Here is a 62,014-nt window from a genome sequence, read left to right on the forward strand (position 1 = left end):
ACCAACTGAGGCCCTAAAACTGAGCCACCCAGGCACCCCTGGAAAGTTCTTAATACACTGTCGATGTGAGTGCTGCTTAGTCAGACTCTGCAGGTGCGCGGGCTGCAGGACTTCTTTCCCAAGTTCAAGGTCAGCTCCGTTGGCTCGGTCCCCTACCCCCTCTCTTTCTTACAGGACTCCTGGTTGAGCCAGATCCCTTTCATTCCAAGTGGGGATTCTTGATTTAGAGAGAATAAGATAAAGAACCGAATGTCAATCCTTATTTTCGAAAACATCTTGTTAGTTTCTTAAAGGGAATCCTGACTTATTGAAATCCTTTAAAACCTTGCCTCCTGAAGCAACATATCCGCATTGCTAATGAGCCTTTCTTCTTTGTTTTTTTCCGAGTCACGAAATAACACGCCAAGCCCTGCACGGGACACTCTTACCAACTTCACATTATTCTGTGGGTCATATGTCCATCTCTCCAGCAAGTTCTCAGTCTCTTGTCTGATGTTTGGCTGCGGTCAGAGACCAGGTTCCCTGCAGATTGCCCCCCACCCCCACCCCAGGCTTCTCTTTTTATAAGCAATGTATATGGTTACATTAAGATACACTGTTTACTTCCTTCTCAGAGTGTTCAACTCAGCTTGGTTTTGCAGAGAGCAAACGGAGACACAGAGCCAAGCAGGAATTAAAAACTGAGAATCCTGGGTTTTAACTTTTTTTTTTTTTTTTTTTTTTTTTAGCAGCTCTGGCCCCGGAAAGTGGAAAGCAAGGATAGAGGGTGTGGGATGAAATGGGGAGAAGCGTGATCCCTACCTCTGGGCTAGCAGCCTAAAGAGGCCTTACTTAGGTCGCTGCTCTGCAGAATTAACCCCTCTAGACCCAGATCCGGGCTGCGTGGCGCATGCCAGGAGCAAGAACGGAAACTGGCCCCTGCCACAGTGTCTCCTTAGCCGGAAAGTAAGTGGCATTTGGGCCAGAGTGGGTTGAAGTGCCCCACTCGAGGCTGGAGCTCAGCCCTAGGGGCTGTCCCCCGCCAGCGCCTGGTGGCTGGCACCCTAGGCTGGGGTGTGGCGGGCGAGGCCCAAACAAGGCAGGGGGAGCTGCGCGGCAAGGGGAGGCCAGAGAGATGATGGGGATGGGACGGCGGCCCCCCCCCCCCCCCCCCCCCCCCCCCGCGCAGGGAAAGTCCTCAGCTCTGTCGCCTTCTGGTCAAAAGCTGAGTGAATAGTGGGGAGTGTTCCGACGTTGCCCGAGGTGGCCTAGGACAGCACCGGAGGTCACGCGGTGCGGCAGCTTCTCCAGCCCTCTGCCTCGTCCCGGGAGGAGGGACGCGGTCCCCAGGGCTCTGGGAGCTGGGCCCCGCGCCTCCGCCCCCCCACCCCCCCCACCCCAGTGGCCGGCAGGGGTCAGTGTTTAGCTACAGGGGAGCCGACAGCAGCCAGACGCTGAATCTGGTTCCTTGGCCTTGGTCTTGCCCCTCCTTACCAATCCGGACTTATCTGGGTTCTTGCATACCTAGACCCCACATCTTTCCTGGTTCCTCCAGACTGCCCCTCCGAAGGAAGATGCCTGCACCCCTCCATAAGCATACATCATTCCGTCTATGCATAATTACTTCTTGGCCTCTTGCCAAATAGTGGTGACAAATGTGGATGCAGCTTGGAGTCAGATTTGGGTTCAAGTTCCTGCGCTGCCAAGCGCCAGCTGTGTAGCCTTGGGAAAATCACTTTACCTCTCTGGGTCGAGTTTCTCATCTTCGAAAATGAGCTAACGACCGTGAGAATAGCAGTTTTGTAGTGTGCCAAGGACTCCTGTGTCATAGGCTATGCATATTATCCTCTCAGAGCTTAAGAGGAGGACACTGGTTGCGAGAGACAGTAACAGACGCGGCATCTGGAACCCAGGGCTGGCTTTCCCCACCGCGTGACCCCCGGCTGGCGGGGCTATCGTGAAAATTAAAATGTGAACATTTTATGATTTTTCTCTTCTGACAGTTTTGCCTGGATCCTGGTGGGTGTTCTCTCCTACTAAAAGGCATTTAAATTTTTTTAAATGTTTATTTATTTATTTTTCAGAGAGAGAGAGCGCGCGCGCGCGTGCGCCTAAGTGGGGGAGGGGCAGAGAGCGAGGGAGACACGGAATCCGAAGCGGGCTCCAGGCTCCGAGCCATCCGCCCAGAGCCCGACTTGGGGCTGGAACCCATGAACCGTGAGATCATGACCTGAGCCAAAGTCGGACGCTCAACCGACCGAGCCACCCGGGTGCCCCCTAAAAGGCATTTTTACATTTTAAAATTTTTTAAAAAGAAAGGCATTTTTCAATTGCTAGAAATGTTCCCAGTTAGTGAAACCAGCCCATTAGACGACGACTTGCAGAAGGGTGGGGACCTCAGCTGTCTGGCTCCCTGTTCCGAGTCTGTTGCTCGACGTACTTCTTGATGCATCGCAAACACACAATAATAATGAAGGAAAAGATAAATTCATACGCCTCCTGCGTTCGTTCCAAGACAGATCCTAACACGGAGCCATTTTTCATATCAACCATTCAATTACCAGGCAAGTGACACTAATTACCAACTCTAATAGCCGTTGTCTAATTTAATTAAAGGGGATTATTGGCGCTCCTGAAACTCCTGCCATCCTCCCATTATCTAAGTCATGGGGGTTCAATAACAGTCTTTTTATTAGTATGTTCACAAGATAAATTAAATAAACCAGCTTAATGACTCATCTTTGTGACTTATGACACTGAGAATAGGTGTAGGGAAACGATAAGCGGGGCGAAACTGAAGTCTCTGAGAAAATGCTGTGGGCGTGTGGCTTCAAATGTCCCAGAAGCTCTCCCACGTGGCCTCAGGGTTTCAGCAACCCTCAGATCCCCCCCACACCCCCCGCCGCCGCCTTCACTCAGCTTAAATGGTGTATTTGCCTTTGCCCAAATATTTTTGAGGACGTTGATTTCCCTTCGTGCCGATCGGGTCCATACGCCTAAACTACCAAATCTGCTGTGAATATTGACCGACAGGATGGCAACCACAGAGGACAGAGGAAAGGCAGCCTTTAGTTCAAAGCCAGCCATAGAACTGGAGAGGGGAACCTGGAAAATAAAACAGCTTGTCTATACTGACTCTCTCCCTAAAAGTGCATTTTTGGAGGGTGCCTGGGTGGCTCAGTGGGTTAAGCCTCTGACTCTTGGACCTAAGGGTGAAGGCCAACCAGAGTGGTGAGACTGAATGTTCCCAGGGAAGGGAGAGGGGCTAGTGATTGAGTTCAGTCACCAATGGCCGGTGATTCGATCAGCCATGCCTGTATAATGACGCCTCCATAAAAACCCGAAAGGACTGGGTCTGGAGAGCTTTCAGGGTGGTGAACTTGTGGAGATTCAGGAAAAATGGCTCACTCGTTCTTGCATCTGGCTGTTCCCGAGTTCTCTCCTTTCATAATAAACCAGTGATCTAGTAAAGTACAATGTTTCTCTGAGCCGCTCTAACAAATTAAGCGAACCCAAGGAGGGGGTCGTAGGGACCTCTGATTTATAGCTGGTTGGTCGGAAGCATAGGTGACAACCTGGGCTTTCGATGGCTGTCTCAGTCGGGAGGTGGAGAGCAGTCTTATAGGACTGAACGCTTAACCGGTGAGAACAGTGTCAGAATTGAGTTGAATCCGGAGGACCGGCAGCTGGGGTCCTGAGAATCGCTTGGTGGCGTAGGGGAAACCCTCCCCTCCATACACACTGGAACCCAAAATAAGGCAGTACTCTCTCTGTCTCTTCATTTTCTTCCTACTTCTCTGAACAGTCTTTTGATTTCAGCTGGGGAGTCTTCTTCTGTTGCTCTCTCCCTAACTTTTGGTAGATTCCATCCTCAGATTTTTATTTTTCTTCCCATACGCCCTCGTGTTGGAAAGTGTTGTCAGAAAGTCTCATCCACGGGGGGCGGGGGTGGTGGGCACCTGGCCGGCTCGGCCAGTAGAGCAGGCGACTCTTGATCTCGGGGTGGTGAATTCAAGCCCCCACTTTGGGTGTAGAGATTACTTGAAAAAACAAAAAATCTTGGAGCGCCTGGGTGGCTCAGTTGGTTAATCCTCCAACTCTGGATTTCGGTTCAGGTCGTGATCTCACAGTTTGTGGGTTCGAGCCCCATGTCAAGCTCTGCACTGACAGTGTGGGGCCTGCATGGGATTCTCTCTCTCCCTCTCTCTCTCTCTCTCTCTGCCCTTCCCCTGCTCGCATGCTGTCTCTCTCTCTCTCTCAGAGTAAATAAAATAAACTTAAAAAAAAAAAAAAGTCTCATCCATTCATGGATCTAATTCCTACCTACTCAGGGTGATTCCTAAATTTATTACCAGTACTATACCTCAAAAAGCACCTCAAAAACAAAACAAACAGGAGGCACCTGGGGTGGCTCAGTCGGTTGAGTGTCCAACTTCAGCTCAGGTCATGATCTCGTGGTTTGTGGGTTCGAGCCCCACATGGGGCTCGCTGCTGTCAGTGTGGAGCCTGCTTCGGACCCTTTGTCCCCCGCTTGCGCTCTCGCTCTCAAAAATAAACATTAAAAACAAACAAACAAAAAGAAGTTTGGGGTTACGTGTCCATCTTTCACTGGTCAACTGTAGCTAGAGACATGACATCTGAAGGAACGTAGCAATCTGCACCAGAATCATAGAAATGGAACCTGGGAAGGAGTATTTACCAAAGGAAGTCTGGGCTGGGGCGGAATGCTGGCTGGACCACCTAGAGCTACCGGTTGAGGACCTTCCTACTTGAATGCCCCCACAGGCATTTCACCATCTTCCCCCAAAACCTAAGTCTCCTCCTGATCTCCTAACCTTAAAGTGAATGGGACCACCAATCACCAACTCATCCCAGCTAGAGAGTCATTCTACAATCTGAGAGTCATTCTACAATCTTCCTTCTCTATCACCAACCCCCGTACGTCTGCTTACTCTCCAAGACTCTGATTCTTACCATCTAAATATTTCCCTTCTCCATTCCCACTGTCACTTTCTGAGTTCATACCGGCCTCATAAGTTATCTGGAATATTGCAATAGTTTCTTAGCTGGCCTTCTCCTGGCCTTGCTCCCCCTAATCCACTCTCCACACTGATGGCCTTTGTTTTCCTGAGTGAAATAGATTAATTTCTGATTATATTAAAAATAAATGATGATTTAAAATATCACGTATGTGGAAAAAGAACAAGGAAGCATGTAAGCATTGCCTGAAATTTCACTACCATGAGATAACTGTGCTAGCATTTTGGTGACCATTCTTTTTTGCATTTCTTTACTCCTATTTTTTTTTTATTTTAATCTTTATTTATTTTTGAGAGAGAGACAGCGTGTGAGCAGGGGAGGAGCAGAGAGAGAGAGAGAGAGAGAGAAGGAGACACAGAATCAGAAACAGGCTCCAGGCTCTGAGCTGTCAGCACAGAGCCTGACGCGGGGCTCGAACTCACAGACCGCGAGATCATGACCTGAGCCGAAGTCAGACGCTCCACCAAGTGAGCCACCCAGGCGCCCCTCTTTACTCCTATTTAAATATGTGTGTATATGTAGAAGCATCTGGCTGGCTCCGTCCGTAGAGCACGTGACTCTTAATCTCAAGGTCGTGAGTTTGAGCCCAATCTTGGGTGTGGAGCCTGCTGGAAAAGAAGGAAGGAAGGAAGGAAGGAAGGAAAGAAAGAAAAGAAAGAAAGAAAGAAAGAGAGAAAGAAAGAAAGAAAGAAAGAAAGAAAGAAAGAAAGAAAGAAAGAAAGAAAGAAAGAAAGAAAGAAAGAAAAGAAAAGAAATATGTGTAGGTATATATTTGGTTTATTTTTTGTGTTTATTTATTTATTTTGAGAGAGAGAGCGCACACGTGTGTGAGCAGGGGAGGGGCAGAGGGTGGGTGGAGAAAATCCTAAGCAGGGTCCATGCTGTCACATGGAGCCCGATGCAGGGCTCCCACGACCCACAAGATCAGGACCTGAGCTGAAGTCAAGAGTCAGATGCTTAACTGACTGAACCCCCCGGTGCCCCCCATAGTATATTTGATCTATGAGAATCATCTATCCCAGGCCATCTCCTGCTTTGAATACTATGACTACAAATAGGGAGTTGCTTACACTTTCTTTGCACAAATGATAGTATTTGTTTCTCATTTCCTGGCCTTCGGCTACGCCCCCCAAAACCCTGTGTTCATTTCCTAGGGCTGAAGGGCTACAAACGGGCGAGTGGGGGTGGGGGTGGGGCCTAAAATAACAGACATTTTTTTCCTCTCACAGTCCGAGAAGCTGGAAAACTGATACCAAGGTGCAGGGGAGGATCCTTTCTTGCCCTTTTCAGCTGCTGATGGGCCCAGGGGTCCCTTGGCTCGTGCGGTATCTGTCCAGCCATTGTCTCTGTCTTCACGTGGCCATTTTCTGTGTGTCCGTGTCTTCACGTGGTGGTCACCCTGCGTCTCTGTCGCTGTGTCCAAAGGTCCCGCTTCTTAAAAGGCTGCCAGTCATGGGTGACACAGGTGATGGGGATTAAGGAGTGCACCTGTTGTGACGAGCACCGGGCGACGCGTGGAAGGTGTTGAATCACCGTATTGTGCACCTGAAACTAAGATAACCCCGTATGTTAACTGTACTGGAATTAAAATAAAGTTTAAAAGGCGCAAAAAAAAAAAATCATACACACACAAAAAGGCTACCAGTCGCATTGGATTAAGGGCCTATCTTACTCTGGGGGCGCCTGGGCGGCTCAGTCGGGTAAGCATCCAACTTTGGCTCAGGTCATGATCTCAAGGTTCCTAAGTTCAAGCCCCGTATGGGGCTCTGTGCTGACAGCTAGGATCCTGCTTGGGATTCTCTCTCTTCCGCTCTCTCCCTGCCCCTCCCCCATTTGTGTCCATGCACACACGTGCGTTCTCTCTCTCAAAATAAATAAATAAACTTGAAAAAAAAATAAGTCCCATCTTACTCTAGTATGACCTCATCTTAACTGATTATATCTACAATGACCCGCTTTCCAAGTAAGATCATATTCTGAGGCCCGGAGGAGTTAGGACTTCGACATATCTCTTTTATTTAGGGTGACACAGTCCAACCCATAGCATACGCTTTTCCATTTTCTTGCCTGACCAGCTTCTTTTCAGCCTTCATACCTCAGCTGAGACGTCATCTTTTCAAGGGTGTTTTCCCTGAGTCCCCAGTGGGGGTCTGTGTTCTTCCGTCGTGGCTCTATTGCCACAGCACGTCTCATAGGAATTATCTGTATGGTGAATGATTTTCCTTCCTTAAACTAGAACCCCCTTGAGGTGAGGGACTATGTCTTCCATCTTTAATATGTACAGCACTTGTCTTTATATTAATTAGTTCAAGGCTAAGTTGGGCTGGAGACTCAAAAATACAGTGACTTAAAGAATAGAAGTTTCTTGGGGCGCCTGGGTGGCTCAGTCGGTTGAGCGTCCGACTTTGGCTCAGGTCGTGATCTCGCGGTCCGGGAGTTCAAGCCCCGCGTTGGGCTCTGTGCTGTCAAGCTCGGAGCCTGGAGCCTGTTTCGGATTCTGTGTCTCCCTCTGTCTCTGACCCTCTCCCGTTCATGCTCCCGTCTCTGTCTCAAAAATAAATAAATGTTAAAAAAAAAAAAAAAGAATAGAAGTTTCTTTCCCATGTAGCAGTGCTGAGTTGAGCTGTCCAGGTTAGTTAAGGGTTCTGCCCCCACATGGCCATCTGAGGACTCTGGTTCCTTCCATGTAATTGCTCCATCAAGAGGAGGGAAAAGTCCTCATGACTCTTTCCTCATTGTTTGCAAGTTTATTTATTTTCTTTTGGGAGAGAGAGAGAGAGAAAGCGGGGGAGGGGCAGAAGGAGAGGGAGGGAGACACAGAACCAGAAGCAGGCTCCAGGCTCTGAGCTGTCAGCACAGAGCCCAACAAGGGGCTCAAACCCACCAGCCGTGAGATCATGACCTGAGCTGAAGTCGGACGCTCAACCGACTGAGCCACCCAGGTGCCCCTAGTTGGTTTTTACAGATGCTCGTTATCAAGTTGAGGATATTCCCTCGTATTCCTGTTCTTCTGAGAGGGTTTTTCTTTTTTTCTTTTTTCTTAAATTTTTAATTAAAAATTTTAAAAATTTACATCCAAGTTAGTTAGCATATAGTGCAATAATGATTCCAGGAGCAGATTCCAGTGATGCACCCCCTATGTATAACACCCAGTGCTCATCTCAACAAGTCTCTTCCTTAATGCCCCTTACCCATTTAGCCCATCCCCCCCCCACCCAACACCCCTCCAGCAACCCTCAGTTTGTTCTCTGTATTTAAGAGTCTCTCTCTTTTTTTTTTTTTAATTTTTTTTCAACGTTTTTTATTTATTTTTGGGACAGAGAGAGACAGAGCATGAACGGGGGAGGGGCAGAGAGAGAGGGAGACACAGAATCGGAAGCAGGCTCCAGGCTCCGAGCCATCAGCCCAGAGCCTGACGCGGGGCTCGAACTCACGGACTGCAAGATCGTGACCTGGCTGAAGTCGGACGCTTAACCGACTGCGCCACCCAGGCGCCCCTTTAAGAGTCTCTTATGGGGGCACCTGAGTGGCTCAGTTGGTTGGACGTCCCACTTCGACTCAGGTCATGATCTCGCGGTTCCTGGGTTTGAGCCCCATGCTGGGCTCTGTGCTGACAGCTCGGAGCCTGGAGCCTGCTTCCGATTCTGTGTCTCCCTCTCTCTCTGCCTCTCCCCTGCTCGCACTCTATCATTCTAAAAAATTAAATGAACATCAAAAAAGTGTACAAAAAAGAGTCTCTTATGGTTTGTCCCCGTTTTTATATTATTTTTGCTTCCCTTCCCTTATGTTCATCCGTTTTGTATCTTAAATTCCACATGAGTGAAGTCATATGATATTTGCCTTTCTCTGACTGATTTCACTTAGCATAATACCCTCTAGTTCCATCCAGATTGTTGCAAATGGCAAGACTTCATTCTTTTTGATTGCTGAGTAAGACTCCATTGCATATGTATATCACATCTTCTTTATCCATTCATCCATCGATGGACATTCGGGCTCTTTCCATGCTTTGGCTGTTGTTGATAGTGCTGCTATAAATATCGGGGTGCATGTGCCCCCTAGAAACAGCACACCTGTATCCCTTCGATAAATACCTAGTAGTGCGATTGCTGGATCACAGGGTAGTTCCATTTTTAACCTTTTGAGGAGCCTCCATACTGTTTTCCAGAGTGGCCGCACCAGTTTGCATTCCCACCAGCAGCGCAAAAGCGATCCTCTTTCTCTGCATCCTGCCAACATCTGTCGTTGCCTGGGTTGTTAATTTTAGCCATTCTGACTGGTGTGAGGTGGTATCTCGTGGTTTTAATTTGTATTTCTCTGATGTTGAGCATTTTTTCATGCGTCTGTTAGCCATCTGGATGTCTTCTTTGTATTAAAATTTTTAATGTTTATTTTTTGAGAGAGAGACAGAGAGAGAGAGAACGTGAGCGGGTGAGAGGCAGAGAGAGGGAGACACAGAATCCAAAGCAGGCTCCAGGCTCGGAGCTGTCAGCCCAGAGCCTGACTCAAGGCTTGAACTCACAAACCGCGAGATCATGACCCAACCTGAAGTCGGACACTTTACCCGACTGAGCCACCTGGGTGCCCCGAGAACGTTTTTCTTAATTATTAAATGGATGTCAAATTTTGTCAGATACTTTTTCTGCATCGACTCATAAGATCATGTGGTTTTTCTTCTTTATGTTGGTAGTATGATAGATTACAATGACTGATTTTCGAATATGGAATCAGTCTTGCATCCCTGAAATAAACTCCACCTGGTCATGGTATATATTTCTATATTTTGCTGAATTCTCTTTGCTAATACTTTGTTAGGCATTTATACGTCTACATTCATCAGGGATTTGGGTCTGTAATTGTGTGTGTGTGAGTGTGTGTGCATGTGTGTGTGCATGTATGTGTGTTTTAGAGTGGTCTCGACCTGGTGTTGGTACCAGGGCATTATTAATTTCATAAGTGAATTAGTAAGTATTCCTCCTCTTCTGTTTCCTGGAAGAAACTATGTGGATTTTAATTTTCCTTTAAAAGTTTGGCAGAATTCTCCAGTGAAACCGTCGCGGCCTGGAAATGGCAGGAGTCAGGTGTTCATTATAAATGCAATTTCCTTAAGAGTTATAGGACTATTCAAATGACCTCTTTCACACTGGATGAGTTGTGGTCGTTGGTGTTATTTGAGGAATTGGTACATTTCACTTCAGTTGCCAAATCTATGCGTGTGGCCATAGTGTATTAGTTTCCTGTGACTGCTGTAACGAATTAACATAATTTAGTGGCTTAAAACCGCATTAAGTTTATTCTCTCCAGGTTCTGGAGGCCAGGAATTCAGAACCAGTATCAGCGGACCAAAATCAAGGTGTTGATGAGGACACACTCCCTCCAGAGGCACTGGGGAAGGGAGCATTTTCTTTTTCTTTTTCTTTTTTAAGTTTTTACTTAAGTCATCTCTACACCCAACGTGGGACTCGAACTCACAACCCCAACATGGAAGAGTTGCACACTCTTCTGACCGAGCCAGCCAGGCATCCCCATTCCTTGCACTGTCTATCTTCTGGTGGCAGCCAGTCCTGTTTGCTGCTGGCACATCGCTTCAGCATCTGCTTCTAGGGTCACATGACCTTCTCTTCTGTGTGTCTTCTGTGTGATTGTACTAGAGCCTCCTGGGATAATCTCATCTCAAAATCCTCAATCGCCTCTGCAAAGACCCTTCTTCAAAATAAGGTAATATTTATGGGTTCCGAGGATTAGGACCTAAATCTTTGGAGGCCATTATTCAACCTGTACACACTATTCCCCTGTTATCTTTTTTTTTTTAATTAAAAAAATTTTGTGGGGTGTCTTGGTGGCTCAGTCTGTTAAGCGGCCGACTTGGGCTCAGGTCATGATCTCCTGGCCCCCGAGTTCGAGCCCCACATCGGGCTCTGTGCTAACAGCTCGGAGCCTGGAGCCTGCTACGGATTCTGTGTCTCCCTCTCTCTCTACACCTCCCCTGCTCACACTCTGTCTCTCTCCCTAAAAAATAAACATTAAAAAAATTTTTTTTTAAATTTTTTAAAAGTATATCTCTATACCTAACCTGGGGTTCAGACTCATGACTTTGGAAATCAAGAGTCACACGCTCCACCAACTGAGCCAGCCAGGCGCTCCTCCCTATTATCCTTTGATGTCTGTGGTGTCTGTAGTGATATCCCCCATCACATTCCCAATATTGGTGGTGTGTTTTTTTCCTCTCTTTTTAAATTTGTCTATCTTGCTAGAGTTTTATTGATCTTTTCAGATAATCAGCTCCTTGTTTTATTGACTTTTCTCTTTTTCCTGTTACTATTTTCTTTTTTCCATTTTCCATTTTATGGATTTTTGCTCTTATCTATTATTTCCACCCATTTTGGATTTATCTTACTCCTCTTTTTTTTTCCCCCCCTAGGGTCTTGAGGTGAGAACTTAGATTATTGATTAGAGACTTTTCTTCTTCTTCTTCTTCTTCTTCTTCTTCTTCTTCTTTTTAAAGTAAGCTCTATGGAGGCGCCTGGGTGGCTCAGTTAGTTGGGCTCAGGTCATGATCTCACTGTTCGTGGGTTTGAGTCCTGCATCAGGCTCTGTGCTGACAGCTCAGAGCCTGGAGCCTGCTTCGGATTCTGTGTCTCCCTCTCTCTCTGTCTCTCCCCTGCTTGTGCTCTGTCTCTCTCTCAAACATAAACAAACATTAAAAAAATAATAATTAAGTAAGCTCTATGCCCAACAGGGGGCTTGAACTCACGACCCTGAGATCAAAAGTCACATGCTCAACCAACTGACCCAGCCAGGTGCTCCTCCTCTTTTCTAAAGTATGCATTTATGGGGCACCTGAGTGGTTCAGTCAGTTAAGCCTCCAACTTCGGCTCAGGTCATGCTCTCACAGTTCCTAAGTTCGAACCCTGAATTGGGCTCTGTGCTGACAGCTTAGAGCCTGGAGCCTGTTTCGGATTCTGTGCCTCCCTCTTTCTCTGCCCCTCCCCGCACACACTCTGTCTCTCTCTCAAAAATAAACATTAAAGGGGCGCCTGGGTGGCTCAGTCGGTTAAGCGTCCGACTTCGGCTCAGGTCACGATCTCGCGGTATGTGAGTTTGAGCCCCGCGTCAGGCTCTGTGCTGACTGCTCAGAGCCTGGAGCCTGTTTCAGATTCTGTGTCTCCCTCTCTCTCTGACCCTCCCCCGTTCATGCTCTGTCTCTCTCTGTCTCAAAAATAAATAAATATTAACAAAAATGTTTTTAATAAAGACAAAGTACGCATTTAGTGGTGCAAATTTATTTCCCAGTACTGCCTTGTGTCCCACAGATTTTAATATTATACTTTCATTTGCACTCAGTTTAATGTATTTTTTATTTTATTTATTAAAACTTTGAAAAATATTTATTTTTGAGAGAGTGAGAGAGAGAGACAGAGAGAAAGCAAGGGAGGGGCAGGGAGAGAGGGAGACACAGAATTCGAAGCAGGCTCCAGGCTCTGAGCTGTCAGCACAGAGCCTGACTCGGGGCTCAAACCCTCGAACCATGAGATCATGACCTGAGCCGAAGCCGGACGCTTAACCGACTGAGCCACCCAGGGGCCCCCAGATTAATGTGTTTTTAAATTTCCCTCGATACTTCCTTCTTTGGCCCATGGATTATTTAGAAATGTGTTGTTCGGTGTCTAAGTCTGGACATTTTCTGTCGCCTTTTTGTTATTGATTCCTATTTTAATTCCACTACGGTCAGAGAACGCATTCAGTGTGATTTCAATTGCTTTAAATTTGTTGAAGTTTATTTTGGGGCCCAGGATATGGTTTCAGTCGGTACGCATTCCACGGACGCTTGAAGACAAGTGTTGTGCTGTTACTGGATGAAGCGTTCTGTTAAAATACATTAGATGCTTTGGGTTGGTGGTAGTGTTGAATTCTTGTATATCCTTTTGATTTTCTGTCTAGTTGAAGCCTGAGGACAGGACTTTAAGTGACAGAGATCAGGCACAGGAGGAGGAAGTGACTCACTCAGCAGGGGGTGATGGGGCAGAATTATATTCACCCAACTGGTGTTGACAGAGAAAGACACCTGGATGGGGCACCTGGCTGGCTCAGTTGGAAGAGCATGTGAATCTTGATCTCGAGGCCATGAGTGCGACCCCCACGTTGGGTGTAGAGACTAGTTAAATAAATGACTAGCTAACTTAAAAAAAAAGAGGAAAGACACCTGGAACTTTCCCCTTCTTTACCAAGATGCTATTGAGCTCCTTTCTTTTGTTCGACCAATGGAAGGGAAGCAGTTCAGACTGGGGAACAAAGGCCCTCATCCTGCCTGGAATCGGACATACATCCCCTCATCTCTGGCTGGGTTCACAGGGACACAGCTAAACCTGAGGTCAAAATCCCAACACCTTTAACTCTCACCCAAGCCTCCTCTGTCCCTTTTCAGAACCCTCCCCACCTAGGAGGGGGAATCCGGAGCCAAGTCTGTACCGGCCACACCTCCCCAGTTGTTAAGGAGGGAACCTGAAGCTGGAGGTTGGACTGTCCCTTGGCAACTTGCCCACTACCTAGAGCAGGCCGGATGTGTCCCCGCTGGACTGTGCTATCCCCCGGGGGCCGTGCGATTCAGGCTGTGGGGGGAGCCTACCCTGGGGATTCAGCTCCTAGAGGCAAATGGGTATTGGGCCCTGGGAAGGTTCCAAGGAAGCCTAGAGACCCCTCCCCAGTCTGTTGCTTGGGGCTGTAGATGACACTCTGCCCCAAGAGCATGGAGCCTCCTCATCACAGAGTCTGGCAGGTGGCGTGGGCCAGTCCTGCCTGGTATGTGGGCCCTTCGGTGGCCCGGTTTGGAGTCACCTTCCAAGCCTTTCCCAGACACACGCTCTCTGCTTCTCTCTGAATCTGTCTCTCTCTCTCTCTCTCTCTCTCTCTTTCTCTCTCTCCTTTTTTTCTGTCTTTTGAAGGCTGAGTTTCTTTTTTTCCTTTCTCTCTTGTCTGCTCTCTCTTCTTTCTCTCTGCCCGCTTTCGCTTGGGACACACAGGTGAGTTCGACCCTTTCTGTAGGATCTCCAAAACATAATCTCTTCTCAGAGCTGATTCTCTGAGAGACGCACAAGCATTGGTCCAGGGGAGCAATTCTTTGCATGACCTTAAATCAGTCTTGTTAGTAGTCAGTTAAATTCTTCCTGCCGAAGACTTCAATATTCTTTCTAGCTTTTCATTGGAAAAAAAATGATATATATGCCTTAAATCAAAAGAGCTGCCATTGATTTGGTTAAAAAGAAAAGTTCCTCTTTCTATGATCTGTAGGGGCGCCTGGGGGGTTGTCGGTTGGGCGTCCGACTTCGGCTCAGGTCACGATCTCACAGTTCGTGGGTTCGAGCCCCGCGTCGGGCTCTGTGCTGACAGCTCGGAGCCCGGAGCCTGCTTCCGATTCTGTGTCTCCCTCTCTCTCTCTGCCCCTCCCCCACTCATGCTCTGTCACTCTCCCAAAGATAAATAAACATTTAAAAAAATTTAAATACTTTTATGTAAAAAGCATTTTTTATGTAAAAAATATTTTTATGATATGGGGCGCCTGGGTGGCTCAGTCGGTTGATTTTGGCCCAGGTCACGATCCCAGGGTCGAGGGGTCAAGCCCCACATCGGGCTCTGCACTAAGCAGGGAGCCCGCCTAGGATTCTTCCTCTCTCTCTCTGTCCCTCCCCCAGCTCACATTCTCTCTCTCTGTCTCTCTCTCTCAAAGAGAAATGAAAAACATTTGTTATTATAAAAATGATTTGCAGTTTTCCTTTCGAAGGCAATTTCCGTTGTGTGATAGGTGACTGAATCACGGTTTGCCTGGAATATACTGATTTATTCACTCCCTGTTTATTCCTTCATCCAACCAGTATTTACCCAGCACCTACAGAGAGTTAGGACTTGTGGCCCCAAAGTCAAGTTCTCAAGCTATGCTAGGAGGGCTGAGGGAAGAGGGTGATGTCCATAGCCTCTCAGCTGTACCTGTTGTCTCTCCAGAACAACATGGCAGAGAAAGGAAAACCAGAGCCCGAGAGAAGCTGTCGTCTTCCTTGGATATCAAGATCAGTGATGGTCACATTTTTCTCAGGCTTCTGGCTGCCTGCAGTTGAAAGGAATCAAGGGACACCTGAGGAGCTCAGTCGGTGTGACTTTGGCTCAGGTCGTGATCTCATGATTCATGGGTTTGAGCCCCACGTCGGGCTCCACGCTGACAGGTGCGGAGCCTGCTTGGGATTCTCTCTCTCTCTTTCTCTCTCTCTGTATATCTCTCTCTCTCCTTCTTCCCCTCCCTTACTTGAACTTTCTCTCTCTCTCTCTCTCTCTCTCTCTCTCTCTCAAAATAATAAGTAGGGGCACCTGGGGGGCTCAGTCGGTTGGGCATCTGACTTCGACCCAGGTCATGATTTCGCAGGTCGTGGATTTGAGCCCCGCGTTGGGCTCTGTGCTGACATCTCAGAGCCTGAAGCTTCCTTTGGATTCTGTGTCCTCCTCTCTTTCTGCCCCTCTCCCGCTCGTGCTCTGTCTTTCAAAAATAAACATTTTTTTAAAATTTAATAAACAAATAAATAAACCTAAAAAAAAAGAAGAAGGAAGAAAGAAAAGAATCGACCTTTTGATTCTTTTCTTTTGAATTGAACTTTGGCAGGGCTAAGGATGACAGAAGAGTCAGGTCGAGAGGGTGACACCAAGACGTCAACCATGTGGATAATGAGGTTAGCCGTGAGAAACCCGGGAAAGAAAGTTCTCTTGCAGCTAATTGGGACTTGATGGTGTATCGTTTACCTGGTTCAGTTCTCCCTCTGGAGGTTCCAGACTCGGGGCGGGGGGCGGGGGGTGGGTAATGCCTCCTTCCCACTTGCCTTTCTCCCCAGATTCGCCTCAGCTTTGCAGTTTCCCCGCTCCTACAGAGGAGAGGAGAGGGGTTGAGGTGTGGTTTCAGATTCAGAGCAAACCCCATCAGTGCCTTTACTGAAGCGAGGTAGCAGAGGTGGCCCACTTAGCCCAGCCACTAGAAAACCCCTTGGCAACTTGGGGGCAGACTTCTCAGCTCAGCGATTCACACTGTCACCCAAAAGCTGTGCCAAAAATGAATCTGGGGCACAGGAACATTCAAGAGTACAGATGGGACACGAGCTGTGCGATGCTTCCAAGGAGACCTTCTTGGGGACACATAAAACGTTTTTATTGAGAAAGGGCCTGGGGCGCCTGGGTGGCTCAGTCGGTTAAGCGGCTGACTTCAGCTCAGGTCATGATCTCGCGGTCCGTGAGTTCGAGCCCCGCGTCGGGCTCTGTGCTGACAGCTCAGAGCCTGGAGCCCGTTTCAGATTCTGTGTCTCCCTCTCTCTCTGCCCCTCCCCTGTTCATGCTCTGTCTCTCTCTCTGTCTCAAAAATAAATAAACGTTAAAAAAAATTTTTTTTTAAAAAGTAAATAAACTTTTAAAAAATGAATAAAGGGGAGAGGAGATTGAAGAAAATACTCATGAGTCTTCAGCTAGAGTGCCGGGCACATAGCCTGTGACCCCAAATTCCTGGAGCGACAAAACTTACTAGGGCAGTTTTTTCTAAGTGATATAAACCACGAAAGTACATTAAATCAGCCACATGGATTGTGAAACATCTGACATTCCCTGGCAACTATGTAAGATCCATGTTATTTGTTAAAATAGAAACCTAGATTCAGAAAATTACGAATATTTTCCTGTGATGCAGCTGAAAGTGATTCTTCAGCCTTGCCTCCTGGGGAGATCCCTGCCCCCATCACGTCTAGGTAGTTGGGTTTCCCAGTCCCCATACCCCCACACCAAGAATCTCAGGTGAGATATCTACTGACAGGCTGGACTGTTAAGTAGTTGTACCTGGTTCAGTCACGTGGCTAATTCTTGTCCTGACCATTTGGACCATTTGGACCATTTCCTTAGATCTCCCTGCATGACACAGAAAGTTCATTGGCAATCTGGGGCGTCTGGGTGGCTCAGTTGGTTAAGCATCGGACTTCTGCTCAGGTCACGATCTCACGGTTCTTGAGTTCGAGTCCTGCCATATCTGAATATCAAACACCCAAACATCGGGTTAGCTCGTGCCCTGCTTCGGGTGAACACGAGTCCAGCTTCTCTCTCTTTCTCTCTCTGCTCCTTGTGGGATTCTCTGTCTCTCTCTGCCCCTTGCTCACTTGTGCCCTCTCTGTCAAAAAAATATATATATAATAAATAAAAGTTCATTGAGGGGCGCCTGAGTGGCTCAGTCGGTTGAGCGTCCGACTTCAGCTCAGGTCACGATCTCAGCTCGTGAGTTCGAGCCCCGCGTCGGGCTCTGTGCTGACAGCTCAGAGCCCGGAGCCTGCTTCCGATTCTGTGTCTCCCTCTGTCTCTGCCCCTCTCCTGCTCATGCTCTGTCTCTCTCTGTCTCAAAAATAAATGAAAACATTAAAAAAAAATTTTTTTTAATTAAAAAAAAGTTCATTGATAATTTGGACAATTCAGCTGGAATGGGAGGAGAGAAACTCGGTGTGGGGGGGGGTGCATAAAAACGGGCTCAGCCTTGAGAGATCTTCATGAAATTTCTCCTGCTCTTTTCGTCCAGACTTCTCTGATCCACTCTCAGGGCACGGGAGCCCAAGCTGGCCAGTGACAGCCTGGGAGCTGTGTCAGCCTGCTGGGTTGGGAGCACGGGACCTCTGCCTGAAAAATAAAGGCAGCTCCTAACGCTCCCTGGGCTCAGGGTGCAGCTACATAATAGCACTGGGTTTGGCTCCTCTTGAATATTAAAATGCTCGTAACGCCGTCTCCACGTCCCAGATGATGACGGCATGCTGGAAATTAGCTTTCTGTTCCAAACACGCCGTGGCACCTTCGCTTTGGGGGTTGAAACGACGGTTTTTTAATAAGCTGGCTCCAGGCACCTGTCACCAGTAATGGAAGTTCTGCCCGGGGAAGATAGATCACTTCTTGTTAAAAGACCACAGGGCAATAAATTTCCCAAGTCATAGCTCAGCTTCCAAATCAGGACTCTGGAGAATCGCTTCCATCTAAAAGTGTTAAAAGCACTAACCCCAGAGCCGCTGGGCCCCGCTGATCCTGACCTTTGACCCCAGCCACAGTTCTTCTGTGCCCTTGCACCCGGGGGTTCAGTGCGATCCACACAGATCTAACTTGAAGATACCACGGTGCCTCAGGACTGGACCAGCGGAGGGAAGCCACGGGAAGAACAGAGCCTGAGTGTTAATGCTCTACTATCAGCAAACCCACATTTCTGCTCTCCCACGGATCCCGGTCCTCAAGCCTTGAAAAGAATCTCAGTATCGAAATTCAAGCAGATGTCATCAGATCCATCAACGTTGGGTTTTTCTTCCTCTTAAATCTGAGCACTTGCCCCAGGTGTGGAAAATTGGCACTGGTTATAAACAATCTGATTTTTAAAGACAAGCAAGCTCCAGGCTCTCGAGCTGTCAGCACAGAGCCTGACACGGGGCTCGAACCCACAAACCACGAGATCACGACCTGAACCGAAGGCGGACGGTTAACCAGTTGAGCCACCCAGACGCCCCTAAACAAATAATTTTTTTTTTTTAATTTTTTTTTTTCAACGTTTTTTATTTATTTTGGGGACAGAGAGAGACAGAGCATGAACGGGGGAGGGGCAGAGAGAGAGGGAGACACAGAATCGGAAACAGGCTCCAGGCTCCGAGCCATCAGCCCAGAGCCCGACGCGGGGCTCGAACTCACGGACCGTGAGATCGTGACCTGGCTGAAGTCGGACGCTTAACCGACTGCGCCACCCAGGCGCCCCAATAATTTTTTTTTAAAGGTGAGTGGATAAACTAACTGTGGTATGTCCATAAATGGAGTAGCATAGAGCAATTTAAAAGAATAAACTATCAATACACACAACATATAGACAAATTTATATCAAGTTCAAGAACAGGCAAAATTAATTCATAGCAATGGAAATCAGAATAGCAATTATCTCTGGAATATTATACTGGAAAGGAACCTACATGGGTGCAGGAAATGTTCCTATCTTGTTCTAAATCATGGTTACATGAGTAAATATTCCTTGAGCCATCCACTTAAAATTAATGCACTTTACTGAATTATGTTGTACCTCAAAAGGGGAGGAGGAAACTTTTTTATAAAACACCCAGCGTATATTTGTCTGACTTGGAAAGATGTCTTTGGTGTCTCCGTCAGATATTAAAAATCAACTTCATCCCGGGGCGCCTGGGTGGCTCAGTCGGTTAAGCGGCCGACTTCGGCTCAGGTCACGATCTCGCGGTCCGTGAGTTCGAGCCCCGCGTCGGGCTCTGTGCTGACAGCTCAGAGCCTGGAGCCCGTTTCAGATTCTGTGTCTCCCTCTCTCTCTGCCCTTCCCCTGTTCATGCTCTGTCTCTCTCTGTCTCAAAAATAAATAAACGTTAAAAAAAAAATTTAAAAAAAAATCAACTTCATCTTGATCCTAAATGAAAGGGAGTGAAATGACAATTAAAAAATAACAAAATCACAGGGGCGCCTGACTGGTAGAGCATGTGACTCTTGATCTTGGGGTCGTACGTTCAAGCCCCACGTTGGGCGTGGAGCCTACTTAAAACCATTAAATGAAATTAATAACAATACATTTTTAAATGAACGAATAAAAAATAAAAAGAAGTGAAAAATCCCAGCTGAATACTGGGCAGTGGCTGTGATCATCTCCCATCGTAAACACAATAGGAAAATAACGTGCCAAGTAGGTTGAAGGTTTTTTTTTTCCCTCTCCTGCAGCGTCCCAAGGATTAAGCATGTGTTCTGGCTAGTACACGGCACGGCACGGCACAAAGTGCCAATAAAACTCCACTCAGAGACCAGACACTACTCCAATCTCTCACGGGTCCTCCTGGTCATCCGGGAGGGGCGTTGTCCCTACAGCCTCCAGGTCCTGCCTGCTATCTTTTGAAGCGAAAACATAGATTATAAAATAGATCCAAAATGAACCGTTTTCCTGAGTTTTTTTTTTTGTTGTTGTTAAATTTTTACGTGATATAGAAAGCACCCCACTTCTATTTCCCAGGACAATGATGGCAGGGTCAGCTGTTTATATGTTCATTTTAACTCTCTTCGTAAACCTCTTCTACCCGATTTTTACTCCTCTTCCACTCACTTGGGAAATTCAGAGCCGCAGGAGTGCAACTATAATAGAAAAGCCATCTTTGCTTAACAAGGGTTAAGCACAGGGGTGGGGGAGGAGGGCCAGGCTCTTCCCCTGCCCCCGCCCCCAACCCCGCTCATCACAAGCTGTCAAATATTTACTTTTGGTCTCTGTGAACCTAGCAAAGGGGTGAACCGATCCACTTTGGGTTGGTCCCCACCCCTTGCTCATTTCCTTCACCCATTTATTTCCTGCATTGTTCTTTTTCTAAGTAAACAGACATAGAGCTTGCAGGAGTGAGAAAGCAGTTTAAAATGTTAAAAGTGCACAAATTCTACATGGTCAGCTTAATTAATCTTTCACACACCCCTGTAACCACCACCCTGATCAAAACACAGAATATTTCAAGCATTCTAGAAGGCTCCCCTTAATGTTCCCTCCCAGGCAATACTGGGAAGGAGGAATTTGTTACCTAAAAAAGACAAGCATTCTATTCCTTGAATTTTGGAGATTCAACTCTCGTCTCCCTATCAAACTACGTAGGGGCATATCAGTGTTCTCTTTCTCACTTGTGAATTATTTTGAAAAGTAAACATGGAAGCGATCTAAATGACCAAAAGCAGAAATGCTTTTCCATCTGAGGCACGCCTCAAGGACTAGATACTGTGTAAGCCTTAAAATCATGCTTTTGGAGAATATTTAGTGGCACTGAGAATAATATTAAATTTAAATGACGCTGAGAATATACTAATTAATATTAAATCAAAAGGCAAGGTGCACCAATGTTCATGCAGAAGTTCAGTTTTGACATCATACACACAGGCAAGGAAAAACGACTGAAGAAAATTCTCCAAAAGATTAGCTTTGGTGAACTCTGGGTTTTAGAATATGAGATGGTTTTTATTTTCGTCTTTATATTTGTTATCTTTGAAATTCTTGACGATGAAAAAGTGATACTTTTGTAATAAGGAAAAAAAAAAACCCGTGTTTTCAAATGTGGGTTAACCGAAATGACCAACATTAGGGAAATGATTTTCTAAACTATGACAACACATTTTGTGGCATATTATGCATTTTTACAGGGCATTTTGAAGACTGGAATAACTTGGAAAGTTGCCTACGGTGTAATCAATGTATAGTGTTTTTTAAAGCCATGGGGCATCTGGCGGGCTCATTCCATAGAGCATGTGACTCTTGATATCAGGTCCTGAGTTCAAGCCCCATGTTGGGTGTAGACCTTGCTTCTAAAAAAATAAATTAAAAAAAAAAGAATAAAATAAAACCAGGACAGGATGCATATAACTAAGTTAGGGAGGGGGAGACACGACTAAAAACAGTGGTTGCAAATTGTAGAACATGAACATTGAAATCATGAATGGAAAAAAAAAAAAAACTTTAAGAAAAGGGTTGTTTATTTAAAAGTTTTTAAAGAATGTGTGTTTAAAGCCCCATATATTTATTTCTGTGATCTGGATATATTTTTTTTGTACGTTGAGGGTTTTTTTTTTTTAAGCCAGGAATGTCGGGGGTAATCATTTCAATGTGTTTTAGTCTGAAGCTTTTGGGGAATTGTAAATGTGGCCTCTTTTACTCTGAATCAGATTCCACAGAAGCGGTCGGGGCGGGAACACTCTAAATCCTTAATTTTCACAAATGCCGGACCGAACTAACACAAAACTACCCAAGTGCCAGAGACTTAATTCATGCCATTTCTGGGAGGCTCACTCCATTAGACCTTTGCATTTACTTTTTTCAATTAAACGTTTTCGTTTAGGCTCGGGTGATTCCTCCCGGAAACAGAGCTGAGTGGAGGGGAGGGCAGGGATGTGAGAACCCAACAAACTAAAATTGAGAAGCCCTTCTCGCAGCTTCGGCCTCCCCGCCACCCCTCACCCCCACCCCAACACACACAAAGTCCCAATTTAGGGTTCTCTTGGTCCAGATGACAGTAGTGGCCCCACTTGCTCTAAAAGACGTGGCCCAGCTCAGTGAGATGTGACCCGGGTCTGTGCACTTGCCCCGGGTGCCACGCCTCTCCCCCACCCCCAAAGTTAGACGAAGGGAGAAGGGTTGGCTGGGTTCTTTCCAGGGCCCAGAAAGCCTGGGGATTCCAGGTTGGAGAGAAAGAGAAAACAACAAACCCCTTTGATCCACGTCCGGGAGCAGGTAGAGCCAAATGGAAGGGCTGGGAAGAACTTGGCGAGCATTATCCGTCCAACTCCCTCAGGCCTCTTTTCCGGGTTGCCAGTTGCGGACCTGCCTCCGGGCATTTCATCTGGCCCAAATCGGGAGGCCGGGGGCTTTTCGTTGGCTCGCCGGGATCCGGTGCCTTCTCGGCGGTCGCGGGGCTCCTCGCAGGAAGGGACGCCGGCCGCGCACAAGACCCGGAAGAGCTGCGCCTCCCGGCGCGCTGTTCCCATCACACTGGATCTCACGAAGCCGGGAGAAGCCCGCAGATCGAGTCTTTGATCCCCCCAAGCTCCGGGATCCCAGAGTCTTTAAAACAAACAGACAGAAGAAGGAAATAAAGAGTAACTGACTCCGTCTCACCAGGCCGCTCTGCGCAGCCTCGGCCGGCGGGTGGCTGGCAAGTCCGCGCCACCTTCCCGGCTCTGGCGGCGCGGCAGGCCTGGCTTTCCTCCGCCACGGGTGCGGGCGTGGGGAGGACGCCCCATCTACCAAGTTCAAGTTTCCAGAGCCTGAGGGGACCGCGGGCTTTTGGGGCCTCGGCCACCGCCCGCTGGAATGACCCCGCCGACGGAGGGGCGCTTTGAAAATAGGTCGCGGCATGACCTACTGGAACGTTCTTTAATAATTCACCTTTTTTCGCCATTATTCGTTTGCTATTTTTTTAAGATTTAATTTTTAAAGTTTTTGTAATGTTAATTTTTGAGAGAGAGAGAACGGGGGAGGGGAAGAGAGAGAGGGAGACTAAGGATCCGAAGCGGGCTCTGCGTGTTGACAGCAGAGAGCCCAATGCAGGGTTCGAACTCATCAAACCGGGAGATCGGGAGATCGTGACCTGAGCAGAAGAGGCATGCTTAACCGAATGAGCCATCCAGGGACCCTAAGATTTTTTTTTTTTTAAGTAATCTCTACACCCAGTGTGGAACTCGAACTCACAACCCGGATATCAAGAGTTGCAATCTCTACCGATTGACCCAGCCAGGTGCCCTTCTTTGGCTATTTATGCATTTGTTTTCCCTACTCATTAAAAAAAAAAATGGAGATTTTGCTGCCTAAAAATAAGGTAAGAAAACATGAATTACGAAAGAGCGAAAATGAAAAAATTACATTATGTTGATCCTGACTGAAATATTGCTCTAACTTGCCGTGCAGCCTCGGTAACCGGGATTTTTCACGCAGATCAGGCGAGTTTTCCGGGGAAGCCAACAGACACTCGTTGATAAAGCAATGAAGGCTTGGTTAGAAGCCAGGCCTCTCGAGTTCCGGATCCTTCCACAACCCTCCCCAGGCCCCTTTCTCTCCACCGGCTCCGCGTCCAGGTCCACCTCCCAGAGGGGTGAAGGAATGTTTATAGCCTGACTCAAGTTCAATGACAAAACCCTGCCTGGAGGGGGAGGGGCACCGAACTTCAACCTTCCATCAGACAAAGGCAGAGCGCAGGTCTCGGGCGGGAGGCGCCCGGCTGGGCCCAAGTAGACTCTGGGAGCTGAGGGCCCTCAGAAAGAGTATGGATCTCTTTGTCCCCTGCCTGGGGCCTCTGGTGTGCGGCCTGTAGCCCCGAGACCAACATTTGGTGCGTGTCCCCCTGGGTTGCAGTGGGGCGGTCACAGTCTGAATGGCAAGTAGCTGTCTGATCCCTACTCCGGCTACGCCCACCTTTCAGGACCCAGTGCTAAGGCCCCTGCCTGCTCTACCCAGCCAGAGCCCAGACCAGACCGTTCTCTGGCCACGACCTGCGTTTTCCGGCCCCCTCCCCGAGTTTTACTGGCATCTTCCCTCCTGGATTTGATATTCTAATCATCTTCCCAGGTTCTACTCCAACAGGCCCTTTTCTGGGACACTCCAGATGCCAGGGGATGAGGGGCGAATCTTGCACACTCCTTGTTCCCCCCATTTGTCTTGGTTGTGATCATTTACCCCACCACACAATGTCAGAGGTCACAACTGAGGAACCAGCAGACCCAGGATCTGGCAGTAAGCAAGAGGCAGGGCTCCACGCGATGGGAGATGGCCTCTCCAATGTCTCTCCTCCAGCCTCCCACCCCCAGTGGAAGATTTTGCATCCTGTAGGCACAGGGTAAATGAGTGGTGGGTTTAACCAAATTTCTATTTGTCTTTAATCCTGGTGTAGTTTTTTTTTTTTTTGCATTTATGCAAATCTCCCTGGTGAACCCAAGAGGGGCCAGGTCTAGGGAGTTTAAGTGCACCTGTGTGACATCAGGGCTCGGCTCCTGATGGAAACAGGCGTCTGTCAGTGTCTAGTGGGACCTTGTGAAAAGAGGCATGTTGGGGATGTAGACAGAGAAGCTTAGACATTAAGAGCCCCTGCCACTGCAGGCTGGGTGACGCTGACCAAGTAACTTACACTGCTTGGTCTCAATGCCCTCATTTAAAAAATTTTTTTTAACGTTTATTTCTTTTTGAGCCAGAGAGAGACAGAGCATGAACAGGGGAGGGGCAGAGAGAGAGGGAGACACAGAATCGGAAACAGGCTCCAGGCTCTGAGCTGTCAGCACAGAGCCCGACGCGGGGCTCGAGCTCACGGACCGTGAGATCATGACCTGAGCCGAAGTCAGCCGCTTAACCGACCGAGCCACCCAGGCACCCCCTCAATGTCCTCATTTTATAAGCTATATACTCAGTTGTGGGGTTTGTCATTGTGACGGTAGTAACTCCGGAAGGAAACATGAGCAGGGGTCAGCTTGGGGTGGAGGGAAGAAGGGCAGGTGAGTCCTTGCCCCCCCCCCCCACCTCTCCAAGAGCAACGAATTAGCAGTGTCAGTGGCTAAGGTCGTGGGCACGTGCCCCACCTCCCGCGGCTGTCCTTTGGGGCTCTGAGCCCCTGTGTGCCTGGGCCAGCAGCAACATGTGTCCCCTCCAGTTGCTTCTCGGATCCTGGCACTCGCCAGGCTTCTGAAAAAGACGCAGGAACGGGGGGGGGGGGGCGGGGGGGGCGCGGACCGAAGGTAGCGGCTCCCAGACAATGGTATGCTGATTTATTTTTTTTAAAGGGCCAGGGCCTTGACCTTTAGGGTTAGTTTGTCAATTATCCGTGTTATCACTACATTTCATCCTCACGGAGTTTCCAAAACTAGGCGTGTTGTAAAGAATTATGATTTTACATAACAATAACAATAGCATTAACGGTAATATTAATTTTGGCTGTGCCAGGACACCACCCAGTCGGAGACAGACATAGGTCACGTGGGGGGGCCCCAGCGCTGGAGCTTCCTGCCACCTGCCAGCCTCTCCCGGGCCGGGCCGTGTCCGTCCCGCGTGCTGCGAAGCGCTTTCTTTGTCCCTTCCCGCTCAGGCAGCTGTGCGACTGTCTCTCCAGGAACCAACGTGGAGGTGCCCTCCCCAGGTGGTCGGTCTCTGGTCTCAAGTCCCTTCTACCCCCCTTTCCCTGCCCACCTAGACCGCGGAGGCCCACCCATTCCTGGGGAGACCCCTCCAGGGCCTCCTGAGGCCGGTCCCAGACTGTGAGAGCGGTGACGCCTTTGGCCCACAGATTAGCTAGTTTACCTTATTAGGGAGAAACGCGCTCTTGAAGGTAGTGAAACGGGCCGGTCCCTGGTCTGAGAAATATGGGCGCATAACACTTGTTCTCTCTGCAAAGGCCAAGCCCGGAATTCAGCTGGCGTCAAGGGCCTGAGTTCGGCAGTCGCCGACCTGAAGGCTCAGTCTCCCGAGTGGTGGCGCAGGACTCAGTTTGCGCACTCTGGGCTAGAGAAGGAAGGACGGGTGCCCCCCTCCAGGCAGAGTCTGGGGCGGGGCTCAGGGAGAGGGCTCCCCACTGCGGGCGAAGGCTGGGGTATCTCCTCCCCAATGCAGACCGAGGCCTCCTCGCCTGGTGGCCAACCTCCCAACCTCGGTGTCCCCAGCAGGTCTCCGGGTCTCTCCGGCCTTCCTCCCTGCCCCCCACCAGTTTAACTTTCTCCCTCCCGAGGCCGGAGGTGCCCCCCCCCCGCCCTTCCCCCCACCTTCCTCCCTCTTCCCTCAAAGCGAGTGGGGCGGAGGCAGTGGAGACCACCAACCTGAAACTTCAAGTTCAGCGGCAGCCCCTGACCCTTCTCACCCCTCCCCTCCCCTCCGGGTGCCGACAGACTCAATTTCCCTCTTAATCATTCTAAGGGCGACTGAACGCAAGCTGCCCACGTCCCCTGTTTCACCTTGGGGGCAATTTAGGGGAGGGGAGTCAGTGGCGGGATTCTTTCCTTCTCTGTCTCCTCCACCATCCCACCCCACCCCCTTTCCACACAGAGGTAACTTGTAGCGGACAAAAGAGGAAAGGCCCGCATCAGTTCCCCACTGGATGTTTTTTAAATCTCTCTCCAGGCCCAGATCAACGCCTGGGCGTGGCGGTGGGGGAGCGGAGGGGTGTCCGACTCGGGTGAAAGGCCGAGGGCCACTCTGGTGCTTTCTCCCCCCGCCCCTTTCCTAGAGAGGAACTGTTCAGGTGGGTGAGACTATGATGGAAATTTCTTCAACAACAGCGGAGCCGCGCTTTAGTGCAGGTTTGAGTATCCAATCCATGATTGTAGCTCCAGGGTTTCTACGAGACCAGACGCGGCCCCGGATACCGAGAGTTTCTCCCGAAGGGAACCTAATTAAAGTGCAGCACTTAGGACCTCGGATAAAACTTTAATGACGGGGAGGAAGGGGGTGGGGGGGGAGGCAGTCTTCGCGTTGGAGGAGGGGAGCCGGGCCTCTGGGAGAACTGGGGGGCTCGATCAGAGCCTTTCTCCTGCCGCAAAGGGCAGTTTCCGGCTCCGGAGCGGCTCAGAGCAGGGGTGGCTGGGGTGGGGGGCCGCTGTGCGGATTCTCCGCCCGCCGCAGCCTCGCGGGCCCCGGAGCGGTCGGAAGCGTTTCCCAGCGTGAGTGAAGGACCCCAGGGCTGGGACCCCGGCCTGGCCCTCCTCTGGGCGGCCTCGGGAATTTAGATTCGAAAAGAGCTTCCGGAGGTTGCGTCTACGCACTTCTCCACCTCGACCCCCTAATTCGGCCTCTGGAAGCCTAATAAAATACAACTGCTTTGGCGTTAGCAGTGATTGCGGTCCTGGAGCCAGCGTAGACGCAACCCTACGATCCCGTTCGGACGCTTGCTGCTGAGACTCTCAGCCCGGGGTGTTTGGGGGAGTACGGACAGGGCATGGGGGGGCCGCTCCGAGAATTCCGCCTCGTTGGCGGAAACACACCCGGTGTGTTTTCGGGAGTGTATTTGTGCGCTTCTGCATGTATTTTGTTCGTGCAAATGTTGTCTGAATTTACCCATTTGGGAACGTGGCGTTCACATGTTTCAGCCTGAATAATTTTTTAGCAAAACCCGCTCCCCGGTGTCTAAACATGGCCCGATTTAAAAGCAAATCGCTGCAGACAAGTTAACGTAGGTGTATGGGTTTTGTCGTCAGTTAACACCAATTGGTGAGAGGGGTTTTTTTGTTTTGTTTTGTTTTGTTTTGTTTTGTTTTGTTTTTTTTAAGGCTTGGTCTGGGTGGGAGGGGATAAAATTGCCTCGGAGTAAAATTGGGTGTTTGCAAAGGGATTTCATGAGAGGCTTTAAAGTCAAACGCAATTAAAATGTTTTGTTTTGTTTTGCACAGGTTCCTTATGTAAATCACTCCGGCTGGGGGGGGGGGGGGAGGGTGTCGCCGCGAACTGGTCTGCAGAGGAAGATAAATAATATTCCAGTGGAACGAAGACCCAGACTCAGGACAGATGGCGCCGCGGCCTTGCTACCCAGTGTTGTCTATATTTAAGATCAATGCTGCTGCCCACTTTGCCTTCCTCCTGGGTCTCTCGCTGGCCGGACCGATACAACTGACGATACCTTGGCCCCATTCCAGGCGACTCCGGGTCCCGGCGCCCTCACAAGCAGCCCTAAACTGCACTTACTCCGGAGGCCTGAGACCCCCAGGCATCCGAAAGCCAGCGGCCCGGCCTGGGGGGTTGAGGCCGAGCCGACCGGCGGGTTTCCCTGAAATAGCAAACTTCTGCCAGCAGGGGGCGTCCTTGCCTTTTTAATCGTGCACAAACTCCTTGGTAGCGAAATAAATCTCTAAACTCCCGTATCTTTTGTTCGGAAATTGTCGCAAACGAATAATAGAGGAGCCCCCGAAATTCTAAGTCCCTTATAGCGGCGTGGAAGAGTTAGAGCCCGGGGGCTGCAGAGTCTCGAGGCCTCTGACTCCTTCAGGCCTCCCCCTAGGCCCACTAGGCGCGTCCAAGCATCAGCCCCTTTTGTGGCCTTTCCTCTCCTCGTGTGGCAACCCCCTGCACCATGGAGACCCCCACACACGCCTTCATTTGGCCCACACCCTACCCACATGCTGGTATGCACTGAAGTCTTGCCATTTCTGAAGCAGGGGAAAAGGGGGTTTTCACACACTACCCTCCAGAACCTGTGAAGTTAAAAGCTACTTGCATGAGTCTGTTTGAAAGGCAGTAAGTAACTCCCTCTGAGCCGGGTGCTTTACCAAAGAGCTTAAACTGGACCACGGGGCTTGGGAGGGTTTTTTCATTTTTTTTTCTTTTCTTTTTTTTTTTTTTTTTAATCACAAAAGGGACACCTCCCCCAAGCAGACACAGTCTAAGGAGACCCAAGGGGGGAGGGTGACCGGCCACCTTTGGGGCCTTTCCCCTCAACCCTGGGCTCCTCTTTGGTACATAGATTTAGAAGAATCTGAGTTGCTTCCCAACTCATTCCCAGGAGAGGAGCCAGAACTGGGATTTCACCCAAACGCCCGGCTGTAAACGCCCCAATCCCTTGGCTACACTTGGAGAACTATGAGCCTGAGCCTGCTTGGAGAGGCCATTGGGACAATGTGCGGCCCCCCCAGGGTGCTCCTGGTGGCGTCTGGGATCACGGGAGGTGCAGACCCTCTCCACTTGGATCACGAGGAGCGTGCCCGCCAGGATGCCTCAGCCCAGGCTGCAGGAAGACCCAGGGCAAACCGGCCCACTTTGCTGCACAGCCAAGGTGGTGAATCCCGCAGGGCACTGAGCCCAGGTACGACGTGAGGGAGCAGGCACAGTGGGGAAGTCCTTGGCTCTGCAGCTCTGCGAGCAGCCAGTCTGCCCCAGGCTCGTGGAATTCTACATGCCAAGCCTCTGTCTACTTGGATGGAGAAAAGGGAGTTGACACGAGCACCAACCTTGTCCTCCACCCACCCAGGATTCAGGGTACTTGAGCCAGTGCAAAGGGGAAGTCGGGGTACTTGAGCCAGTGCAAAGGGAAAGGGGGAAAAAAATCTGCAGCCACCGTTGCTGAACATGCCTGATCCTGGGTCTTTGGGTTTCTGGCACCCACTGTTCTTTTACCCACAAAGGGCCTGCCCCATCTCCCAAGCCTGAGACCCGCACGCTTCTCTTGGTGGGGGCAAGCGGGTGGTGAAGGGCCATTTTCTGGTTTTCTCTCCAGCCTGGCTAGTCCAGCGGGTTTGGGACGTGTCTGCCCCTTAGGGTGGGACGGGATGCGGTTCTCCAGTTCTGTAACCTTCTGTGCCTGGGTGGGGCACATCTACAAGGCCACAAATACCTATTTCATGTGGCTTCCAAATGCCCGACGGATCGTAACCTGGACAGAACCACCGGGAATGCTAGGGAAAGACTTGGGAAGTTTGGGGGAGGAAATGAGAGGTGGTGAATTATCCGGGCACTTTCTCGAACCCAGTTTTTCTCGAGGAAGGAGGACGGACTCGGGAGGGCAGCACGCTGGCTTCATTTTCACACAAGGACAAAATCTAAGCGTTGAGGATGGGACTTCTGAGACCACTCGGTACAACCTAGGGGGTGGGCGGGGAAGGGAGGGAGTGGTGCCCACCCGTGTTGTCCTTCTTGCCCGTGGGTCCTCTGAGAAAAATGCTAAACGAGCAACGGTAGGCGTAGGTAGTCGCAGGGATGAATGTGCCTTTTCTCCTCTCTGCCGCAGTCACTGGGGTGGGGGATGGGATTTGAAAATGGAAGGGGATCCAGAGGAAGCTTCCCTGCCAGGGGTCTCCTTCCAAGTTTATTCATAATCAGCTCAATCCATGCAAGCGGTTTCTAAGGTGCTCTTCAGAGCTCTAGATAGAAAATAGGAGACTAATCTTCATGGGAACTCATACTTGTGATAGTAATTACTGCCGCTAAGATGAATGATTATGACCGCGACAGGTCCTGTAGCTGGTGGCTTACTCTGGTGGGTTGGACTGTAACTCTGGGCCTCACTGGCTCCCTAGAACATATGGGGGTACAGCAGACCATCCCTCCGGAACAGCCCAAGAGGTGTGGCCTGTGACCAGCGTAACCTGTGGGAGCCCCTCACTAGAGTCCTGCGCTCCAGCCTGGCACTGGCAGTCTCCCGGTCTCCCCAGGACACTCCCATTTCTCCCTCCCCCCCCCCCACCTCCCCAGGCAGGGATCTCCCTCACGGAGTGGTGCTGGTCTTGACCTTGGCGAGGACTTTCTTCTCCTTAACCCGGCGGTTCTGAAACCAGATGGTGATCTGGCGCTCTGAGAGGCTGGTGGCCGCGGAGATCTTGCGCCTCTTGTCCTTGGTAATGAACTTGTTAGCGGAATACTCGCGCTCCAACTCGCGCAACTGCCCCTTGCTGTACGGAATGCGCTTCTTTCGGCCCCGTCGGAAGGCGCAGCCTTCTGGAGGGTGCTGCGCGCTTGTATCTGCGCGTCGACGGAAGGAGGGAGAGAAAGCCACGCTCAGACCTCTGCCCCCAAGCCCACGCGCAGACCCAGGCCCTACAAGCTAAGTAACTCTCCAGGAGCCCCCAGATCGCCCTTCAGACACACGCGGGCTCCCACTCCCCCAAAGCACAGCGGGACACCTCGACTTCCGGCTCCTTTCTAATTACCGCTGAGACTTGGAAAGACCAGGATCCTGCGGATCACCCTTACCTAACACTGTCCTCACCCTTGCAGGTCTGGAAACACACCCATCACACATGGCCAGACCTTTGCCCAGGGTCACATACATACATCCACCCTCACATGCATTTTCACACTCCTGGCCACTCTCCTAGAGTCTACAGCCAAGTTATGTACAGAAGGGAACACATTTCTGTCCCCGCTCCCAACACACACACACACACACACACACACACACACACATACACACACACACACACCCCCACACACATACCCCTAGGTTATGACTGCAGGAAATCTGAATTTTCCTGTGGAAACTGAAAATTCATTGGAGAGAAAAGGAGGGCTTGTATTTCTTACAGAACATCCATTATCTCTGTTCCGACACCCCCCACCCCCACACTCACTAAATTGAGAGTCGTTTAGCCTTTTGGCAGAAGTAAACCTGGGATCTTTGAGGTAGGAACAGCCTGAGCCCCTCAGAGGTGATAGGGGAACCAAACACTCTGACATATTGAGAAGCTGGTCCCAAAGCCTCCTAGGGAGGTGAAGGGGCCTGGTGGCCCGAAGGCTTTAGAAAACACCCAGCTCAGCCACCCCCACTCCCCCCTCCCGCACACTGACCCTCTGGGGCTCCACCAGCCCAGGCTCTTCAACTGCCTAAAACCCTCCTTCAGGGTCCTAATAGCCAACAGAGGACCACAAGCGCCTCCTCACCAGCCCCAAGTTTCCCTTCACCTCCTCCCAGGCAAGTGCCGGCCGGGCCTACAACCCACACTCAGCACCAACGGGACCCAAAGTAGTGGGGCAAGTTACCTGCAAATGCTGCCTTCCAGAAGGGCCCTGGCGGGTTCTGTTCTCCCTGGCAACACATCTGGCTGTTCCAGCCCCCGGTGAGGGCCCAGGACTGGTAACTGTCCACAGGCAGCAGGGAGTCGTGGCGAGGCTCCCCGGGGGCCCCCAGAGTCTGCACCACCGACACATCCAGGTAACTGGCCATAGGCTGGTAGGGTCCCGAGTACCCCGGATAGAAGGCAAACTCGGTGGGGCGGCTGGGGTACTCCTCCCCGGCAGCGGCAGTCTCCGCGGGGTAGGCAGCTAGGGTGGCCGCCTGGGCACAGGGTTTCAGCGAGCTCCGGGACACTCGGCAGGAGTAGTACCCGCCTCCAAAGTAGCCGTAAGGCACCGGAGCCGCCCCCTGGGGCACCCCGGGGCAAGGGTGGCACTGCTTTGGCGGTTCCGCAGAGCCCGGCAGGTCCAGGGGGGCATAGCTGACGGCGGGCATCAGCGTAGGCGCCGCTGCTGGGTGGCTAGTCAGTGGGGAGTGGGCGACTAGATTCCGACTCCCTCCTGCCCCGGGCAAGCCATCCATGTCCTTGGCCCCGTCCAAGGTGGCATAATTGCCGGGCTCCATGGGGCCGCGGGTCGGCTCATGGGGTGCCGGGGGTGGGGGATACAGGGGGCACCCAGCTCGCTCTCCCCACCCAGGCCCCGGGAATCCAAGGCGTTTTAAATCGCTCCCAGCTCGCCCGGCGCCTGCATTCGCTCGTCCCGGCCGTCTTGACGCAGGAGACGCAGGTGCCAGGGCACGCGCGCTGATTGGCTGTGGCCTTGGGGAGAGAAGCTAGTAAAATCTTCATGGCAGAAATTGCGAAAATACTTTACCCTTGCTTCTCTCCCAGTGTGTCTTTCTCCCTCTCCCTCCCTCCCTCCCTCCTCCTACCCCTCCCTCTCTCCCTCCGCGCCTCCCTCCCTCCCTCCCTAAGTCCCTCTCTCCCTCTCCCTCGCTTTTATTGCATTTGGAAACCAGAAAAGAACCGAGAGGAAGTGTCCTTTCTCTGCTTTCCAGTTGGGAGCTACCCAGCTCCGCGTCCGGGGGGAGGGGAGAAGCGGGAGGAGGAGGGAGAGAAGACAAGGAGCCGGCCCCCCACCTCCGCAGCCTCCTCTCCCTCCCTGGCTCTCTGTCTCCGGTGCTTTGGCAGGTTTAACGAGAGAATAAAAAGCTCTCCCTATAAAGTGTGCATCTCATGGTGGGGGTGGGGTGGGGAAGGGGAGTCGGGGGTGGGGCCCGGAGGAGGCCGCTCTGTGCCTGAAAGGGGAACCTGGGAAGGTGCCTGAACCAGAAGAGGCTGGGAAATGGGGATTAGAGGGCATTTCTGGGAGCCCCTTGCTTTAGGTCCCGGGGGGCAAGCATCCCAGTTCACTCCAGGTGCCCCTCCTATTCCGGATGCGCGTAATAGGCTGCCCAGGGAAGTGCCTGGGAAGCCCTTCCCCCGACACACACACACACCCCACCCCGGGATCCCAGCTACCGCCCAGCCGGCTCCCGGAGTGGGGTGGGGCAAGAGAGGGAGGGAGACAGGAGCTGGGGAGAAGACGGGAGATCTGGAGCCTGGGATGTGCCACGTTCAGATCTGAAAGGGAAATGGAGTTTCTAGCTGTAGCCTGCGAAAGGGGGTCCGGATTTCCGTTTCATGGTGGGGAAAAAAGTACGGAGAGAGCACAAAGATGCCTTGTATATTCAGCGAGAGGCAGAGGCCGAGGGACGACAGCACTAAGAGGGAAAGAGAGAATTGGGTTGCAGGAGTGGGAAAGGGTCTTATAAAACCCCGAAGTACCAGCCAGAAAAGAGGATCTCTTTTCCCCCTTTGCTGGGATCTAAGGAATTTCCAGGAAACCAGGCCTAACTGGCTAAGCACACGAGTTGCAGGGGTGCTGGGCCCCAAGGAAGAAGGAGCCTGCCCTGTGCAAAGATGTCCAGCCTCTCTGCCCTGCCGGTCGCCTCTTAATTCCCAAGAGGCCCAGGTAACTCACCGTGGCCCTGGCACATTCCTACCCAAGCTGAGTGTCCAGAAAGCCCAGGACCCCCTATTGGCTTCCTCCAGGATTTACATTTCCTTGGAAAGCAGGATGGGAGAGAGAGAGCCCGAAACACTGCAAGGATTGCTGGAGGTCCCTCCCTTGGACCCTATTGTACAGTGAAATTCAGAAGACTCCAACCAATTCGTTTCACAGTTCCTCAGAGGTTTTTCTGTTTCCTTTGCTACCCCTCCCAAATCAAATCCTTCTGGGTCCACTTCTTCTAGAACCCCCAGCTTTTCTGGAGGAGGCAGGAACTTTTCCATTCCACACCAGCGTCACGGCGATTATACGAAACAATCCACCCTGACTCTAGGTGGGCTCAGCCATGCCCAACTGTACCAACCTGAACCTGAACTTGAGCCATCTCTCAGGAAAGCACCCATACAAACTGGAATTTCCCCCAAGCTGTGGGGCTGTAGTGGAGATCATAGCTCACCCTCGACGGACCTTGCTAATAACAGAAGACACCAAGCACAAAATCCTCACTAGGTTTTATTTTATTTGAAAACAACATGAGAGAAAAGGGAGGAGATATCTCTTTGGATGCTTTCCAGTTTCTTCTCCTAGCCTCTTGCTTGTGTAATAATGAAAGACAGAACTGCCAGGATTTTTACCTAAAGACTACAATTTTTTCAATGTTTTTTTTTTTTTTAAGTATGTTCTACACCCAGCCTGGGGCTTGAACTCACAACTCGAGATCAAGAGTCACGCACTCCACCGACTGAGCCAGCCAGGCACCTCTTGTCACTGGTTTTTACTGTAGGTGACAGTACAGGTATAAGATCCCTAAACTTAGAAATACATAATTCTTTTTTTTTTAATTTTTTAATGTTTATTCATTTTTGAGAGACAGAGAGAGTGTGATCAGGGCAGGGGCAGAGAGAGAGGGAGACAGAGTGTGATCAGGGCAGGGGCAGAGAGAGAGGGAGACAGAATCCGAAGCAGGCTCCGAGCTGTCAGCACAGAACCCGACGCGGGGCTCGAGCTCACGAACTGCGAGATCATGACCTGAGCCAGTTGGACGCTTAACCGACTGAGCCTCTCAGGCGCCCCCCAAAGTACACAATTCTTGTCATACCTTATGACCCAGCAATTCCATTCCTGGACATATTCCCAACAGAAACGAATGTTTATGTCCATCAAAAGGCAGGTACCGGAATGTCCAAAGCAGCTTAATTCATTGTAGTTCAAAGACAAAAACAACCCAAATGTCCATCGGTAGTACAATGGGTAAATACATCGTGCTATAATTAAAGAAGGGAGTACTACACAGCAATAATAAAAAAAAAAAACCTACTACTACACACAACATGGATGAATCACACAGATATATGTGATTTGGGGATATGTAGTGCTCTGGTTCGTGTCCACGGAAATGCACTGAGCTCAGCATTATTCTGGAACGCAGAGATGATTCACCGGAACCTTGCAGGGGAGAAGCTCTCCAGCTGTGCTAGAGACTCCCGTGTAAACAGATACATTTCAATACAAATACTCTAGGATGTTTGTTTTTGTTTTTGTTACACTCTGCAATTTAGTTAGTATCTACTAGATCCCAGGGAATCCTTCTGGATGTCATATTTATTAGCATATGACATATGTTCCCGCTTCTTGTGCATGTGTATGCATGTCCGTCTCTCTGTGACCTGTCATCGACCTTTAGTGAATTCAGATAAGGTACGACGAACTCCCTCATCCGTAAAAATTATGTCTCCTTACGGGGACAATAATTCCTACTTCACGGAAATGGTGTGGAGATTAAATGGAATTTAAATGGAATGCACTTGAGAGCATTTTATAAACTGAACACCTACGAGTTCTGTATGTGCATCTGTGTCTATCTAAGGAACTACAGCCACCTTTTCTTATTTGAAGAGAAAAGGACAGTTGCCCTAAAGACAACCGGCCTCTCCTCACTTGCCTCTCCCAACGCTGTGTATGCCTGAGATTTCCACAAAGAGAAACTGAGGCTCAGAGCCTCCAAATCCTCCCTCCAGCCCGACGTGAGTTCGGTTGAGGTCTCAGGGGGCCTCCTGACCTCCCAGCCGGCCCAGGCCGAGCCAACCCTTCCCCCCGGGCACCCCCCACCCCGCCCCGCCCCACAGACTCCTTTGTGTCCTGCTGGGAGCCTCCATGCAGACCCTCCAGGACCCCCCGAGCCGTCCCCCCCCCCCCCCCAGGTCCCTTTACGGACCCAGCCAAACGCGCTGAAAGCCTCAGCTGCTCCTTTACATACCGCCCAGACACCTCCGGGAAGGTCAAGGCCAAGTTGAAAGTTAAGAGTCTGTTTACCTCCGGGAGCCCATTCAGCGCGGCCCCACGGACCGCCTTTGACCTTTACAGCCGGGCTTTGAGCGCGGCCGCCGGGCCCCCAGGGGTTCCGGCCACGGGGACTTGGAACCTCCTTGTCAGCTCCCGCCCCCGCCCGGGCTCGGGTCGCCGGCGAGGGGGAGGGGGCGAGCGGCGCCCCCTCGGCCCACTTGGGGCAGTGGTTAAATTATGTATTATGTTTTGTAAAGCAAGATGAGCGCCGCTGTCTTCGTTCTCCCACCTGGAACAAGGTATATGATCACGACGACCGAAGGCCTCAGGTCAGCCGTGAAGAGTAATGCGAATTTATCTGTGGTGGCCACAGTTCTTTTTCTGGAAAGGTCAGGGCTCCGCTGCTGCGACACTGCTTGGAGCCGCTTCCTTTATGAAGAGGGCCTAATGGGGTGTGTGCTCTTTTCTCTCGTCTTTTCTAACATCCTTTCTTTCCATCTGTATTTTCTTTTCGTCTGTCTTTAGTCTCTTGGTATCTTTCTTTTCTTTTTTTACATCTGTGTTGTCCTGACTGCCTTTCTTTCCTTCGATTTTAATTCTCTTTCTTTTCGTGCGTTCTTTCCCGCATTCTTTCTTTCTGTCTGTATTGCTTCCCTTCGCCCCCTTCCCCATCCCCATGTACCTTTATGTAGCCTTCGGTCCCTTTCTCCCTAGCTGCCCCTTACCCTATTTTTCCTTTGTTTGCTTTTTCCTCCCCTCTTTTTTCTTCCTTTCGTTTTCTCTCTTTTCCTTCCTTCCTCCTTTTCTGTCTTTCCTTCTCCTTTATGTCTTTTTTTTTTTTCTTTCAATTTCTTTCTCTCTTCCCTCAGATTTACTTGTCTCTGCCCCCTGCCCCCAACGCACACACTCGGTTTCTCCTTTTCGGATCCTCCCAATTTTCCATTGTTCTTCTCCAGAGTCTGGAAGGGGCCTCTCCGCAGGCGGCCGGAGCCTGCCCTTGGCAAGGTCGGTCTGCAGGGCGGCCTGGAGTGGGTCACCGGCTTCGGGGGCCCTGCCGGCAGTTGGGGAGGACAGGGGGCCCAGGCCCTTCTCTCGGAACTGAAGTCAGGTTGGTCCTCTCCCGACCTTAGAGGAAACTCTTTCGGGCAAATTGACGGCCCGGTCCAGGAGCTACAAGAATCAGAGACTGGAGGCACGGCTCTTAAGAAGGAGGCCGCCACCACCTCCACTGTCTCTCCCCACCCAGAGAAGCCTGGAGACGTCCCCGGGGATTAGGACCCTCTCAGGACAAACTCAAGTGCTTTCGAAGCGGAGACTGTAGGAGAGAGCTACAAAATGAGCCGATCAAGGCCTCGGGCACGGAACACTGGATCTGAGGAGTGCTCAAAAGACGGTCTGCTAAGAGGAGCGGCGTGCCCGCCCTGATGGCGCCTGGAAACCAGAGAAGCGCTTAACCAAGCCCAAGAACCGTGAGTGGGGGTCTGGAGCAGGGGGAGGGAGGGAGAGAGTGAGGAGCGGGGGGCGGGGGGCAAAACTGAGGGTCGCTGAAAAGAGACCAAGAGCCTCCAGTCCTTTGGTCCTGCAACTGTGGGCCAGAAGCACGCTGTTCCCTGCCTGCCTTGTGTGCTGTGTGTCCAGTTAGAGGCCCTGCCGGTCCCCAGAGTCCCCAGCCTCTTCCCACCCTGGGCTTTGCTGGGGAGAACGACCTCTGGCACCCACCCCAGCACCCAACCCAAAAGAGCCCAGTGTGGGTCTGGCCCAAACCACTAGGAATTTGGGGCCTAGAGGGCGGCACTGCAGAGCAAGGCTTGGGTGGGCAGAATCATTTCCCCTCTCCGAGCCTCTGTTTTCTCCTCTGCCTGTGTAAGGAGCGGAGGGCTGGACAAATCTCTAGGCCCGCTTCAGCGTTCACTTTGGGCAGAAGCAAGAACAGGAAAAGGGAGCATTCCTGGAGGTCGAAGGCGTTAGTGGGGAGGGAAACCCTGGAGAGAGCCACAAATAGGCCACTGGGCTGGCCACTGATTATTCTGAGAGGATCTAGGGCGGGGCACAGTTATTAGGTCCTTGAGGGAGCCCTGCCCTGAGACCATTTCAGGCTGACTCAGTTGGGACAGACAGCCCCAGGGTATAAACTCCACAGTAGCCCATTAAATAGGACCAAATTGGTGTGGGAGATCACCTCCTCCACCCCTCATCCTGTAATGCCCTGAGGAGCCCTCTAACCTCCTCAATGATGCACCCACTGGGAGTAGGATAACAAGAGTGGCATCCTCAAACGGAGAGGCACAACTAACGTCTTTGGGGTTTGCAGCGGCTTCCCGGGTCCCCAGAGACTCGGCTTCCTTTGTTCCCGCCCCTGCGATCCTGGATGGGACTCAGGAATGAGGAACATAAAAAAAAAAAAAACAAAAAAAAAAACAAAAAAAAAACAAAAAAAACTTACCTGCAAATTCAAGAAAATAATTTCAGTCCCTTACGACCTCCCCACCCCATCTCCACCTTGTTTTGTTTTGTTTTTTTTTTTCTATCGGGTGCATGTGGTTCTAGATGATAATTATCAGGATAAATGGCTGGCTACTCTCAGGGCTGCTGGTGGACAGGCAGTCAAGTGAAAAGTCAGCACCAAGTCCCCTTCAAATCCAAACCCACCTCCTTGGCCTAAAGTGGAGCTGTCGGTTTGAGGCTTAGGGGAGAGTACAGTTTGAGAGATTTAATTTCTTGCCCTGATTTCCCCCACTTCCCTTGCTGACAGGACTGAGACCCCCTCCAATGGTCCAGAACTTGACCGTCTTGTGGCCCCACCTTCTTTTTCTCTCCCCCACCTCTATAGCAAAAGATTTTCCCTTTGCTTTCCACTAAGTTATTTGTTCCAAGAAACAAAGTTGGGGGAGGAGAAAAGTAGGCATTTCACACACACACACACACACACACACACACACACACACACCCCATCTGCTTCTCTGAATCTCAATCTCAGCCCTAGCCTGAGATGACAGTCAGATGGTTCCTGGTTACTACCTAAGTACTCTGACCTGCAGGAAAGTCCATCTTAGACAGGCCGCCAAGGTTCTGGGCCAGCCATTTACCCCAGACACCAGCATGTTATAAATCTGGAGGAATCTGGCCGATTGTCTACACCGACCATCAAGGTCCAGAGCCAGTACTGGGCCATACACAGGGAACCCCTCCATTGACATGAGATCTGGGATTGGAGCCGCGCTCTGAGCTCTGGATCACCAGCTTAAACTAGTACCTCTCCCTCTCCAGCTTCCTTCAGGGGTTTTCTAAGCGCTCTGAGAGGGTGGAGGAGATGCCCTTCATTTTAAATTGGAAAATCTCCTGCCAAAAAAAACAACTTTTTTTTTAATTTGGTCCCCACAGAGTCTATGGCTTGGTCCACATTAGAGGAGACTGGTATCCGCTGTTGGCCCTGGAGGCCAGAAATCTTTCCCCAGAGACATGAAGAACTTTGCTTCCCCTTCAAGTTGCTTATGTGGCTGGGGGAGGGCTTGGGAGCGGATTCTGATCTTGGAGGCTATTGTATAAAAACTAACACCAGGGGCTAAGGATCTAGGAGCTTAAAAGGGCAGAAAAGCTTTCTCCCAAGGAAGCATTAATCAGGGCCATCTCTGATTGGGGGGTGTTGGGGGGGGCTCCCCTTTCTCTCTTCTCCCTTTGAAGGATCGGAAGTCCCAAATTCTGTAGTTACTCGAACTGGTAAGTTGGTGTTCGGCGTGGGGAGGATCCTTAGAGATCATTCAGTTGTCGCCAGCCATGTGCTCAAGCGGCTGGACAGCAGAGGCCAAGAGAAAGAAGCGGTTTTGCTCACACCAGAACGAACGGACCTCAGAATAACTGGGGGTTCTCTGGTTCCGGTAAGCTCCGAGCTGAGCTGCCATGGTGGGAGCGGGACGGAGAGATGAAACCAGAAGGTAGACAGCTATGGCAGCTGGATGCAATGTGGGAACTTCCAGTGACGCCCTGACTGTCCCTCTCGGCGCCTGCCCCGGGGGAGCCCCCAAAGCCAGGCTGACTGGGACATGATTATGGAGAAGCTCTACAAGTTTGGCTCCATTATCTACCAGGGCCTACAGGGCCAAAGCTTGGCCACAAAGGCACGCCCTCCCAGGCTGAGGGACTGCTGGTGGGGCTGTTCCAGCCCCACTGAGCAAGACCAAGGTTCTCGGTTTCCTATTCCTAGGGTTGGCCTGGAAATTTTCCCTTAGAACGGGGCTCAGCCTTAAAGGCCCAGATGGAGGCCTGGGGAAGAGCCATGGTAAGCAGACCCTCGCCCCATGTCTTCACCACCACCAATTCCTTAATAACCCAGGGGATCTGGTAAGGTCCAGTTCAGATATCTGGCTACGTGTGTGTGTGTGTGTGTGTGTGTGTGTGTGTGTGTTTTGGCTGATGCAGACAGGGATCTGGGTGGGGGGGAAGGGTGCCCTCCAGCCTTGGATTGGAATCCCCCATATCAGCCTACCTTTGGGTTCTGCATCATTCATTGTCCCCTGCTCCCCCCGCCCCCCCCAGCTCTGCATGGTGTTTCTAGCCTCAACAATCACCGGTCCCAGGGGTGCTGGCCAAGGCTGGAACCAGGGCCGGCAAAGATGGACGGTAGACCAGCTCCTCCTCCAGGGGCCTTTTGTGGTCTCAGTTGCGGGCTAGGTGGATCCTCCCTCCAGAAAGGAAATTTCATAGGAACAACTCTCCATCGAGAGGAGGGGTGGCCTAAAGACTTTCCCCCTTTAGTCCAAGAGCCTTTCTTCCCTTACTGACGTGGGAGTAAACACCCCGTCGGGCAGATTTTTCAGTAATGTGGCCGAACACACCCGTCCCGCCAGGGTTACCCACCCGCTCTTGGATGGCAAAGCGTCCCCCCCGGATGGGTCGTTTTGACCTCAGAGGGCGCAGCTGCAGAGTGTGGGAGCCTCCTCCCAGACCCTCCTTCCACCCACCCAGAGACCTCTGTGCCATTAGGTGGCCCTCCTAATAGGGAGTCCTTACCCTGAGGCAGAGGCTCTCCCTCTAGACGGAAGTTCCCGCCAGACCAAAACTTGTCTAGTGCTTCGTCGGAAGCGGTGCGCGGGAGCAGCGTGGGACCGGCCTGAGGACCGGCGATCCCCGGGGCGCCACTTTGGCCGGCACCTTACTTCCGGCCAGACCCCTACATCCCTGCCCCGCTGCTTCTGGGGGGGCGGGGGTTGGTGGGGGGCCGCTTCAGAATTCTTGTTAGGATCCTAACCCAGTGTGTCCTGTGCTGGGGACTGTAAGTGCCCTGTATGTCACTTTCATTTAATCCCCCCCAACAATAGAACTGGGTAGAGGGCAATTGTCACTACCAGAGCTTTGCTTGTTTCTTTGTTTGTTTGTTTTGTTTTGTTTGTTTGTTCATTTCTGTTTTATTGTAGATAAGAAAACTAAGGTTTAAGAGATTATTGTGTCCCATTTCTAGAGGCTAATGGATGAGGAAGACTGGACTCCAACGCGTGTCTTCATGGCACCAAATCCAGGCTCCGACCCTTTCACTCTCTCTTCCCTATTTAAACGCCACGTTGTTTCCAAGTTTTGAAATGGAAATAAATCTCATTAAAAAGTACAAACGGATCCTGAAAATAGAAGCTATTTGAGGAAGTTACGGAAGGGCAGAGGGGAAAAATAAAGGGTTCGGGAAGAACTCTTTCACCCACGGTAAAGGTTGACTAGGGACACCGACCCCCCCCCCCCGACTTTTAAAACTACAAAGGTGGGGACGAAATTCAACTCCCCTATTTCTACCCCGCTCTCACCATTCTGTCTCACTTAAGAGCTGAGTCTCTAGGAGCAACAACAGAGCTGTGCTGGGAAATTTTCACCTATACCCCAATGTCTGAACCCAAACTCCTTAGCGCCTGGGCTAAGGACACCTGGGCCTCCCACACCCGCGGCACTGGGGAGAAGAACGTTCTGTCGTTGCTCTGCCGTTAAATCATTTTCCAATTCTCTCCTGTCCCCAGAGGAAAGTAGGTGTCTGGTAAGCCCGAAGATTGTAAACCTGATTCCATGGGCTCACGCCTTGATATTGGGGGTGAAAGTTGGTGCATGTATGTGTTTCTCTGGGATAGGGATCCACACTTTACTGACTTGTTTTCTAGTGGCAAATTTCACATATCAGAAAGGTAAATAGTAAAAAAAAAAAAAAAAAGTAAAAAGTAAAATTCACATATGCAGAAGGGGATAATAATGCTTTCCTTATACTTTTCATTTAGCGTCCACAATGATCAACTCATGGCCAGCCTTATTTCAGGGTGTTTTTTTTTTCCGAAGTATTTTAAAGCAAATCCTACACGTCGTTTTACCCAAAATCACTTCTGTTTGGATGTTTAACAGATCAGGATTTCTTTTTTTTTTTTCTTTTAACAAAACCTCCACGTGATTATCATACATAGCAAAATTACCAATAATCCCTTAATACTATCCATGTTTCAATTTCTTCAACTGTCTCACGGTTCTTTTTACAATTAGTTTTTCAAACAAAATCCTGACCTAAACAAACTCCACGCCTTACATTTGGCTGATACATCTCTCAACTTGCTTATAACTGATAACAGCTTCCTCTCCTTTTTCTCGTGCCGTTTATTCATTTAAGACCTGGGTCAACCCCATTCTCAAAGGTATTGGTCATCGACTGCTCTAGGGGTGCCCGGGGGGGGGGGCTCTGTGGGTTAAGCATCTGATTCTTGATTGCCGCCCAGGTCATGATGTCAGGGTCGTGGGATCGAGCCTTGAGTCGGGCTCCTCTGTGCTGAGCCTGGAGCCTGCTGAAGATTCTCTTTCTCCCTCTGCCCCTCTCCCTGCTTATGCTCTCTCTGTGTCTCTCAAAAAAAAAAAAAAAAAAGATTACTGCTCTATGTTGGACCAAACAGAGGTCCAACATATATTCTTATAGGCTTCTTATTCTTATAGGCTCCTGCCCCACTGTCCACGGCAGCTGGCTGGGGACAGGAGAGCTACATAGTTCCCTCTGCTCCCTCCCAAAGAGAGAGGAGCCTTCCAGGCAGACTCCCCTCCCCCTCCCCCCCCCCACCTCCTGACTCGATTTGGTTCCCTTGTTGCTCTTGGAATGGAAGACCCCCCCACTTCCCTCTCCCACCCAGCCGAGAATAGGATCCTCTGATGAGTCTTTGGGTTATCCAGCCTTCAGAGAGTGTCAAAGACTGAATATATAGTCCCAGGCCTAGAGACGAAATTACTGCCATTGGCGCGGGACTGTCCAGTTCCTTCCACGGGGAGGTCCCCAGAGACCTCCACACTTCCCAAGGGAACCAGATCCCGGTCTGTTTCTGAGGTGGGGTAGCCAGACTAGCTTTGCCACACCCTTCCTCCTTCCTGCCCCTAGGGCATCCCTGACGGGGACAGCTGGAACTTCTGTCCCTGCTTTGTCACCTGTTGCCAGCTGCGTGCCCTTGGACTAGCCATCTCCTCTCTCTGACCCTCAGTGCCCTCATCTGCAAAATGGAAGCGATCTTTTCTGCCCCACCTTCCGTCCAAGGCTGCTGGGAGACCAAGAGGAAGGGAGTGAAAACTGAAAAGAAGACTATAGATATGTAAATAACGGGTCATTTCTCTCCTTGTCCGCGGTGTCTGGGAAGGTGATGATTTCTACTGGGAGAAGAGGAACCAGCCTACAACTTTGTTCTGGCCTCCTGCCCATGGGGACGCACTGCCCCCACACCTACACAACACCACCTCCCCAACTGGGAAGAGAGACCTGAGCTTGGTGTTGTCCAGTCAGAGAAGCTGTGACCTCTAGGCCTGGAGAAGAGTATCAGAACGCCTGCTCCACGTAGCCAGGGACTGCCGAGGAGGCCGGAGCCAGGATCTTGTCTCGTCCCTGGGCTCCCTCCCTGCAGCCCACACCCCTTCCCTCTTTCCAAGGCTCTCACCTCTGCTGCATCAACCAACCCAAACACCTCGACTTGTTTCCAGGAAGAACTCCAGAAAACACTGGTTGGGACCCTGGCTACAGAAGCTGAAGGGGGTGGGGGGAGGAGGGCAACCCGGCTGCTCCGCTCTACCCTTCCAGGCTGACGTCCCTCCCACCACCGCTGGGACCTGGTGAAAGGGAGTCCCCGAGAGTCCAGTGCAGAACACAGGGCAGGGCAGACATCATGGAACAGCACTCACATTTTTCATTTCCAAACTACACCTAGCTCATAAAAAGCCAGAGAATGTAATAAATTGTCCCCTGGAGGACATGGTTTTAATTAATTATTGGGTTATTCAAGGTGACTCATGTGTGAGACCCAATTTGCCCTCGTAAACTGAATCTCACATAATCCATCCTGAGTAACCGGCTGCTTGTGATCCGCAGACATAACTTGTATTTATCCTTTGAAAGTCTTGAGGGGAAATAGAAGTGTGACTTTAGCTTAGAGAGAGCTTACTCATTCCAGCAGCAGTGACGCCAAAAGAGAGAGAGAGAATGCCTGAGCGAGGGAGAACGAGTTTACATAGCTGGCTAAGGGGATTAAGACATTGAGTCTTGTTTTCTCGACTACTTATCTGATAGGATTTCTTTCTTAGAAAATCTGGTGTTGGGACACCTGGGTGGCTCAGTCCGTTAAGCATCTGACTTCAGCTCAGGTCACGATCTCGTGGTGCGTGGGTTCGAGCCCCACTTCGGGCTCTGTACTGATGGCTCAGAGGTCATTTCGGGTTCTGTGTGTCTCCCACTCTCTTTGCCCGTCCCTTGCCGGCAGTCTGTCTCTCTCAAAAATAAATAAACATTTTTAAAATAAAAAAAGAGAAAATCTGGTGAGATATATATATGTATATATATCGCGGATATATTTATATTCCTTATTCACTTGTTTTGCAATATCTGCAAGGGACACGCGTAGCCATCTCATTGCAGAAGAGAAATTTGTGCTGAATTTTGCCTCTGCTGACCTGGTGGCAGCAGTTCGTCCGACCTCTGGGTCTTTATCATCCAAGATTCACGTCGGCCATACATCACAAAGGTCTCGGCTGTTGAGCGTGGAGTCTCTGCCTGGGATTTAAACTCCTTTCCAACTAACTTAAACGCTCTTTACTCCTCTGGCTCCTCCCCCCCCCCCCCCATCTACAAAACAAGCTCCTTCCTAGGAGGGCAGGATCCCCATAGAGCCATTAGCATTGCAGGGATGGTTCCTGGAATCAGGGAATCTACATTTTTAAAACTTTTTTGGACTTGCTGGGGTTGGAAAGCTGAAGCTATTTCTTTAAAGAGAATCTGGGGGTGCCTGGGGTGGCTCAGTCGGTGGAGCACTCGACTTCGGCTTGGGTCAGGATCTCAAAAGTTCGTGAGTTTGAGACCCACATCGGGCTCTCCACTGTCAGCGCGGAGCCCGCTCCGGATCTTCTGTCTCCCTCTCTCTCTGCCCCTCCCCCACTGGCACACACACTCTGTCTCTCTCTCTCTCTCTCTCTCTCAAAAACAAATAAAAATTGGGGCGCCTGGGTGGCTCAGTCGGTTAAGCATCCGACTTCAGCTCAGGTCACGATCTCGCGGCTTGTGGGTTTGAGCCCCGCACATCGGGCTCTGTGCTGCCAGCTCAGAGCCTGGAACCTGCTTCAGATTCTGTGACTCCCTCTCTCTCTCTGTCTCTCCCCCGCTCGTGCTCTGTCTCTGTCTCAAAAAATAAATATTAAAAACATTTTTTAAAATAAATAAATACACATTTTTTTAAAAGAGGATAAATAAGTAAAGAGAATCTGGAAATACAGTGGTGGGGGTGGGGGGGTGGAGGGGGGAGGAGGCAGTCCAGGGACTCTTGGCCGTCACCCCTGTGGGACAGGCTCCTTCTGCCTGACCAAGGCAGTGCAGAGTGGGGAGAAAATGTAAGAGAGGGGCAGGGATTCAAGCCAGCCCCCCAGAGTTCAACAATAGAAGGGGTGGGAGACACAGGCATTGTGTCTTGGGTTCCTGCCCCAGAGAAGCGTCTGGGTCTTTGAGGGGGGGAAAAGGAAGGAGAGACTTGAGGACACTTTCTCTCAGTCTTTGGCCCCCAAGTTGAGTGTGGAAGGCCCTGCCAGCGGCCCTGGACTGAGCCAGTTCTGAGCTGAGAAAGCAACCGCCCCCCCACCCCCCAGCTTTTTTCTTCCCGGTTCTCTTTTCCCTTTTGCTTCCTTTAATTTCCTTCCTTGAGTTGGATGCCAGAACTTACGTATTTTTCAGTAAAAGGGAGACCGGATTCCAAAAACCCCTCAGCTGCCTCTGGCCCCCAGAAGTCTGTCCTAGCGGGTCCCTACAGGTCCCCCGCGTCCTTCCAAGTGGCAGGCAAAGTCCGCATCTCAGCCGGAGTCTTGGCCTGGACATTTTTTTTTTTTTCCCATTCATGGCCCGGCCAATGAGGCTACACACTGGAACAAAAGAAAATCCTCTTCTGTCTCTGGTTCACTCGAGTTTTTCGTTTCAGGAGAAAAGAAATTTTGGGGTCATTTCAAAGTGTGTGGGGATTTAATAAACGCAGGTGGTAGTGGGTTACCTTTCCCATGAAGACGAGCCCTACCCGCAAGCACCCCCCACCCCCCCCTGCGAAAAGACAGACTGACAGAACCACAGACAGCAGCTTCGTCCTCACACACAGACGCCCTGACCCGGCATTTGAAGGAGCCAATTAACCAGGAACCATTTAATTCCTTCACCAGACCCGAGGGACTGAATCCAGAGGAACCCCACCCCCAGAGAAACGGATTCAGTCTATGACAGACAGAGAGAGGAAAAGATAGAAGCATATATGGGGGGCGGGGTGGGATGAACACTGAAGTTTAAAAAATCAGGGAATTTCAGTGCACACTGAGCAAAGGAACGTCCTAGCAAGCTAGACGAAAGGGCAGCAGGGGCTGGGATCGTCCAGCACCCACGTTGACACAGGTACACATCACCCAGTTCAGCACCCGCTAGGCTGGCTTTCTAGGATGCCAAAATAACCAGCCAGTGCAGCCAATTCTGGGAGAAAGGAGCCAGGGAGTCACTGTTTGGCTTTTCTTTGACCAAACAATAATTGATTGGCTGGAATCTTCCCTTTACCTGAGTTGTTAACTCCTGCAGGGGAGTTGGTCAGCCCCCCCCCCACCCGTCGCCCTTATCCAGGAGGAGACCCGCACCCATCCACCCCCATGGGGGGAAATCTCTCACCTTTACTGATCGAACATCCGAGAGAAAGTTCGTTGCCCATAAACCAAACAGTCCAGAGTGATCCTGAAGTTTTATCAACTCTAATCGTGTGTTCAGAAGCAAGACCAGAGGCCCACCCACAATTTTAGAGTCCCCCAAAGCCGATGCAGTTTTGTTTTTATTTTTCGTATTAGTCTCACGATTGATCCTCTCCTTCTGTTTACTGTGACACAGCCCCAACCGCATTTACCCAAAGAAAGCCGGAGCATTTGGGCAAATACTCAGATTCCAAGCTTCCCCCCCCCACCCCGGCCCCCCTCCACCGCCACTGCTCCCAGTTTTAGCCACACCAGTCCAGTGGGGGAAGTGGGGGGGAGTGGAGGGGAAGGTGACAGAGGAAGAAGATTCCGAGGGCCCTGTTCAGCTGAGCCAATCTTCCTTCATTTAGCAGTTTCTTTGGCGGGAACCGACCTCGGAGAGCAGAATCCCCAGTAAGGGAGAGAAAGGAGGAAAGAGAGGAAATTGCTGGTTTGAGGGTAAATCCAGTCCGTTTACAATTCCTGTAATGCTTGGGTCACTTCAGCCTCTGCTTTTTGAAAGGACACCAGGAGCCAGGGAGGTCGGCCTGCTGGCTCTCAAGTCAAAGCCCTCCTCCCCAGGGCTCCTTGTCGGGGCTCCTGGGGGTGGGATCTCTTTGTCCTCCAGTCCCTCCTCCCCCCCCCCCAGCCCTTATGTTCCTCACCCCCAACTTGGCCCACCCTTACCTGTCTGTTCCCCTTCACCCAATGCGTCTTCCAGACTTGCCAACGATCCCGCTGACCAAGAAACCCATCCCCAAGATCTCCTAACCCAATTCCAGCACATCTCTTTCAACTTCTGTGCCTCGGTTTCCCTCTATTTTTAGCGAGGGAGACCCGGAAGACACCCCCGGGGCGTCGTCGGTCTGGTCAGGAAAGATGTGGGCCGAGTGGTGGGGAGGGGGTTTGACCCCAGGCCCGCGCACGGGCGGGGGGGGGGGGGGTCGGAGTTGGTCGCTGGTCACTCCAGGGACATGGAGAAGAAGAAAGCGCCCAGAGTCGCCCCCAACGGAAAAGGGTGGGAGCAGCGTACTCACAGGCGCCCCTCGCTCGCCCCACGTTTATCCGGGGGGCGGGGGTGCCCAGCTCCGCACAGGCAGCTTGAGAACCTCGGGCCCGCCGGCTTCCTCACCAAATCCTTGGAAAACCCGCACCGCCCCCCCCCCCCCTCCTTTCGAATAAGGCGCGGGAACCGGCCCAACCCGGTGAGATTGCCCGAGGCGGGCCGCAGCGGGGGCCCGTCGGGGAGGGCTGGGCTCACCTCTCTCCTGGGGGGTCGGGGGAGGGCGCAGAGGGGCGCGGAGCGGGGGTATCTCCCTAGAGGAATCATTTCTTTCCGTCAGGGGTAGAGGCACGCTCTCCCTGCCCCGGCTCCTTTCGCAGACGTCCTGGGCCCCCGACCCCCCGCGGCCCAGCGGCCCAAGTGGCCGCCGCCGCAGCATCCCCGCGGCCCGGGAGGGGAGACGGAAGGTGGGGAGATCTACAGAGCCACGCCGCCCCGGGGAAGTCGGGGAGCCCCCCAACAGACACCCACAGTGCCTGGGTTTCCACTTAAAAACCAACGGTTAGACTTTGGCTTCATTCTTGGTCTGAATGGCGCAAATGGTGTTTCCTTTCCCTTCTTCATTCGGAGGGTCTCCGCTGTGTAGACCTGGCCTGGGAGCGACCCTCCACCCCACCCCCCACCCCCCCAGCGAATGTGTTTTTTCTCCCAGTCTGCCGGTTAAGTAGCTGCTCTCGCATCGTTCTCGTTCTCCTTGCATTAAACTCTGCAAACTTGCTTCAGAAACAAATGACTTTGTTTTAATATTTTTGTAAGGAATTAAGTCAATGACCTGATTTTTGTCAGTTCTGCTTATCTGAGAAAAGTCCACCCTTTCTTTAGTGATTGCCAAGATTGAGTACACGAGACCTCACAAACAGAAATGTAATTCGTTTTTAGTTTTTCTATTTTCAAAATTTTTTCGTAAGGAGCTTCTATTACCTGTGTAACTAAAAAGGAACACTATCGAAATAATAATTTCCAGATTTTTGTCTTTTTTTTTTAAATGGATAATGTTGGCTAAAGGAAAAATTCAGAAGTGACCAAAGGACATTCATTGAAAAGAAAAGTAGTTCTTTGTCCCGCTTCTTACCTCGGGTCCTTCCCAGAAGCAACCACTGTGCGGAGTTTTCTGTACCCTTACAAATATAGCCTTTAACACAAAGGGCAGCAGCTGGTAAATACACAAGGCTTTGTTATTTGTATCTTTTATTTTTTAATCATGTTGATAATGGTTCGGTATCTTTACGCCTCCTTTTTAATGGTTCCATTTTATTGTATGGATGTGCCATCACTAGTTTAAGCAGGTAACTATTGAGAGAGATTTAAATTGTTTCCAATGTTCCCTTCCCCTTTTTTTTCTGCCACTATATGAAATATACACGACCCCGTGTATATACGCAAGTGTATCTGTAGGATATATTCTTGGAGACGGGTGGGATCAAAAGCCTTGTGCATTTTTAATGTGCTCTGAGTTTGAACTTATTTTCACAGTGTTAAAAGCAATTTGCATGTCCTTTTTCAGAGAACTATCTTTTCCTGTCTCCCCCCTCCCCATTTTCTATTGCTCTTTGTTGATCTAGAGTCTTACTAATTTGTTTTTACGGTACTTTATTACAATGTAAGATTCTGGTTTTGTTCTGTTGGTAGGGTTATAAATGTGACAGAGGATTTAAAGTTTTTCCATCTATAAGGTATCAGAGCGTTCCCGACATTTTTTTCCTGGAGATTCAGGACAGAATGGTGGGAATGGGGTGTTGATTTTGGACTATTGCCCGCTTGGATTTCCTCTTGCAGAATTCCACCCGTATTGGAAAATGGAGGGAGATTTTTTTTTTTTCTTAATCATTATCTCCTCTTCTTTGACTCTCCTTCAGATTAGAAGACACAGAAAAGTCCCAAGTTGGACAGTGATGGAAGGTTCAGCACTGCAGAACTGGGACCTCAGGCCCAGTGTCGCCGCAGCAGCCTCGCTCCCTCTAAGCCCAGGGCAACCCCCCACCCAGGTCTCCAGACTCTCACCCAACACTAGAATGTGGGGGTGGGGTCTAAGATATGGCTCTTCCAGGCACCTGGCAGATGGGCTTCTGGAAGTTCCACCCTGCCATGAGGGGTGATGGTCTGCCTTCTCAGCCTTCAGTTTTCTGGGGAACTGAGAAAAAGCAGCCAGGGCACTTAGCCGCTCCCTCCCATGACCCAGTGGTCGCCACAAGCTTGTTATGACCCCGGAGAACACATGGGACAGCAAAGACTGGCTGGGGACAGGAGGGTCGGTGGGGCTGGAGTTGGGAGGGGTGAGGGAGGCAAGCGAGGAGGAGTCAGAGGGATTGGAGGGGCTGTAGAGACTGCTCTTTCAGCTACGGGGTCCCTGCAGTGAGCTGACCAGCCCCCCCCCCCCCCAATCGTGCCACACACAACTCAGATGTCCCAGGCTCGGTCGCAGTCATCGGGGAACCTTGGAGCGGTAGCCAGCTGGGGAAGGGGGGAGGCGGCGGGGGGGGGGTGTCACTGCTCAGCCTCGCACTCCCACCACTTCCAGGAATTCTTTGGAAGACAGAATGGTTTGCGTCCCTTTATGGTACCTAAGATAGCAGTCAAGAAACTGGGCAAAAAACCTAGCAGATCTTTAGAGGAAAGGTCAACAGAGAATTCGGATCCTGCAGAGTTGCGTGGATAGGAGCCAGGCAGGCGCAGCGAGGAGAGGATATTGCAAACATTTTCTGAGCACCTACAGCATGCCAGGAACTTGCTAACAACTTCGGGGGTGCGGGGTCTCCAATCCAGATGTCTCAGGGCCGTGTTTAAGGTTTGACAATGAGATCTACGTTCCCCCAAGGTTTTGTTATTAAGTTTGATCCCCTCAGAATTGTTGGAAGTGACATCTAGAGTGGGCATGTTAAACGTTGAAGGTTTTTAAGAACGTTATTATGAGATAATAACTTATTATCTATTTCTTTTTCTTTTTCTTTCTTTTTTTTCTTTTCTTTTCTTTTCTTTCTTTCTTTTTTTTTTTTTTTTTTTTTTTTTTTTTGTCAGAAGATCTCTCTGTCTCTCCGGAGAAGTCTAAGGGCTTTTATTACCTAATTTCTGACCAAACGACATTTCACTCTTTGGTCCTACGACTGCATTATTTTAAGTTAGGAACTGTTGGGGCGCCTGGGTGGCTCAGTCGGTTAAATGTCCGGCTTCCGCTCAGGTCGTGATCTCACGGTTGGAGAGTTTGAACCCCACGTAGGGCTCTGTGCTGACAGCTCGGAGCCTGGAGCCTGCTTCCGATTCTGTGTCTCCTTCTCTCTCTGCTCCTCCCCCACTTGTGTGTGCTCTCTCTCTCTCTCTTTCAAAAACAAATGTTAAAAAAACTCAAGTTAGAAAATGTTCCAATGCATCCAAGTGATTGCTGGAATTGGTATCAACCTTGCACTTGGACTTAAGACTTCAGTTCCTGTGGAGAAAGGGAGGTGGCCCCTCCACGAAGGACGAGCTCCCATCCCCACCCCTCTGCCCTCTCCCGTGGATGCCACTTCCCCACCCCACCCCCACCTGGCCTCTGTGACCAGAGCCTGTCTTCCAAGGGTCTTTTCCAGGAGCCTTCTCTTTCTTGGGAGAAGGGATGGGGAGAAGAGAGCTAAGAAAGGATTTTTTTTTTTTAATTTTTTTTTCAACGTTTTTTATTTATTTTCGGGACAGAGAGAGACAGAGCATGAACGGGGGAGGGGCAGAGAGAGAGGGAGACACAGAATCGGAAGCAGGCTCCAGGCTCCGAGCCGTCAGCCCAGAGCCCGACGCGGGGCTCGAACTCACGGACCGCGAGATCGTGACCTGGCTGAAGTCGGACGCTTAACCGACTGCGCCACCCAGGCGCCCCAACTAAGAAAGGATTTGAAGGCAGAAGCCATGTCGCCAGTGGCAGTGGCTGCTACATGAATGACCAGCTTTCTAAGCTTGGCTCCCTCCAACCTGGACAGATGGTCTGCGGCCCTGGGGCCGGGACCCACACTTTGTCCGTGCTCCCCCTCACCAGGGGAAAACTACCATCCCCCGGCTTCCCAGCAACCGGTGGTTGGGGTGTAGACCCTGTCTCTGATCCGTCTGAGATCTCCTTTTTTGCGCGTGTGCGTGAAGTTTTTTTAAAAGGCAAAGGGAACCGAGAAACAGAACATTATTCGGCAGGGCGGTCCCAGAGGACAAATCCAACTTTTGCCCCGGCCCCTCACATTCAGGGTTCAGCTGAAACTAAGTTTCAGTTTCTGAAATCGTTGTTGACATTCTCCGACAACAACCCCCCCTTTCTCTCTCTTGATTTTTACGGTTTCCTGGAAGTCTTCTAAGACAGGGGCCAAAGAGGCAAGAGGAGCTGTGGCGGAGTAGAGGGCGAGGGAACACTATTTTACATCCACCGAGTGGCACAGAAAGTCGGCCCTTGGGCCAAAAGCCTGAGGATAGGGAGGAAGGGGATTGCGTGGGGGGGGGGGGGGGGGGAGGGGAGAGGCCCGATGTGTGGTGTGTAGGATTCCTGGAGGACCTACTGGCACACACCCAGGCGACCCCTGGGCCCGAGGTCGGAGAAAGGACAGGCAGAGAAGCCTAGAAAGGCAAAGAAGTTAACGATGTTTGGCCGTCTGGGGGCTTATCGGTGCGTCGGGGTCAGACGGGGGCCGGGGCTGCGCAGGTGAGGAGCCCCGCCCCCACGCTGGGGACCGCGTGGCGGCTGTGGTCCCGGCCTCCAGGTGGAAGGAAGGGGGGGGTGGCGAGCTGGTGAAATATTAACCCCTTCTGGGTTCTGAAGTGGGGACATCGGTCCTTGGAGGACGTGGAGAAAGGGGGGAGGGGGGGACGCTGCTCCCCTTTCTCCCCCGCATCCTGGGATTCAAATCCAGGCCTTTGAACCCCCAACCCGTGGCGCGTGGGAAGGTGCAAGTTCTCGGGTTTCCTCTGCCTCCCGGCTCCTCCTTCCCCAGAGTGAAGAGCCTTTCAGCCCGAGACGGGGTGGGGGGGGGGGTGCTGAGAGCAGAGACCTCTAGCCTTTCCGCAGGGGGCGCCTCGGTCAGGGTCACCAAAGTCTTTTAGTGAATTGGGGGTGAGGTGGAGCGGATTATGGGCACCCCTTCTCCGCAGCCTTCGATCTCAATCGGGACGGGGACTGGGGGTGAGGGGCGCCCAGCCCTCTCCCTCCCCCCCCCCCCCGGGGTAGCGCGCCCCCCGGGGCGTAGCCGGCCCGAGGCGGGAGGAAGGGCAGGCCGCCGGAGGGATGCCCTCGGGGCTGGGGAGTCGCGGAGGCATTTATGGGCCGGGCGGGGTGGCGGTTCCCAGCCTCGATCGCCTCACCCGCCGCCGCGCTCGCTGGGGACCGCTGGGTGGGGGCCGGGCCGGGGTGCCTCCCTGCGGTGAATCAGGCTTCTGACCTCAGCCCCTAGCCCGCCGCGCTCCGGAGGGTAAACATCCTCAGCACTTGGCAAACTGGTGGGACCAGAAAGGCGAAGGGATGGTCGGGAGAGGGAGCGGGGTTAGGAGAGACGCCCAGAGACGGCAAGTTCTGAAATCCTGTGTCCAAACGGGAATGCAGGGATGGCCTTCCTGGGGGGGGGGGGGCAGCAGGGGGTGTCCAGGGGGTGTCAGCTGAGCTGCCTCCTGGAGGCCGAAGAAGGCGCATCCCGTGGGGCGATGTTTCTCTCCTGCTGGATGAAGAATCCCTTCATTCAAACCTTGGAAATGCCACTTTGGAAGAGGTCCCAGACTTGGGGGGCAAGGGAGAGCAGGAAGGGGCTGAGAGGCGCCCACCCTGTTCCCATTCCCCCCAGGATCACCGGAAGAATACCCCTCTGAAGGGATACGGGGCATCTGTGAGCTGTTATGGATGGAAGCAGGGCGCAAATGACATCCTCACTCCTTCGGGAGGGACGGGGGTCACTAAACCTTAAGAACCGTGTGGTCGCCACAGCTCTCCTTTGTTAACGCTAAGACGGCGTGGAAAGAGCCTGTGTAGGGCTCCCAATTCAAAGCCATCCTTAGGCGGGTGGAGAGGAGCTGTGGAGTCACACAGATCCATCATAGACCTGGATCCCAGTGCCCTCTGGCTTCAGGCCCCGGCAAGTGTCTCCCCCCCACCCCCCCAGCAAAGTCTCCTTGCCTGTAAAAGAGGGCTGATTAAACAGCTACAGAGTTGATCCCGGACTCAAGAAGTCATACTCTACTCCTTTGCCACAGCATCCCCCCCATCCCCGCCACCCACCCGAGGGGGGCGGCTCAGTTCCCTTTCCTCCAGCACCCAGGTGGTAGAACTCCACACCAAGGAGTCCGATGGCTCTGAGAAGAGGGAAGTCTTAGCTACTAGGGTCCGGAGACACTCCACAGCCTGTTTTCAGCACCCTGTTTCCTTTTAAAATGAAAGTAATTCAGGAGAGGGACTGGCTGAAAGCTCTTCCTGGGTTTAGGACAGCAGAAGACTTTTCTTGGAGCTGGTCTGCAAACGAGCTATGGCCTGGATGTGGTTGAACCCGCTCCTACTCTGTAAAACTACCGGCTCCCACCCTGTCTTCCTCGGGGGGGGGGGGGCTTATGGGAACAGTGACAGAGTGGAGGTGACTGCACAGAATGCTCTGTTCCCCTGCGTGGTATTACATTGATCTCCACGCCGGAAACTAATTGCAAGGGTGCAGGTCAAGTTCAAGTAACCGTGGCCCTGGAAGGACCTCACTGAGGTTTCGGGTGGCCTTGGAGTCATGGCGGAGTTCAGTCTTGCCTCCCACCCATATTGCTTCTAACATTACTGGGTTTCCCAGGGCCTGGTTTTCTCATCTGTAAAGGGGGATTGAACCCCCCACACGGGCACACATCACCACCAGCACCACCACCATGGGGTGGTTTGGGTATAATAAAGTTCCTAGAGCACTTGGCCCTTGTGCCTGACACCTGGTCCGCACTAAATAAACAGCAGGGACGTGTAATTCTTAAGTAGATACCAGAGGAAGGAAGCCGACTGCACGCCCCCCCTGCGGGAGGCTTTACCCCTGCGGCGTTGGGATATCTGAGCTGGAGACGCTGGGTTGCCCACAGCCTGTAGAGCAGCGAGGGGAAGGCGCAGGTCCCCCAACCTCCGTCCTACTTCTTCCAGCCTGGAGCGGATCCTCCTGGGACCCCGCTGGGGCGAAGGTCGGCTTCCCTTTGTGTGGACGGACGACCGAGCCGGGTATCTGGTCCTGGCGCCCGAGCCGGGATGCGCTCGGCAGGGCAGCGCGCGGAGGCGCAGCGGCGTCGGGGGGGGGGGGGGGGGGGCGGGGGGGGGGAGGGGGACAGGCAGGGAGCAACGGTCCCCCGGGGTTTCTCCCCAACCAAGAGCGCGGGGCTCAGCGCCCCGGATCTGCCGAACTCCTCCGGTCGCTTGGAGCACGAAGGCGGACCTGGCTCCTGGGTGAGCGAGGTTTTCCTCTCCGTGCGTCCTCAACTCCAAGTTCGTGCAAATTCACCGGGACGCGCCTTTTCCACGCTCACCTTCTCCAACAGGAACCTCTAAACCAGCTGCGCATAGGCCTCTCGCGCTCTCTCTCTCCCCGGGGGATCCCCAACCCCACCCTGCCCTCTAAGCCCCCCTCTCCGGAGATGGGAAATGGAGGCCATGCTCCAATCACGCCCTCCACCTCCACTTTGCCAGGCCCCTTCTGGTGCACATTTCCCTGCAGGGCCCCCAGATGCGGGGCAAATGACAATGCCAGGGAAAGAGGACCCGTTGTGGGTGTGAGACTAATGAAAGATTCCTTTTTCTTCCTATCTTGCCCTCCCCTCAAACAGGCACTTTGGAAAAGAATGTTCGAAGAATCAGGAAATTTGCTGAGGCATGGAGACCCAGAAGGGAACAAGCAATCCAACAGCTGGCTTTTTTTTTTTTTCCTTTTCCATAGGAGCCCAGTCCCTCCATCAGATATGAATACAAATATTGTGCATCTTTCCGTGAAATATAAATTTCCCAGCCAGGCTGCAAGGAATATGAATTTTTATAGGTACACTGAGCCCTAAAACCACCCACAGGCCATAAGGGGGTCTATTCAGGCTACCTCCAAATACAACAAAATTACAACATGGAAACCAGAGATCTTGATTCAGATCTTTTATGTTTTTTTTAATCTTTTTTTAACGTTTATTTTAATTTTTGAGACAGAGAGAGACAGAGCATGAACGGGGGAGGGTCAGAGAGAGGGAGACACAGAATCCGAAACAGGCTCCAGGCTCTGAGCTGTCAGCACAGAGCCCGACGCGGGGCTCGAACTCACAGACCGCGAGATCATGACCCGAGCTGAAGTCGGCCGCTTAACCGACTGAGCCACCCAGGAGCCCCAGATCTTTTATGTTTAAATAAAGAAGGGAAGGGGCCCCCGGGTGGCCCGGTCAGTTGAGCGTCCGACTTCGGCTCAGGTCATGGTCTCACGGTTCACGGGTTCGAGCCCCGCGTCGGGCTCTGTGCTGACAGCTTGGAGCCTGGAGCTTGCTTCGGATTCTGTGTCTCCCTCTCTCTCTGCCCCTCCCCTGCTCACACCCTGTCTCTCTCTCTCCCTCTCAAAAATAAACATTAAAAAAAATGTTTTTAAATAAAGAAGGGAAAAACACTTTTGAAGTATCCAAATAATTGGAAATATGCATAAATATATTCATTTCACCGGGCCTGTGTTTGGTTGGTGGGAGTGGCAGACAAAATCAGGGATGTCAACTAGCTATTTTTCTGGTCTGAAAAACAAAATATCTTCCCCCCCCACACACACACACACATACACACCTCCTTTGAGCCTCTGCTTCTCAGCTAGGAAATGGAAAGAACTCAAGTCCCGTTTAGACTGTGGGAATTGACATCGAGGGGTTCCGGGTGGAAAGGTGGGAGCGCAGAGGAAATAGGAAATGCAACAGACGCGTTGTCAGAGGCCCGGAGCCCAAGTCCTGGCTCTGTGCCTTTGATGGCCCCTGGCCTCAGTGTTCTCATCTGCGAGATGGGGATACTACTGATCTCACAGGACCTCTGTGAAGGCTGTACACAATAATACACGTGAAAAGCTTTATCGTTATCAGACTTTTCTTGGCCTCTCCCCAATTGAAAGGGGATCACAGCAAGGAAAACGAGGATCCAGCTTGGGCCCTCACCCAGAGATGGTATGAACGTCTGCAAGGCTACTTGATGTCCTGACACGTGACCCTGCTGGCTCCGTCTCACCTTCGGCCAGATCCCAGGGGAAGCGAGAGTCCGTCGCGGCAGGCCTGCCTCAGCCCCTGTTTGCTTTGGCCAGGTCGTGATGGCCCTGCTGGGTTTGCCAACAGGATCTGGGTGTTTGCTCTCCCGCCTGGCATGACTGCTGAGGCAGCTGGCATTCTGTTCCCAATTACCCCGCTAACCAGTGTTGCTCACGGCAAGCGGGATCTGTCTCGGCATTGCCTGCCTGACTTCCTGCCGCTTCCACTCCCCCCTTTGCAGATGGACAGGGGGCCCTTTTCATTCCTAAGACTCCTAGACTCGGGAAAGCAGGGTGGTGGAGAGACGGCACAGTCTTACGCACCCCCCCTTTTTTTTTAAGTTTATTTTTTAAACTTTAAAGTATATTTGAGAGAGTGAGCAAACAGGGGAGGGGGAGAGGGAGAGGGAGGGAGAGAGAATCCCAAGCTGGCTCCACGCTCCACGCTGAGTGAGACACGGGGCTCGATCTGACGAGCCCCACAGTCTTTCCCTTTACAATGGTTGTCGGGGGGGGGGTGCCTGAGATGGCTCAGTCAGTGAAGCATCTGACTCTTGATTTCTGCTCAGGTCATGATCTCAGGGTTTGTGAGTTCAAGCCCCACGTCAGGCTGTCACAGAGCCTGCTTGGGATTTCCTCGCCCTCTCGCTCTGCCCCTCTCCTGCTTGCTCACACATACACTCTCTCTCTAGCGCTCTCCCTCTCTCTCTCTCTCTCTCAAAAATAATAAAATAAAGGGCACCTGAGTGGCTCAGTCGGTTGAGTGTCCAATTCTTGATCTTGGCTCAAGTCACGATCTAATGGTTTGTGAGTTCAAGCCCTGCATCCGGCTCTGTGCTGACAGTGTGGAGCCTGCTTGGAATTCTTTCTCCCTCTCTCTGTGTCCCTATGCTACTCGTGCTCTCTCTCACTCTCTCTCAAAATAAATAAACTAAGAAAAACTTCAAATGGCGGCCCAGGAAGTACATTCTCAAGGATTGAGAGGAAATCAGGAAGTAAGCCAGGAAAAGAAATCAGGGGCACCTGGTGGCTCAGTCGGTGAAATGTCCGACTTCGGCTCAGGTCATGGTCTCTGGGTTCATGGGTTCAAGGCCGGCATTGGGCTCTGTGCTGACAGCTCAGAGCCTGGAGCCTGCTTCCGATTCTGTGTCTCCCTCTCTCTCTGTCCTCCCCCACTCATGCTCTGTTTTTCTCTCTCTCTCTGTCTCAAAAATAAACGAAAGAAAGAAAGAAAGAAAGAAAGAAAGAAAGAAAGAAAGGACTTGTTTTGCTTCCCCCCATTCCTTTCCTCATGTTCTCTGGGGATAGTAGACGGTTCCAGAGTAAAGAGGAAGGGGGACCCTTGCTGAAGGTCACCCGAGACCAGTCAGAGCGTCTGGAGAGTAACGGCGGATAGCAAGTGGGTAGCAAGTACCTGATGGGGAGAACATCTGCTCAGAGCAGTCACGATCCTCCCACCGCAAGGCAGCTCCAGGAGCCTCCAGCCACCTCCCCAGCCCGCAGGGCGCACGCAGGAGTCACAAAATAGCCTGGCCACGGCGCACTGCCTGCTTGGCTTTCCCAGGCTGCTGGTTAATAACGTAGAGTCATGGCTGAAGAATGCAAAATAATTGAAAGCAATGCTTCGTAAATTGCAGCTCCACAGTCTTCATTGCCTTCCTAACAATTTGCAAAACCCATTTCATTGCTTTTTTCGATTCCTTGAATTGAAACGCTGCTGTGTGCTGTAATTAAACTAAGCGACATGCCAGCTGTAAAGACAAGGGTTGTGAATGATTACATTGGGCTCATGTAATCATCCAGTGCGGGTGGGGGAGGACACTTGAGCCAGCTGCCAATCGGCCTGACTTCCAGTCCCTGCTAGAGTGGATGGAGAACTAGAATCTGCGGTTGCCCTTTTAAGGCTACGGAGAGGTTTCCCCGCCTGGCCTGTTGGAGGTGGGCTAGGCAGTGTCCAGTGTGGGGTGAGCCAGAGAAGTGGTTCCCAAACACGGCGATGCATTAGAGCCCTCTGAGGGAGTTCTCTAATTCAGGTCAACACCCTCCAGGTCAACTGACTACTCTGGTTTTCGGGGACTGGGAGCACACATATCTTGAAGCTGCCCCGGTGGTTTCTGAGCCTGGACAAGCTGCCCAGTCCAAGATGTCTATTTAAAAAAAAAAAAAAAATTTTTTTTTAATGTTTATTTTTGAGAGAGAGACAGAGTGCAAGCGGGGGGAGAGGGAGAGAGAGAGAGAGAGGGAGACAAAGAATCCGAAGCAGGCTCCAGGCTCTGATCCGTCAGCCCAGAGCCCGACACGGGGCTCGAACTCACGGACCGTGAGATCATGACCTGAGCCGAAGTCGGACGCTCAACCGACTGAGCCACCCAGGCGTCCCTAGACTTTACTTCTTGACCACGTTCGGGGGTGTTTTTATTTTCTTCCACACTGCTGTGCCTCAGTACCACACCTCATCTCCCCCTTTTTTTTTCTTTACATTTATTTATTTTTGAGAAACAGAGTGAGACAAAGCATGAGCGGGGGAGGGGCAGAGAGAGAAGGAGACACAGAATCTGAAGCAGGCTCCAGGCTCTGAGCAAGCGGTCAGCACAGAGCCCGATGCGGGGCTTGAACCCACGAACTGTGAGATCATGACCTGAGCCAAAGTCGGACGCTCAACCGACTGAGCCACCCGGGCGCCCCTCATCTCCACTTTTAAAAATCATATTTATCTCCCCCCGCCCTTGATTTTTTTTCCCCTTAATTTTAAGTAGGCTCCACACTCACCGTGGGGCTTGAACTCACGACCCTGAGATTAAGAGTCGCATACTCTACCGACTGAGCCAGCCAGGCGCCCCAAAAACATCTTCTTTTCCTGCCATTTCAAATATCACCTCTTCCAAAGAAGGGGACTTGATCCTCCCTGCTGGGTGGGAGGGCATTTCCCCCTCTCATCTAATGACACTCTTTATTAGTGGCACTTAAGTCAGGCTAGCTATCTGTGGGCTTGTCTTCTTCCACTGCACACTCCATGGGGGCAACGTCTGCCACGAGCATTTATTTTGTCCCGCAGGAGCATTTGGCAGACGGCTGCTCGGCAGGGGCCCTATGGGTGAACTGGCAGGAGTGGGTGGGGCCTGCCATTTTGCCTTCTCTTTGGATAACCCAGAGCTGTTGAAGTCTCTTAAGCAGGACTGGCTACATAACGTGGTGGGTGCAAAATGAAAATGCGGGCCTCTTTGTTCAAAAATATTCAGGGGCGTCTGGGTGGCTCCCGTGGTTAAGCGTCTGACTCTTGATTTCAGCTCAAGTCACGATCTCATGGGTCATGAGTTTGAACCCCGCATTAGGCTCTGCATTGTTAGCACGGAGCCTGAGGTTCTCTGTCTACCTCTCTCTCTGCCTCTCCCCTGCTCACTCTCTCTCTCTCTCTCTCAAAATAAATAAACAAACATTTTTTAAAAATAGAATTTCAAGGGGCGCCTGGGTGGCGCAGTCGGTTAAGCGTCCGACTTCAGCCAGGTCACGACCTCGCGGTCCGTGAGTTCGAGCCCCGCGTCAGGCTCTGGGCTGATGGCTCAGAGCCTGGAGCCTGTTTCCGATTCTGTGTCTCCCTCTCTCTCTGCCCCTCCCCCGTTCATGCTCTGTCTCTCTCTGTCCCAAAAATAAATTAAAAACGTTGAAAAAAAAAATAGAATTTCAAGGGGTGCCTGGGTGGCTCAGTCGGTTAAGCGTCCGACTTCAGCTCAGGTCATGATCTCACGGTCCATGAGTTCGAGCCCCGCGTCAGGCTCTGGGCTGATGGCTCGGAGCCTGGAGCCTGCTTCGGATTCTGTGTCTCCCTCTCTCTCTGCCCCTCCCCCGTTCATGCTCTGTCTCTCTCTGTCTCAAAAATAAATAAATGTTAAAAAAATTAAAAAAAAAAGAATTTCAAGAGGGTGACAACAGAGCATCTAACCAAGTGCAAGGCCATGTGAGACAACACAGACTGCACGCCCATGAAGCTGAGCCCGTTTCTGGGATCAAAGGTGTGGGCACCAAATTGTCCCGTAGAAAGACAAATCGTTCTGACTTCACCTCATTAAAAGACTTCCTTTTTATCAGCTCAGGAACCTTGACTGGCTGGGGCTGGTGACTAGGGAGAAAAGGGGAGAGATTGTAGACGTTCCAGAAAGCCCTATTTCAGCAAGGCTTACATCTTTTGTGTGGGCCAGGCTATGATCCGTATAGCCTGAAAATTGACAATGGAAA

General features: G+C 51.3%; 1 protein-coding gene across 1 annotated transcript; it reads right to left on the bottom strand.

Annotated features, from left to right (window-relative positions):
* Positions 1 to 30,678: 30,678 nt before the first annotated feature.
* HOXB13 (homeobox B13) lies at positions 30,679 to 32,658 on the bottom strand. Its single transcript, XM_058703913.1, has 2 exons — positions 32,006 to 32,658; positions 30,679 to 30,988 (listed from the first exon to the last, which is right to left on the bottom strand). The coding sequence occupies exons 1-2, from the start codon at positions 32,601 to 32,603 to the stop codon at positions 30,735 to 30,737; spliced, it is 852 nt and encodes a 283-aa protein (XP_058559896.1). The 5' UTR covers positions 32,604 to 32,658; the 3' UTR covers positions 30,679 to 30,734.
* Between the last annotated feature and the right edge of the window lie 29,356 nt (positions 32,659 to 62,014).

Source organism: Neofelis nebulosa, chromosome 16 (assembly GCF_028018385.1).
Source record: "Neofelis nebulosa isolate mNeoNeb1 chromosome 16, mNeoNeb1.pri, whole genome shotgun sequence".
Lineage (NCBI taxonomy): Eukaryota > Metazoa > Chordata > Mammalia > Carnivora > Felidae > Neofelis > Neofelis nebulosa.

Bases quoted from the DNA above. Each gene is read 5' to 3' on its own strand.
- HOXB13 (XM_058703913.1), bottom strand. From the start codon at position 32,603: ATGGAGCCCGGCAATTATGCCACCTTGGACGGGGCCAAGGACATGGAT. The intron at 30,989-32,005 runs GTAACTTGCCCC...GTCGACGCGCAG, and splicing joins CTGGAAGGCAGCATTTGCAG to ATACAAGCGCGCAGCACCCT.